The following is a 72,089-nucleotide window of genomic DNA, read 5'->3' as shown; positions in this document are numbered from 1 at the left end:
CATTCTGGTATGCAGTTTGTAGAGCAGTCCAAATCTCTCTTGACGACTTCAGACTGTAGTAAAAATCATAGAGTCGATTTGTCAAAGTATTCAGAATATGGCCGCGACACAACAGTTCATCATGTTCTCGTTTCTTCCTTTCTTCCTTGACTACGTCAGAATCTTTTGTTGTGGGCTCAGGCATCGGAGGCAAGGCTGAATCAAGAACATAGTAGATATTGAGAGCGGACAACAAGAATATCATATTGTCTCTCCAACGGGTAAAGTTCGTTCCATCAAAGCGATCAAGTTTGATGAACTCTTTCGGATTCTCAACAACAGACATCAATTTCTCCATAGCAGAATAACTCTTTAAGATTGTTAGAAAATAATAAACAAAATTGGCTTTGAGGCGTGAAAATCGACTGTCCTTAAAGAGTTATCGCATGTATACTAATTTAGGGAAAATACAAAACGATTCTCTTCATGATACAACAAAGCCTGCAATAACACTTGTGATTTTCTATATCCACTTCATTGGAATTCTTGTGTATTTATAGGAAACCAACAGACCCTTTCAGAAAAGATGTCTTGTTTCACAAACAGACACGACTATTTATTCGAATTTTGAATTTAAAATTCAAATAAATTTGATTTTTCTGTTAAAAATAATTAACTCTAGGATCTCGTGCCTGTTGAGTCAATCTCGTGTCTGTTGAGTCAGTCTCGTGCCTGTTGAGTCAGTCTCGTGCCTGTTGAGTCAATCTCGTGCCTGTTATGTGCTATTTCATAATGATCAGTTCCGAGGCTAACATGCACGGTACGAGTAAGGTCGGTCCCGAGGTTGTTTCACATGACAGGCACGGAATTTCTTTTTTCCGATGTGGGAAGAATCCCACTTCCAACTTGCAAATAACAAACTATCTTACAATTTCCAGATAAATTTTATTTTCGTTTTTCCTCCACATGGAAGAGTTAGATTCTTTTGCAGAAAGAAAGGTATAAAAAAATCTTGCTCTGGCTCCATTTTATTTTGGACAATGTTATATGGAAAAGAGGAGGTGTGCTAATATGTAGAAGGATACTAAGTATTTATGGTTACAATCCTTATAATTTGATACTTTTAAACTTTTTGAAAATATCGCATAACAAGAGAGAAAAATGTTGATAATGATTTTGAATTTGGACACGATTAGCGTTATCAGTGGGGAAACTAAGATTTTTCACTAAGAGAATTTTAAAAAAAGATACACGAAGAAGTGTATATACATATAAAAAAATATTATCTATCTATACAGTATAATTTTTCGGTGTTCTTGGACAAGATTACATGAAATTGTAGAAGTTAATAGTATGCTTGATAAACTTTATACTGGTTCATATTGAGTATTTAGTTAAGTTAGAAATAGAAAATTATATATAAACTGAAAATCCCTCATCTAAATATCAATTTCTTAGACCACATAGTTTGTCCAAACACACTACACAATGTACAATATATAAACTGCTAGTATAATATTTCTTATATAGTTTGAGACAAAGTATGTAGTGAAATTGTACAATCTTGTATTCTTATCATAACCATTCATAAGATAAGAAACAACTACTTTTTTTGCTATTACCTTCCTGTTTGATTCACAATTTGAGAAAAGACATCATCTGTGTTATTATCATCAGTATCACTTTCAAGGCTCAAAGTATTTCTATGCATAGCTATCAAACTGTGTTGATCTACAACTTGAGCCTTTTCTTGATCCACATTTTTAGTTGCATCACAATTTGATGCAACCCCATCTGGATTTTCCTCTAACTGAAGTGCATATTCAAGATTCCAAAGCACGTCGCCCATAGACGGACGATCAATACCATTATCAGCTAAGCATTTCTCTGCTGTTTGAGCAAATTTTTTCAAGCATTCTGGATTTATCTTCCCTTTTAATTGTGGATCAATAATATCTTCTAAATTCCCTTTTCTTTGACAAGCTAATGCCCAATCTGCAAGACTAACTTGTTCTTTCGAAAGGTTCGGATTTAGTGCTGGCCTTGCACATAATACTTCAAACAAGACAACACCAAATGAGTAAACATCTGATTTTTCAGTCAGCTGTTGTCTTCTAAAATATTCAGGATCCAAATAACCAAAGCTACCTTTTACAACTGTTGTAACATGTCCTTGGTTCATATTTGGACCTGTTTTCGAAAGTCCAAAATCCGAAACCTTAGCAACCCATTTATCATTTAATAAAATGTTAGTACTTTTCACATCTCTATGTATAATAGTGTATTTAGCTCCAGTGTGAAGGTAATGAAGTCCTCTAGCTGCTCCAATACAGATTTCCAACCTTTGTTTCCAAGATAGTATAGTTTTATTACCTTTATAAAGATGTTCCCTTAGTGTTCCGTGTGCCATGTGATCATAAACAAGGACCATTTCATTATTCTCTTCACAGAATCCGATCAATGACACTAAATGTCGATGCCTTAGCTTTGACAGCATCTCGATTTCAGTCTGGAATTCGTTCACCCCTTGTTGTGAAGACGGATTTGATCTTTTGATTGCAACTTTCGTGTCACCATCGATAACTCCTTTATACACCTTACCAAATCCACCAACACCAATAACATAAGATTCGTCGAAATTCTTAGTAGCCTGTTTGATCTCAGCTAATGAAAAATATCGACAATTAGAAGCAGCATCTGATGATATCGTCGTGCTACCACAACTTCTTCCTGACGCTGATTTGCTACTGGAAGAATGAGAGTTACCATAAATCGGTAGCCAACTCATTGTACCTTCAGCTCCCTGGGCTGCTCTCTTTTTCCTCTTATAAGCAACAATAAGTAAAACAGCAGCTACACCAAATGCAGCAACTCCACCAGCAGCACCGGTTATTATAGCAGAAGTACTATGTGATTTCTCCTCATCAGCAAATGGCCGCGGAGCTTCTTTTTTACTTTGTTCTACTTCTTGTTGCTTCTTCATTAAGTCTGAAATTGCAGGATTCCGACCTGCTAAGCTCGTATTTCCAGCGTTCATTTTAAAGATCTCGATCCCATTTACAAGAGCATTAGCAAATTCAGTTCCAGTACCAGATGGATGTACTGCAATCCAAAGTTTATCCTTCCCTGATTTATCATCAATAATATGAGTCACATAATCTTTTTCTAATGGAATTGCTTTTTTTCCATTTTTGAATGCAATTAAATCCATATCGCGTTCTGCAATTTGTCCATTGATATATACATTAAAGACCAAGGAATTGACCCTCGTGGCATCAATAGTGAAATCACACCAGTGAAATCTCACGAGATATGAAAACCCTGGATCAACATTGAAAACCCAAGTAAGGTTATATTGTAAGTTGAGATTCGAATCATAACCCATTGCTCTACAACTCTCGTACACAGCAAGTGGTGCAATGTACGTTGGCAAGTCATCGTAACGAATTGTCATGTTGCTGCTCATAGTAACGCCTAATGCAGCGCCATCTACGTAAGGAGTATCTTCGTACCAACTTCTCATTAACCCGCCTGAATCATTTTTCGGAGGAATATATTGTCCACCAACATTGACCCTATACAACAACTCCATAATATTATCCTTTACAGATATAGTTTGCTGAGCAGTAGCAAATTCAACGTCGAACCCAACCAACGTAGGATCAGGGCCGAAAAACAAATCAGGCGACGTGATCATTTCAATTCCATTAATAAATGCAAATGGTGAATTACCAAAAGGCTTAATTTTGATTTCCAGGGTTGGAGAATTGACAGGAGTTAAAATGTATTCTTTAATAATGTAACTTTGTGAAAAGGCTTGAGCTGTTATAAAGGCACTGAAATTGCTTAACAATGTAAATTTACCAGCTGAAACTGTGATATATGAATTGGAAATATTGAAATTAGGATAAGGGGATGGATTGAAATGAAGCCTGAGTAAAATATAAGTTGTTTGGTTTTTAACAGGAAGGTTATATGAAGATTCAGATTGAAAAATTCTTGCATTTATATATGGTACAACAGATGGAGAAGAAGGGCCTTGAGATTCAGGTCGTGAAATGATTGATTTATCACCTGAAATTAGATATTTCGCGTCGGGTTCCCATTTTCTCTCATCTTCATCTGTTCCACCATTTTCCGAACCACATGCTAAGAACAATGTATTTTGATCATCACCTTTTGCAGCATGTAGCGAGCGAGAAATAGAAGAAATACATACGAATAGTAGCAAAATGCGGACGATCTTTGTTAACATGATGTTAACAAACGAAAGAAAAGGGCGTACAGGAAAACAGGCGATCCTGTACGCCTAGTCAATGCAAAATGAAGCTTTTTTTTAAAGGAGGGGTTGTTTGTTTTTGATAAAGGCAAAAACCAGGTCATTTCTTCGCATCCATGAAAAGGTGTTAGCTAAAATTTCAACTACAGGATGCTGGGAAATAGACCAACAATGAAAAAAAGTTGAAATATTGTCAATTTCTTTCCAACTTTTTCTTTTTGTTTGCCTTTTTTGACATCATTAAAACACACACCAATCACTACTTAAAAATGGACGTTATGAATTAATGGATAGGAGTGAAAAATTGTAATGCAAACCTAAATTAATAAATTTTCTTCCTAAGCTAATGAGAACCTCAAGAGGAAATATTGGCCTAGAGTACTATTCGCACAACAATTTAGGAAATAGTACAAATTGTTATAAATATATTATATTATGGATGTTCATTTAGTACTCCGTTATAAATAATCTTCCTGAAGAAACTTATCCATATGGGACTCCACCGTAAATATGTTTATCTATTTAGTACTCTATTGGAAATAAGCTTCCTGAAGAAGCTTATCACTTCGGTACCCGGTTATGGATAAACATTACCCAGGTAGAAGATTATCCATACCGGGTATAATAAGCTTATTCATTCAGTATTCCGTTATGGATAAACATTGCTCTCAGTAGAAGATTATCCATATCTGGTACAGTAGCAGCTTACACATCAGCTTGCGTAGCAGCTTACACAGCAGCTTGCGTAGCAGCTTACACAGCAGCTTGTAGTAGCAGCTTACACAGCAGCTTGAGTAGCAGCTTATACAACAGCTTCCTTTCTTCTATAAATAGAAGAGATTTCAATTCATTATGTACATCAGTTTGAATTCGAATAATATATCAGTTTCTCTCTATACTTGTCTTTACTTTACAGTCTTTATTTTATAACACGTTATCAGCACGAGACTCTGCCATCTTGAGCAAATATTTTGAAAGTATCTGAGGTAAGAATTTTCTTTTCTTAAATAATGTCAAATCTTTCTAAACTTGAATTTGTAGCCCTGGATATATCGGGCAAAAGCTACATGTCTTGGGTGCTTGATGCTGAAATTCATCTTGATGCGATGGGTCTGGCAGACACCATCAAAGACAAAAATCAGGCATCAAACCAAGACCGTGCCAAAGCAATGATATTCCTACGCCATCACCTTGATGAGGGCCTGAAAATGGAATATCTTACTGTTAAAGATCCAGTCATACTGTGGAATAATTTGAAAGATAGATATGACCACCTGAAGATGGTCGTTCTTCCACAGGCACGATATGATTGGACTCATCTAAGGCTACAAGATTTTAAATCTATCAGTGAGTATAATTCTGCTATGTTCAGAATTATTTCCCAATTGAAGTTATGTGGTGATAATATTACTGATCATGATATGTTGGAGAAAACTTTCACCACTTTTCATGCCTCGAATATGCTCCTGCAGCAGCAATATCGAGAGATGGGATTTAAAAAGTATTCTGAACTTATCTCACATCTTCTTATAGCAGAGCAACATAATGGGCTATTAATGAAAAATCATGAAAGCCGACCTATTGGTTCTTGTCCATTCCCTGAAGTGAATGAGACGAACTTCCACCAAGCTAAACGTGGAAGAGGTCGTGGCCCCAGTCGTGGTCATGGTCGTGGTCGGGAAAGAAACCCTAATCATGGTAGTAATAATGCACCAATGAACACTCCTCACCACCAGCAGTGGAAAAGGAAGGAACAAAAGCATGAAGCAGTGCAAGCACCAAATGCAGAAAATGCATGCTATAGATGTGGAGAAAAAGGGCATTGGTCACGTACCTGTCGTACGCCAAAGCACCTGGTTGAGTTTTATCAAGCCTCCCTAAAGAAGACAGAGAAAAATGCTGAAGCAAATTTTATTTCTGAAGATAATTTAGACTTCATGCATTTGGATGTAACTGATTACCTTGCACTCCCAGAAGGAGAAACAAGTCATGTAATCGGTGGTGAATCTGTAGAAATGTAAATATTTTAATTTTTGTTATTTGTAATAGATAGTATGGTTATGTAATTGTTGTACATAAAGAAAAATTATGATTTGATAATGATGTTTACTATAATATATCTTGTTTATGTCATTTTGAAGAATATGGATAACATTATTAGATCAACTTAAACTCTAGCAGAGTTTGCAAGAAATATACAACCACAAGAAGTGGTTATATTTCGTATATCTCATTGTAATTATATTTTGTTAACTACCAGAAGTGGTATATGCCTATGATCACCAGAAGTGATAATTTAGGCTTTCTATGGTTACAATTGAAGATAAGCTACATAAATATTCTCTATATTAAATGCACGCCTCGATTTGCTCCTGAAGTAGTAAATATTTTAAAAGAAGTTGAGGCATCACAATTTGATGTGATTAATGCGCATTCAGATAATTATGTTCGATTTCCTGAAGGATGAGAACTTTTGATAATATTAATCCATTCCCTGAAGTGAATGTGACAATATTAATAATCGGGTAAATATGAACACGCTCTTGATGTGAATATATCACAATTCACCTTCAGAAAAGGTAATATAATTAAGAGAATATATACTCAATATTTCGTATTTTAAATTTGCTCCTGAAGAAGTAACACAATTGAAATTGCCTCATGAAGTAGGAAAATATTATGAAGAAGAGTTTTCTTGTGCTTAAACAATTGTTTTACATTGTTTATTTGATTGTGATTTTCTCTCATGATACCAGAAGTGTATGAGAAATATTTGATAGTACAAAATGTATCAACAACTCCTGAAGAGCTAACTGTTTGCCTAAAGGATACATGACACCAGTAGTGCCAGATAAATATTAGATTGTGGATAATAAATGAAGGCTCTCGAAGAGCTTATATACAAATATGTCATTCATATTATATGATTATGGTCAAAACATATGTTGTAGTAAACCTGAAGTTTACTAATACAAATGGCTATCATATTGAGACTACAAATGATTGGAAGATTGATAATCTTCATGTTTCCACAATCATAGGGGGTAAAATAATATGTATGTGAGAAGTTACCCGTCTTATTCTTTAATTTGTACTATATCATGTATCACAGTAAACCAGAAGTTTACTAAAGCAAAAGTTTATGCCATAGTAAACCAGAAGTTTACTAAGAGATAACACATGACATGATAAACTTGAAGTTTTCATTTGCCATTTTTAAATGAGCTATTTGAGAATTCAGATAAGCATATACTAAAGAACTAGAAGATTCTTCAGGAATTCTCATGTGTTGCTTGTTCTCATAATGAATTGATTATACCAGCTAAAGTTGGGACTAAGACCCCTGATTCTGAAATATATAAAAGGTGAATATGGGCCCGTTCACCTATCATGTGAACCACTTATAGGTGCATATATGAGATGGTTACATGTGTAATTATTGTCAACCTGCAGTTTGGCATTTGGAATTGCTTTTCTCGATTAAGAGCATAATTTTCAGATTATGAAATCAAGACAGTTCATCTTGATAATGCTGGTTTATATCCAAGCTGGTTTAGCATTGAATACCTCCTATTAATGGCTAAACCATTGCTTATGAGAACAAAGCTTCATGTGTTGGTCTAAGATTTTCTAAATTGCATATAGCAGCACTTGTATGCATCAGATCAACAATATATGATAAGTCCTCCCTTCACAATTGGTTTAGGATCAGAAACCAAATATTTTTACTATCTTTTGTTGCGTGGTATATGATTAATTTCTCTACCATAATACACAAAGATATGTTTCCCAAAGATGATTGGGGATATATGTTAGTTTTTCTAACATTTGGGGGATAGAATAAACAGTTGAAAAATATGCTATATGAATCGAATTATCATGATACTCACTCAGAAGATAATTCAAGTCGAATGCCAGAAGCATTTGCTGATCCAAAATTAAATATCATATTTCAGCTGCAAATGCTCCTATTAAAATTAAAGTCCTTGAAGGATAGAGTTTACTGTACGCATGAAGCGTAGTAGACCAATCGATTCCAAAGGTAAAAATCCTTGAAAAATAGTAGGAGCTAATGATCAAAATGAGGAGGAAATAAGCTCTAGAAGAGCCCACAACATAACATTTCATGAAACTCCCAAAAAAGTTCAGGTACCTGAAAATAAAGAAAGTGGTGAGATCTCCACAAGTTATGTCGCTTCGGAACTGACACAAAATGATCGTCGATGATATATTTAATACAATATAGTGCACAATATTGTAAACGATTGTGAGGATCGGACTAGCAGTCCAGACACTTGAAGATGTCATACCATTTAGATACAAGTCTTAACCTATATGACTTATTTGGCTAAATCTATATGAAGATCCTTGAAGGATTGAAAATGCATGAAGCATATAATTCAAAGTCTTGAGAAATGTACTCGATCAAATTATAAAGATCTTTGTACGGTTTAAAGCAATCTGTGCGTGTGTGGTATAACCGCCTCAGTAAATATTTGCTGAAAGAAAGTTACATAAATTATGTTATTTGTCCATATATTTTTAAAAAGAAAATGTCATTAGAATTTGTTACACTTGCTGTTTATGTTGGTGACATAAATTGGAACTCCAGAAGAGCTCCAAGAGGGTCTTAAAAATGCTTTTACATGGACAAAGTGTACCCATTAAGTACACCAATGGATATTCAATCACTTGAAGTGAATAAGGATCCGTTCCAACTTCTAGAAGAGGATGAGGAGCTCCTTGGTCCTGAAATACTCTATCTCGGTGTAGATGGTGCACTTATTTATCTTGCTAATGCTAACAAAAGTGGTGCATATCGTATTGGTAATGCAGATGCAGGTTATTTATCCGATACCCATAAAACTCGATCTCAAACCGGCAAACAGGGAGTGAATATGATTGAGATCAGTGATTCATTCGAGAAACATGTGGGTTGGAATGTGATAAAAGACCCACAATATTATACGAAGACAATGTTTCATGCATAGCACTATTAAAGGGAGGATTTATAAAAGGAGATAGAACGAAAAACATTTCACCAGAATTATTCTACATACATGATCTTCAGGAAAATTGTGACATTGATCTGCATCAAATTAGTTCAAGTGACAATCCAGCAGATTGTCTTTACCAACATCAATTTTTGAGACTATGGTATACAAGATTGGAATGCGCAGACTCAAATATTTGAAATAAGGTTTTCTTCAGGGGGAGTAAAATGTGCGTTGTACTCTTTTTCCCTTACTAAGGTTTTTCCCATAGGGTTTTCCTTATAAGGGTTTTAATGAGGCAACTAGCAATACGTATTACTAAATATGTGTACTCTTTTTCCTTCACTAGGATTTTTTCCCACGTGATTTTTTCTAGTAAGGTTTTAATGAGGCACATTATCTTTTAATGAACATCCAAAGGGGAGTGTTATAAATATATTATATTATGGATGTTCATTTAGTACTCCGTTGTAAATAATCTTCCTGAAGAAGCTTATCCATATGGGACTCCACCGTAAATATGTTTATCTATTTAGTACTCTATTGGAAATAAGCTTCCTGAAGAAGCTTATCACTTCGGTACCCGGTTATGGATAAACATTACCCTAGGTAGAAGATTACCCATACCGGGTATAATAAGCTTATCCATTCAGTACTCCGTTATGGATAAACATTGTTCTCAGTAGAAGATTATCCATATCTGGTACAGTAGCAGCTTACACAGCAGCTTGCGTAACAGCTTACACAGCAGCTTGTAATAGCATCTTACACAGCAGCTTGTAGTAGCAACTTACACAACAGCTTGAGTAGCAGCTTACACAACAGCTTCCTTTCTTCTATAAATAGAAGAGATTTCAATTCATTATGTACATCAGTTTGAATTCGAATAATATATCAGTTTCTCTCTATACTTGTATTTACTTTACAGTCTTTATTTTATAACACAAATGAGATTATGAGTATATAAATATTGCATTCATCATCTAAATATAAAATAGGTATTGCAAATATTAATATAAACAAATGAGAGATAATAAATTATAATAGTAGACAGTTAATTGTTTTCAACACAATCATTTACATCGCTCTAATATTCAAACATGATTAGAATGTGATTATGTGAGCATCTCGATGAGTTAAAAAAGGAGAATAGATAACAACAATAATTACAACGTCTCAATCCTAAATATGAAAAGAAAAAGAGAAAATAAGCAACATAGGATAGGAAAGACACATAAAAGAAGTTTAGTCAAATATAGGCATAACCACGCGAAATGAAGATGGAGATAGGTCTAATCACAGGGCTAGAGTTCGAGCTCTGGACATAGATTTGCTTTTATTAGAGAGTGCTTTATTGTTTATTTCTCATTGTGAAACTTTCTGGTGCGAAGCTCCAATATTAAGTACCATGCATCAAGTGGGTATTATAGTAGACAACAAATTTTACTAACAATTAACACTAAGATGTAGAGGAAACATCAAAATAAAAGATGAATTATTTTTTAAGATGCACCGAGTGGAAAACTTAAAAAAGCACAATATTATAATAGAATAATAAAAATGTACTAGCATTTAACAATAAGAAAGAGAGAAACCATCAAAATAAAAGATGAATTATTTCTCAAGAACCATGTCACATTGTATAAGATGTTCTAATAAATATATTTGAGGTGAATCTTTTCGACGAGCCAAAAAATTATTTCTATGAGAACATAAAAAAGTTTGAATATTTCAATAAAAAAAAAAGTTATTTCTATGAGAAAATAAAAAAGTTGAATATTTCAATATATTCCCTAGTTGCAACTAAACATACTTTGCAAAAAACCTCATTTTTGACTCAATCATCTTTGAATACAAGTCAATCGTCCCAAGGCTAGGAGACGTGGTGGTGAAGCACAACTACACGGAGACGAACATAGTAGCTGATTTACTAGCCAAGGAAGGAGCCAAGAAGAATTTTTTTAAAAATATTTTTGCAACAACAGTTCATCCGGTGTTTGCCGCACATGTTTTTTGGACAGACATCACAGGAATTGTTTCATCAAAACAAATTTTAAATTGTAATGTTGATAACTTTAGTCCAATAAGGGTGAATTGATATACCCCTTCGAAACAATGCTACTGTCAATTGGCACCCTAATGGGTAGTTTATAATAAAATACAGCTTTTTAACCCAAAAAAAAATGTGTCAACTCCTTTCATCCTCTCGAATAAATCAAAATATCCTTCGCCCTTTAGAAAAGATCTTCGGGATTAATTATTTTATTAATTACTATGATCTTTGCTTACAACATCTCTACAATTCGGTTCACATGTTTTACAAAGTATTACTAGTCTTAAGTGCATGCTCGATAATTCACGCCACGTCGAACAAACAAGATACGCGATATCTTAAACTTGTACCGAATTTTAAAGCCGATATACAAACTTACATTATTCCCATTTGAACACTCAAACTTGACGGAATGAGTACAAATAAATACATCCAGTAGTGCGTGTATATCAATTGCGCTGACATGTACAACACGTCATATACTAGACTATTTATTACTTGACATGTATTATTTGTGGGTCCTATTCTTAAATACTAAATAAGCAAAAAAGAAGTCACAAATTAAAAAAAAAAAAGGAAAGAGAGAAAAAGACCTGACACTTCCCTCCGTTCACCCACATCTCCCTTCTTCTCCGTTCACTCACCTTCATTCCTTTCCTTAAATTTTTTTTCTTTTTTTTTTCCTTTTCTTCAGTCTTCTTTCTCTCTCTTATTTCTAAATCAAATTTCGTTTGTCTGCCAAGGATACAAGTAATTTCTTTTTCCTTCTTTTTTTGGTGGTCAACTAAAAGACATATCTATTTTGAAAATTTTTCTATATATGTAGAAGACTAATTAATGGCCTCATTTAGATTACTTAGATTAGGATTTTGAATACACCTAAATCCCAAAATTGACAGAAAACAATCACTACGAGTAATTTTATACTATGGACAACGTTGAAATTTTTATACGCAAATGGTGAAATCAAAGAATTCTTTGATTTTATCCCCAAAACTTTTGATGTGCATCTGGTAGGAAATCCCCCCAAGACAAGAGGAGGAAGGGGGTAGATTAGAGGGGGAGAAAGAAAAGAAGGGGGAGGTGGGGGAGGACGACAATGGGGGAAAAGAACATAGGGGGTGAAGGGAATTTTGCCGGAGATGGGGAAGTGGGCCTGATTTATTTTCTTTCTTTTTAATTTATACTTTTTTTGGTTCTAGATTTTTTTTTAATCAAAATTATTGTAGTCGCGCGTGTAATTTTCGTGACTTGCACACACTTTATCCACATCATCTTTGTCACTGCCACATATGCATGATCAACGGTCAAATAGGTTTATTAGTTATCGAATATGTGAGTTTGAGTGTTCAAATGAGAATAATGTAAATTTGTATATCAACTTTAAAATCCGGTACAAGTTTAAGTGGCCAAGAAGCCATTACGCCTAAAAATTTCTTTCATTTATGAAAGATTATTAATTATTTAACTTATATATAAAGCATCAACATTAGGATGCCTTAACTTATTAATTACACAGTGTTCAATAATAATCCTATGTTTAACAGCTTGTTTGGATGGTTGTTACCCACTGTATTGTATCGTATTGTTATTTTAAGGGGTTGTTTGGTACGAGGTATAAGGAGGTATATGAGTGGTATAAAAATTTAATACCACCTTAATACTCTGTTTGGTTAGCAAACCAGGTATAAGTTATCCCGGTGTTAATTTTAACACAGGGATAACTTATACCTTATAGAAGACGGGGTAATTAGCACCGATATAACTTATACATTTTTCTTAGAAATTATGCAATTGTCATTCTTAATACAACATAACAAATAATGAATAAACAACAATCCCAACATAACTAATCCCAACATAACTTATCCCAATATAACTTATACCAGTATAATTCGTAGGGGTGTCCTTAAAAACTCGAAAACCCGAACCAAACCGACCAAAAAACCGATACTTCTTGGTTTGGTTTTGGTTTTGAATTTTAAAAACCGATCAAATTTGGTTTAGTTTTGGTTTTAATAAAAAAAACCCAAACTAAACCGACTATAGGAGTAGCTATTTTAAATTTACTATTAAACCTATATATATATATATGTATATTTTTATACAAAGTTTCAAAATTTTATGGTGAATGTTAATCGTTTGCACTTTTAGTACATATTCTTACCTTTACATTCTAGTTTGATAGGTAATTTTCTTTTGTTAAGTGTAAGAATCCATTTCATGTTAAAAATATATTTTTAATTGAGTCTTTAAATTATTCATCACTATTTGATTCAACTATCATCAATATATCTTAGTAAATAATAGATTTCTCAAAGGGCAATTGATTTGATAGTATTACTTTGAAAATGTGGTCGTCGAAATATGTGTTTGATAATGTATATCTTGTATTTAAGAAAAAACCGACAAATAACCGAAAAAACCGACATAAATCGAATCAAGAAAAAACCGACTTAATTGGTTTGGTTTGGTTCTATATGTGAAAAATCGACTTACTTGGTTTGGTTTCTTTTTAGGAAAAATCGATCCAAACCGAACCATGAACACAAATTCCTATTCCAACCAAACGACCCCTAAGTGAAAGGGCAATAACACAATGTGTTCAATAATAATCCCATGTTTAAGGAACAACCTTTTTGTTCGAATAACGTTGTTGTGTGTTTGCAGCAAAACACTGCGTAGAAGACGAGGGAAACAAAAGAAGCAAAGAAAGAGAGGAGAAAGAGGAAAGTAGCGAGTCGATCCAACTCAGACTCAGTGTGTGTGTCTAAGCCAAAACAAAAAGGCAATACAAGAAAACAAAATCACAAGAGGAAAAGAAAAAAATGGACGAGATTACGAGTATCTGCATTGCCATTACTACTAAACTCGCTATATCAACAATTCCCATTAGTCCTCATCTCTACCCTAACCATACTACACACAAAAAAAACCATCTTTTTTCTCATTCTTCTCCTTTTCATCTCTCCACCGACTCATCAGCGAGGTACGTTTTTATTGCTATTTATCTTGTGGCCGAATGTTTAGTCATATGTTTTCTGTTAAATTAAACGTTTTTGGCATGTGGGTATAATGTTGATTGATGTGCTTCATCGGCAAGGTAAGTTCTTTTGGTTATTTATGTTGTGTCCCAAGTGTTTAGTTTTATGTTTATGTTAAATTAAGCTTTTTTTGGCATGTGGGTGTGTGTTGATTAACGTTCTTGTATTCTGGGTTGTGATAAATCTTTTTGGGTGTTTCTTTATTGGGTATTTCTGTGTGTTTATTTGATGTTTTGAGTATTCTGTTGGTAGAATTTAGTATCTTTTTATTTGCTGAACTTGATTTTTCATTGGCTCATGTGTAAGTTTTTTTTATATGTTTATAATGTTTTGAGTAAAGGGTTTTGTGTTCAATTTGTTTTGTCTAAAATTTCTATGCCATTTTGGTGATAACTGCTATTTATTGATGATATACATTTACTTACATCTTGGACTATCCAAATGAAAAATATAGTTGTGGCCGAGCTACGATTTTCATTAAGGGAATTCAAAATATAAAGAAGTAAACACACGAAAAACCAAGGGGATTCAACATATAGCATATATACTTAATTTTTTTTGACCTATAGTGTAATTTTCCGAGCACTCCTTGGACAAAGGTGGCTCCGCCATTGCATATGAGGTGCAATATCTTTTTTAAAGAAGTGGTAAATCTGGATCTTCAATTATTTTCAGTAGCTTATCCTTCAAAAGTTTTGTTGAAGATTAGCTTTATCTTCATGTTTCTCTTTTATAAATGGTTTACCACAAGGGCTTTATAAAAGCTTTGTCTTTGCATGCTTGCAGTTTCCAGTTGGTGCAGCTATTTCCAGGTTCATCTTGCTGTATCTTTGTGTCGTGGACTTTAAGTCCGTGATCTAATTGGTACACATTTGCTGGTGGTGGTCAGATTCTTTTTGTGCATCATGAGTGAGTGTGGTGGTACTCGATATGAAGGGCTCGCCTCTATTGTTAGAAAGAAAAGAAGCCAGGTGCTGCGTCGACCTAGAACAGAGAGTCTGACGTTTCCTGAACGCCGTGATCAGTCACCTCTTACACCAGCTTCAGATAGTGTTGGTAGGGTCTCTAGCGGTGAGAATACTGACGATGCTAATGTTGGAGGGAGAATCTACAAGTTTAATCACTGTGTATCTAGAGATTCTTCTGCTAACAGATTCAAAGGTGATTATGCTTCTAAGAAGAACAAGGAGGATGCAGGATCTAGTGTGATATATAATAATGCACGTAAGGGAGATGATACAGATCTCGGGAATGGTGCATCTCTTAGGCAGGTAGGGAACACTGAGAACAATGGAGCTAACGATAGCAAGCTGAAAAAGGTAAAGCTGAAAGTTGGTGGCGTGACACGCACTATTCAAACCAAAAACAATTCTTATGGAGCATCTGGCAGTTTATCGTCTACTAAAAGTGCACGACCTTCTGATGCCCTTCGGCCGCGACAGAATCTCACTCAGGTTTTTCGCGCGCTCAGATTGTTAATTATTTGGATTCTCTAAATCCACTTGAATCTTTAATAATGTTGTCAGATTTAATATGGTAGAAAATTATGGTTGGTTTGGATAGGAGGCCACTTAAGAATTTGCACTTACTAGATTCCGTCTAGTATCCAAATTTTGTGGAAAAGAGAACACATTAAGCAACATCTGAACTTGGTTATTTAGTTTCTCAGGGAATGAATAAAGAATGTGCCCGAGAAACGTTCTTTTTGGTTGCTGATTTAGAAATTCACTAATTTCCATTCCAAATAGTAAGCAAGAAAATTTAGTCATTGCAATTTATTAAAAGATGCTAATTGTGATTATTCTTTTGTCCATTTTCTTATGTGTATGGCTAGTAAATCTTTGGCATTTATGTAGCGATAGATTATCGTTTAATGATCCTAGTAATGCTGATCTTTCAATTGAACCATTCTCTCTGGATTTCAGGACAATTCAAGTGAAGACGGTCCTTCGGCAGATAAGAACAGTGTGTCGAAAGGAATTTCGTGGAACGATTTCTCAGGAGGCGCGTTTGGTACTAGCAAGAGCGATATGGGAAGGAATGCGTTAGAAAAACAAGGAGACAAGCCTCATCAAAATCGCAAGACCAAGAAGACGCCAAAGAGGCTTGTTTTGGATGGCCTTGATGATGATGAGGATGACGAGATTCGTTATTTGGAGAAGCTTAAAACCTCAAAGGTTGCAGGATATAAGGATTTGGGGGAAGAATCAACTAAGACAAGAAGTCTTTCCCGCGTTTTGAAGGTCGATAAGTACGAAATGTCAGACGATGTTGGAAGGTCAGGCAAAGAAGTTAAGAGAATATCAGATCGAAGTTCTGAGTACACTGATTATGAGGAGGAGTCCCCTGAGACACCGGCTGAAACAAAAAGGGAAGTAAGTCTCACAACACGGCAACGAGCTCTTCTATCAAGCAGGGATACCTCTGCCACTTCTGCTAATCAGATTGAGTTTCCTAACGGCTTACCTCCACCGCCACCTCGAAGTGAGAAAATTTTGTATTTACTCATATCTTGTGATGTTATCTTTTTCCTCATCACTTTTTCTGATTCACAAAATTTGTATTGCCATCTCTGCTTTTTCAACAGAACAAAAGGAGAAGCTAACAGCAGTTGAGCAGCAACTGAAGAAAGCAGAGGCTGCTGAGAGACGTCGAATGCAAAACGAGAAGGCAGCTAGGGAATTAGAGGTTTGCCCTTGTTCTTTTTCTTTGCTTATGATGTGTTACATTTTTTGAGATTTTACGATGCTGAAATGAGCATAAATTTTTCAATTTTGCAGGCTGAGGCAATTAGAAAAATACTAGGTCAAGATTCCAACAAAAAGAAGCGAGAAGAGAAAATAAAGAAGCAGCAAGAAGAGTTGGCACAGGTATCCCATGTATTGCTAGGTTGCCAGTTTGTTATCGGTTATGAAGCTGACAATCAATTAAACATTGTATGTGGCACAGGAGAAGGCTGCTAAAGAGAAGATGCTTGCATCGAGCACTATCAGAACGGTTATGGGCCCCACTGGTACTGTCGTGACATTTCCTCAGGATATGGGTTTGCCAAGTATTTTTGACTCTAAGCCTTGCAGGTAAGGATTGTCACCCTTTCCCTTTCCCTTTCGTCCTCATTTTCCACACTATGCGCTTTGTTGCATCTGGAATCTGAATATTATTGATCCTTACTTTTTGTTATTAAGATTCATTTAAGTTACTTACAGCTTATGCTTTGTGGTTTTGTTGCTATACTCCAGTTATCCTCCCCCTCGCGGGAAATGTGCTGGTCCTTCCTGTGAGAACCCATACAAATACCGCGATTCGAAGTCAAACCTTCCTCTTTGCAGTCTTAAGTGCTACAAAGCAATTCATGAAAAGATGGAGGACGGAAAAGACTGTTAAAATTATTGTGACATATGCAGGTATTCCTGCTTATTTATGTTTAACTTTGTAAGGATAATGTAGATACTCTTTTCTCTCTCAATCATATTATAGAAAATTATACAGTAATTTGAACTACCCCAGTGATTTAAAACATAGCTCCAAACAAATTTTTTAAAAGTTTTTGTCAGTGTGAATTTATAATGGGCATGCCCGAACCTCTTAATACATTTGCTGTTCTATTTTTATTCATTTTCCCCTATTTTAAGTTCTTCCGGTTTTGGTTAACCACTTGGCTGTTCAGTTAAGCATTTTTTTTTTTGGTGATGACTATCCTTTCTTACGTTATTCTGGTCGATTTTAGCCTTTCTATTTAGACGTTTCTTGACCACTTCATATCCTGGCTGCTATGGTAAGTCTTATCCAGTTCAATTGATTTATTGACTCCGTCTAGTTTTTAGGATACTTTTGATGCATTTTGAAAATGCTGCACCATCCAATTGGTAAACTCATATACATGGGTTGAACTCCTGGTAATGCCCATACTTACAATCACTTGGATTTGGAGTTTAACTATCATGTCAAGTGAAACTGAGATCAAAGCTTGAATCTACATTTGGAAGTGGATCATGTAGTAATTGCTATGTCAATCAACAATCACAGTGGTTTTACATGAGCTTGATAGTTCTGAATATACAACTAAAGCAGCTAGCAACACTGGAACCATTAAGTGGTAGCAACACTATGCCTTCTGTTTTAATGGTATGATGCACAAAAAAGACTTCCCTTGATCGTTGCTATTGATAATAGTTGAGGATGGTATTGTGGCCAATGTTGCTCACGTATTGATTTGCTCGTCAAACTCTCAATCTGCACTCGTGCTTTGCTTATGTCTGAAGCTTTAGTTTCATTATCGGTCAGAGCTAGGAGCTCTTCTGATCCTGTTTTATCTCAATCAAACTCTGCAAGTACTCTTTTCTGCCAATTAGAAATTCTCATCGAGATTACTAATGCAAAAAAACACTTATCTTTTTCCTTGGTCTTTAGTGCCGCCAATTAGGTGGGGACATGATTCGAACCTGCAATCTTCAGGTCATGAGCCTGCCCAGAACTATGATCTATTTTTAGATTAGAAATTCTGTAATTTATGTGAAGTGTGTTTATGCACTTGTCAGTCTGTAATAAATGATCAAGTGCTGAGGCATGCTGTTGGAAGTTTGACCTCAAAGAACCCCTAAATCTTTTTGGAGGAAAAGACCAGTTGAATCATCACATTTGCCTTCATTTTTACTGTGATCACAACCTGCAAGAAGACGTTGAGAAGTGAGGAAAAATCCACCTTCTCAAACATTTTCTTGGCTAAATTTTACAAAATTGAGAATCAACAATCTTGAAATGTTTTTTTCCACCTGGTGTCGGGTACACACATTAGATTTCGATTAGGGAAGTGCACGGATAGCCATTGTTTGGGCTGCTATGTAAGTGTCAACCAGGGTTTGTAAATTACTTAGAACTTAGCCCGTCACATAGAAAAGGGCAGCTCGCTTCTCTTCTTTTCTTTTGCGCTTCTTCTATTGCTTCTCTTTTTCTATGTCTTCTTCTTCTTCAACAACCCTTAATTCTTTTCCCACTATATAAAAAACTTACTACCAAAGAAGTTATTCCCTATCACTAGTAATTCAAATATTGACAACTCTATCCATATACACCTTCAACACTGAAAGTTCTTGCTATCTCTCTCATCGCAAAGACCCGAAACTCATTCGGACTCCTCTTCCAATCACAACGAATGGTTGGTGTTATTTGTGGCTTGAATTATTTCCTTGTATTTTTAGGAAACCCATAGTCCCTATAGGTTTAGGAAAACTCATTGTCCTAATAGATTTGGGAAAGGAAAACCTATATTCCTTGTCAAATTGGGAAACCTTTCTCATATATGTTTGAGACATTTTGGGATTTATATATAGGGGTTGTAGTTGGGGATTCTAGAGATTGTATTGTGCTTTTCTTCTCATTCATAGAGGAAAACTCTCTCTGCTTTTGCCCCGAGGATTAGGCTTAACCAAACCTCGTTAAATCCTTGTGTTGATTTTTCTTTTCTATTTGCTTTATGTGTGATTGTGTGCTAGTTAACCCACGATATTCCGCAACAATTGGTATCAGAGCAAGGTTCGTGTTTCTACATATAATCTAAGGTTAAGATGCCTTTATCATCTTCAACAAAGTATGAAGTAGAGAAATTTGACGGAGGTTCTAGTTTCAGTCTATGGAAGATTAGGATGAAATCATCCCTGGTGTTATAAGGATTATGGAAAGCAATTGATGAGGATTTTCCTGAAGATATGAAAGAGACAAAGAAGGAAGACCTGGAGGAGAGGGCATTGAGTGCGATCTTTATGAGCGTTACAAATAGCGTTCTTCGGGAAATTGCTGAAGAAACTTCTGCAGCAACGACATGGAAGAAGCTGGAAGATCTGTATTCTAAGAAATCGCTGACAAACCGCCTCTACCTGAAAAAGAGGTTAGACAATCTTCGTGTGAACGAAGGTACACCTGTTAAAACTCACCTTGATGAGTTTAATTCAATTATAATGGACCTGAAGAATGTGGATATCAAAATTGAGAGTGAGGATCAGGCCTTGATTGTGTTATGCTCTTTACCACAGTCTTATGATACTTTTGCCGATACACTACTATATGGGAAAGACATCATTTCACTAGAAGATGTTAGTAATGCACTAAAATCTAAAGAGTTGAAAAAGAGTTTTCCAGATAGCAGAATTGAGAGCGAGGGTCCTGTGATTAGATGAACAACACAACAAAAGGACTTTAACAAGAAAAAGTCAACCGCGAGATCAAAGTTTAGATCAAAGAAGCAACACTGTTATGAGTGCAGGGAGCAAGGTCACTACAAGAGAGATTGTCCTAAGCTGAAGGAGAAAAGAGAGAAGCAGAAAATAGATAGTTCGGCAAATATTGTTGTCGCTGGCAATAATTCTAATGATAGTGACTATGTAGGGGAAGTTTGTGCGGTGAGTTCTAGTCATGGGCAAAATTTTTGGGTTCTTGATTCTGGTGCTACTTTCCACATGTGTCCACACAAGAATTGGTTTGCAAGTTACAAACAAATGAGTGCGACTGTCTATATGAGAGATGATAATCCATTACCAGTAGAGGAGGTTGGTAACATCAAATTGAGAATGTTCGACGGAATTATCAGAAACATTGAGTGTTGGCATGTTCCTCGGATAAAGAGAAATTTGATTTCTCTTTCGACTTTGAATGATCAAGGGTATAAATTTCACTCCGAGAATGGAATACTTAAAGTGTGTAAAGGCTCCATGGTACTCATGAAGGGTAAACTACATTCTAAATTATATCATCTTCAGGCCAGTGTAGTTGAAGGGGAAGCTGCTATAGCTTCTGGGAAAAGTGATCTGAACCAGTCTCAGTTGTGGCACTTACGACTTGGCCATATGAGTGATAATGGATTGTCTTTGTTGAGTAAGCAGAATTTGCTGAATGGGTACAAAAATCAAGTTTTGAATTTTTGTGAGCATTGTGTGTTTGGTAAACAAACAAGGGTAAAGTTCATCAAGAAAGCCGAGCACAAGACCAGAGACAAGTTAGATTATATACACTCTGACTTGTGGGGTCCAAACAAAGTTCCCTCCAAGAGTGGTGCCAGATATTTTATGACTTTGATTGAGGATTACTCAAGGATGGTGTAGGTGTATTTTCTGAAAACAAAAGATGAGGCATTTTCGACATTTGTTAAATGGAAGACGATTGTTGAGAGGCAGACGGAAAGAAAAGTTAAGCGTCTTCGAACTGACAATGGGTTGGAATTTTGCAATTCTGAGTTCGATAATTTCTGCAGCAGGGAGGGCATAGTGAGACACCACACTTGTGTCGGAACACCACAACAAAATGGTGTTGCAGAACGTATGAATAGAATGCTTTGTGATAGGGCACGAAGCATGCTTTCACACTCATGTGTTAGCAAAGATTTTTGGGCTGAAGCAATCAATACAACTTATTATTTGGTCAATAGATTTCTATCCACAACTATTGAGTTCAAAGCTCCTTTTGAGGTATGGTCCGGTTCGCCTGCTGATTATTCAAATTTAAGAATATTTGGTTGTCCTGCTTATGCTCATGTGAGGGATGGAAAACTTGAGCTGAGGGCAAATAAGTGCATATTTCTAGGGTATGCAACTGGAGTGAAAAGTTATAGGTTGTGGTGCACAGATCAAAAGACTCCATGACTAATTATCAGTAGGGATGTAACATTCAATGAATCTGCCTCACTGAATAGTCAAAGGGAGAAGGCAATAGCAGAAACAGATCGTGGTGTTAGTGACCGCATAGAGCTAGAAATTGAATCTCCACTAGCTCAGCCCAGTAGTTCTACAGTAGAGAAAGTGGAGGAGGTGCAAAATATTGATCCAGACGATAATGTTGATGCACCTGCGCAACAACAACCACACAGCATTGCGACATGTAGAGAGAAGAGAGTGATCAACTGACCGCAAAGGTTTGCAAACGTAGTTGATGAAAATCTTCTTGGATATACGAATCCTATGGGATTTGCTTTGGTAGTTGCAGAGACCACTGATGTGTTTGAGTGTTATAGCTATCCAAAAGCTATTTCGGGTACAGAACCAAATCGACGGATTAGTGCTATAGCTGAAGAGATTAAGTCTCTTAACAAGTTTAGGCGTTGCCTAGACTTGGTTGATGCGTGCGGCAATCAATAGAGCCCTTGCGAGGGCTGAGGGCAAGGTAGAGAGGCGTTGTTCCTGTTGATGAAAAGAATTCAAGCCAAGGGGAAGATTTGCTATTTGTGGCTTGAATTATTTCCTTGTATTTTTAGGAAACCCATAGTCACTATAGGTTTAGGAAAACCCATTGTCCTAATAGATTTGGGAAAGGAAAACCTATAGTCCTTGTCAAATTGGGAAACCTTTCTCATATATGTTTGAGACCTTTTGGGATCTATATATAGGTGTTGTAGTTGGAGATTCTAGAGATTGTATTGTGCTTTTCTTCTCATTCATAGTGGAAAACTCTCTCTGCTTTTGCCTCGAGGATCAGGCTTAGCCGAACCTCGTCAAATCCTTGTATTGATTTTTCTTCTTTATTTGCTTTGTGTGTGATTGTGTGCTAGTTAACCCACGATATTCCGTTACAGTTGGAAATGTTTGCTTTAATTATTCGGTTGAATAAACATATATAAGTTTAGAATTTGAACTACACGGTTCGAACTTCGAACTTCTTTTAAGTTGTGGCTAAACAATAAATAATTTACAGATAAAACTTAACAACAGTCCAACACATGGCTATTTGGTGACACTTCTACGTTCGCATCGCATAAGGCCATTAAAGGCGGAAATGCTTCTTACAAAAATATATTCATCCTTAGAGCTCGAACCTGAAACCTCTTAAGGATTAAATCTTGAAATGTTTGAGTACTCATATTTCAGTGACTAACTCATAAATCTTGTGTGTTTTATTTTTTTCTTTCTCTAGGGGTTTAAAAGCTTCGTTGTAGAAACTAATGTACACGTAGAGCTAAATAAGCTAATAGAGAAAAACATAGAAAGGAAGCAGAAGATGAGCAAAATCAATGACAAACCCACGTATCACACAATGTCTTTTTTTTTTTTAGTTTCACATTCGGTATCCTCTACTCGCATTGGGGTCCGACTAATTTCGGATTTATATCAAAAAAAATTATATTGAGACGTTCCCTAACAAAGGCGACTTCATATTCGGATCACACAATTGTTTTCACCATCTAATCTGGCACAAAAAATATAAACTAAACGAAACTAGAGTCATACATGTTTTGACCATCCCCCTATCCTCATAAGTAAGCGTAAGTGTAACAACAACAACAACAACGACTCAGTATAAATCTTACAAGTGGGGTCTGGGGAGAATAATATGTACGCAGACCTTACCCCTACCCCGAAGGGTAGAGAGGCTATTTCCAGGAGACCCTCGGCTCAAGTGTAAGTAGGGCACTATTTATAAAAGAAACTATTCGCTGATTCTACGGGCGACCTACAGTAAAAAAATAAATAATTTCCGCATTCTTTTATTGAAAAAAATAGCATAAAAGAAAATAACATGGTTCCTACTTTTAACTACAGATATAAGAAGCAAACTATGAGAACGAAAGGACACACTATTATGAATCTCATCGAGTTATGAGAAATGGCACTTCAGCTGAATTACCAAATAAAAAAAAATTGTCCTTTGTTGAAGGCGTATTGGGTAAAATCGGTTCATATTAAATACTCGTATAATAAAACGACACGTGAACCAGAAATAGACGGAAAGCGAGACACGTGAAAAGTGAAAACCAAGACCGGGGGCAGCAGCTTCGGTTAGCATAGAAGAGAACCTGAAAGGAATATTGCTAATGAAGACAAACGATTGTCTGCCACCCGGTAGCATTCAATGAAGAATATTCTGTAATATTAAATACACAATCCGTTATAGAGAATTATGCCATTCATAGCCTGCCGTTACACATTCTTCAATGGCCCCCGTAATTGTCATTTAAGAGGGGCTTGATAGTTGATCCTAATACCTTGTTCTTTAGATGCAACTATAAATAGCGATTTCAACAACCATTTTAAGGACCCGAATTTTCTAACAAACTTATACTACATATTATTTTAAGCTCAATAACACTTTATTTCTTATCTATCAGTATTATTATTGCCTAAGAAATGTCTATTCTCGGAACCAAGCTATCTGCTGTCTTATTTCATTTTAACGCTAAGTCTTTTATTTTTATTTAATTTATTTATCATTTTGGGATCAAATCGATTCGCTTGTCTATAAATCACGTACAAATTCAATTGTATCATTTTACGGTAAACAGAAAAAATCTTGGAGTAACATTAAACTTGCGTATATGTGTAATATATTGGTCATCAGTTCAAGCAGAGGCGGATCCGGATTCGCAATTCTACCACATCTCATCTAAATTAGTAGATTCAAAAATTTATTAATTGTATATATTTAATGATTTTTTGGATAAAAACATAGGGAATGAGCGAAAGTTCTGGGTTCAGTTCAACCCATAATTTCTACACTAAATACGCCTCTAAGTTCAAGCCTTGAAATTAGCACTAATTCTTTACATGAACAAACGATATATATAACTTAAATTCATAGAAAGATTTCCTCTCTTACCCAGAATTCGAATGCTTAGCTAAGACTGAATTTTTCACCTTCTCGTTCATTACATTAGGTTAGGAGATCTAACCAAGCACGCGAAATGCGACATTGACTCAAGAAAGTCAATAAAAGAAAAAGCCAAATCTTTCACACTCGGCTAGAGAAGAAATTAGAAAAAACGATAAACCCGATGGGTTGACGCCACAAATTCCACCCCCAAAAGTTGGGGTGCAAATGCAATCTTTGGTAGAGTTTCCATCTGTGTGGAGCCTTTTTGCATGTTTTCATCATGTTGTGAATGTGAAGTCCTTTAAAATGGTTGTTCTTTTATAAAATTCTAGCTAGCTTCTATTTTAAGGCCAAATTGAAAAATTTGAATTAAATCCCACATATAATGCCATCACGTTGGATTTGGTGGGATTTGTCGTTGTCACGATCACTTCTAATTATAAAAATTTCACTTCAAAAAAGGAATAATTGAAGTCCAATTAATTATCCAACAACAAAGCGACCTTTTATAGCACGTAGTTCTAGTTACATCCACTTAGACATAAAAAAAATTAGAATATTAAGTAGTTAGAATTTATGTTTGTGTAATTGTGTTTGATTGGATTTCTAGTTTCTAGATATTGGTTAATGCAACTAAAATACGCATAATGGTTAAATTATTGCAAGGATGATATAATTCATATTATCTTTTTTTGTTTCCTATCCGGTGTCCGATATCTGTATTGAAATCCGATTAATCTGGATTTACACCGGGAAGTTCCATAACAGAGGCGACTCCGTACACATGGCTCGAACTCAAGATCTCTGATTAAGGATGAAGGATACTTACCATTCTACCAAAACTTTTGTTAGTATATTAATTCATATTAGATAACAGTCAAATTTTCCTGAATATTTGGCACTTGCTGATGCTTCCTTTCACTATGTATATATATATTTGCATCAATATTCTATATGTAAAGAGGTGTTGAGTACGTATTATACTTTGAATGAAAATAGAAAAAGTTCTTTCTCTTGGGCATAAAAACCTACAATATTGCATAAGTTGAATTTGGTTAACTCACACACAATTAGTATATTTTAGAGATATTTACATAAATAGCCAGTCATATTTATAGTTTATTTTTTCTAGCCATGTATGTGATTATACATTAATTATACTCAATTATACATATATAATACATAAAATATGCATATATTATACATCCACCGGCTATTTTTAGTTTATATAAGTGGTTGAATGGGTGGTTATTTGGGTTAATTCTTCTATATTATTTTAACCTGCGGTGTAGTAGGTAACCGTCTTATTTTCTAGGTTACTAATTCCAGTTCTATGGGCGATTACCTGTCTTTTAGGTGAACTAATAGTGTAAATTCTTAAATTTAAATCGAAAAGAAAAAGAAAAAGAAAAAGAAAAAAAATTAGTATAAATTAAAATAGCTTTCGTGTTATGGCGGCCACCAATTGATGGAAATATGTATGAATAAATTAAAGTAAATTATTGGATATAAGTCCATAAAAAGATATATACACCAAACTCGTTAGAGAAGAAAACGTAGAGAAGATAGTCGTGGCAACCACTTTATAGTCTTTTTACTAATTCAAATTTTTGATCACTTATATACTCCTCATCCCTTTATGTATTTCTCAAAGAGAAACCAGTTTTTTGCTTGTTAATTAAAGTCAAATGGGTTCAAGTTCACAAATATGCCACCAAGAAGAGAAGAAAACCATTTCATTCTTTGACTATGTTGCCAATATGTTAAAAGAATCATTTCAATGCCTTACCATTATTCTTCTCAGCCTTCTCCTCCCTCTTTCCTTTATCGTCCTCGCCAGGCTCTCAGTCGCTCGCTATCTTATTACCACCTCAGCTGAGTACTACACGCTGCCTGATTCTCTTCTCATCAATATCTTTCTCTACGTGAATCCCAATATTTTGCACGTACTAGTTCCACTTGTCGCCATTTCAGCTCTCATCCACGGGTTAACAGGTCGAACCATATTATTCATTAAACAATCCGCGGATCACATGACTTATTCTAAACCTTGTCTGTATACCGCGTGGTTCTTTCTTTTCATGCTTCAAATATGTGTGTGCATAGGCGTAGAAGGTAGCATAGCTATTGGAATAGGTGGTAGTTCAAGTTTTAGTCATCACGAAGGATTATGTTTATTGAGTAGAGTTATATTCTTTTTCGGGTTGCATGAAACGACGTCGTTTTGGTCCAAGAAAGTGGTGAAGCCGGTAGTGGACGACACCGTTTTCGGGGTCGAAACGGCGGATGATAGGGTGGTTGAGAAGGTGGCAATGGCAATGAGTTTTGGTGTGTTGTGGTGGTGCAAATTGAGGGATGAAGTTGAGTCATTAGTTGTTGTGGCTGAGGTGAAAAGGGAGTTGATAGGTAGTGTTGATTTGGTTGATTTTGTTGGTTGGTGGTTGTATTATATGACTGTGGCAATTGGTATGGTTAAGATTGTGAAGGGTCTAATTTGGGTTTGTTTTGTTTTGTTTTGTGGGAATGTGGTTGATTTGGAAAATGCCGACTATTCTACAAGAAATGATGAAAAGGTCTGAGAGTTGATGTGATCTTTTCTTTTAAATTTTTTTTGTCTCTATACAGTTGTAATCTTGATTGTTAAAGAGGGAGTAGATTATTGTTTTTGTTTGGTCATTGAGGGGGACATGTATGTATTATTTTAGTAAAGCAAATGCAAATACAAGAATTTCTTATTGAAGCCATAGTTTTTTGGTTTTCCATCCGGTGTCCGGTACCCGTATTGGAGCCCGACTATATTCGGATTCGCGCCGCGTAGGGCACCATTTAGGGGGAAGCGCTCCCTACTAAGGATTTTTTCATATCCAGGACTCGAACCCGATACCTCTGGTTAAAAGAGGAGCAGTCTCATTCACTGCACCATATTATTTGGTGGTTTATTGAAGCCATAGTTGAGGATGGTGTAACGCCGTCTGACTAGTTGGGAAGGAGAAAGATAATTTTAATCTTTTGTTTCAGATTGAAATAAGTGGCTCACAAGAAAATTTGATAAAAATAATATAAAGGAAAACAATACAAGAATTAAATATGTACTAGAGAAATAAATGGCTCGCAAGAAAATTTGATTAAAATAATAGAAAGGAAAACAATAAAAGAATTAAATATGTGTACTTTCTTTCTCAATCTAGTTCAAGAAAGGGTGCTTGATTGATTGATTCTACATTTCCATATAACTCATTCAATTTAATTATAGTTTTTCAAGCCCTTCTAATTTGATGGAACCTAAGTGATATGAAAGGGTGAAAGGGAACAAATCTCTGCTCCTAAACTTTAAAGTCATTAAAGAACGACAGTTATACACAAAAGCCATTAATTAAGCTTTCAAAAAAAGCAGCCCGGTGCACGGAGCATGTGTAGGGGTCCCGAAAAGAGCCGCACCCTAAGGGGTGTGATGTAAACAACCTAATCTGATGCAAGTATCAATAGCTGATTCCACGGCTTGAGCTCGTGAGCTATAGGTTCCAGGGAGACAACTTTACCATGACTCCATCATTAATTAAACTTTCAGTAATGTTAAATCTAAAGAAGGGCTATTACATTAAGACATAAAAATTGGATGATGGAAAGTTACTCTTCTTTTCAAAATTATTTAGTTGCAATCAAAATAGTACTCAAATATTATAATCCAAGAGTGAATTATCAAAAGAAACCATGATTAGTTTAAATGCAGAAAACTTAAAAGACTACTGACCTCTTCAATTTTTCAGGATGCCCAACAAATCAGAAATGTTTTTGCTGTTGTATGTTTCTTTGCTATTTCCTTAAGACAAGTAAGCCAGACAAAGTCATATGATTATCAGGTTTTTGTCCTGTGCCCTGGCATAACTAAAATGACATAATAACGTACCTCTTTTTTTCCCATTACTTTGACCAAAAAGACATCAATTCCGAAGCTCAATTGCTCTACACACTGTATCACTTCTGTTCCTTACTGAGACAGACATTTGGCCTGCAGACTTTCCTTTTTGTTTCTCTTATGCCATTTCCTTCTAACCATGGCATTATGCCTTCAACAATATCTCATTGTCTCAATCGTCTTCTCCAAATGCATAAAATTCCTTAATCAATCAAACTCGTTAAGGCTTATGATGAGCTACCTCAGTCAAGGTTGCTTTTAGAGATACAAACAATACGAGAGACTATCTTTCATCTGGACTCTCTGCTTGTCCCGGGCATGAAAACATCATCCTGGCATTGGTCTTCTAAACTTTCGCCATGAACAAGTTATTTTTATTTCCGAGGACAAAAACTTCACTTTCAAACCCGAGTAAATTCCTTTCTATATCTTCCAGCAGTAAAATACAGGTTGCTATAAGCCTAACATCACCAAGACTATAAATCTGATCTAGACTACTTCTTCAGATTACAAGTTAGCGATACAATAGGGAAAAGATCGTACAGTTCTAGGCATGGACCAAGTGTCGATCCCCGCCATTGATTTCAGTGTTCTCCAGGGTGGTCACAATCATCTTCAACAGTGTGGAAGAAATGAATTGGTCGACAATGGCGTAGTAGATCCTTGGTTTGGATTGGATAGTGAGGATCTTGATTCTCTTTACTCTGTGCTTGACCTGAAATATCAAGAGAATACATCAGACAAACATGTTCAACTATCAGAAGATCAGCAACAGAACATCTCAGATTATTGCACTCAAAGTGATGACTCTTCTTCCAACATGGACTTTCCCCTGCAACCTGTCCAAATTCAGTCCACCTTTGAAGCATCTAATAGGATTCAGCCTCAAGTGCCAAGGCTTGGCAATTTCCATGGAGAGAAAACAAATCCTATTTCTTCAGCATCGTTGGAGCTGTTGAACAATTGTGGGAGACTGTTCAAGAAATCAAGCGAGGAAAATTTGAGCAATGTACACATCAACGAGGCTCATGTAGGTAACATCTCTAAGTTGTCAACAGAAGAAATCTTGCGAGTTGCTGGAGAAAGATATATCCAGTACTCCACCCAAAGAGTAGATGGTCTTTCTATGTTTATACATCCTTATGCTTCAGCACTTTCGGGCCTTTCCATGGAGCAAACAAGGGACATGGAACTTGTTCACCTCCTTCTAGCTGCTGCAGAAGAAGTGGATCAACAGCAATTTCAGCTGGCTAGCCAATCCGTTGCACGTTGCCTGTGGAAGGCATCTGCTACAGGTAATGTTGAACTTTGTGATCACTTCTATTAGAAAGTATACACTTTTATTTACATAGTTATATCTCCAACACGCTCCCGCACTTGCGGGTCTAATTCTTTCATCGGCAAGCACGTGGGAATTCGTTTTTTATAGTGGGTGGTGGTGAGACTTGAACCCAAGACCTGATCTTATACCATGTTGAATTGTGTGACTATCGAGAGAATACACATGTATTTACTTGATTATATCTTCAACAGGTAATCCAATCCAGAGACTTTGTTTCTATTTTGGTGAAGCTTTACAAGAAAGGATTGATCGAGAAACAGGAAGGTCCCCAAGTTTTGAAAGAAAATTAAGGTACTTAAGCACTCTGGCATTAGGTACCACACCTGAAGCCTTAACCTGCCACACAGAAATTCCATTCAGCCAAGTAATGCAGTTCGCAGGAGTTCAAGCAATAATTGAAAATGTTAAAGGTGCAACCAAGATCCATTTGGTTGATTTTAATATCAGAACTGGAATTCAGTGTACAGGCTTGATGCAAGCTCTTGCAGAACAACGTGACCATCCAATTGAGCTTCTGAAGATAACTGCCATTGGACACCAAGAAAAAGAGAAAATCGAAGAAACAGGCAAGAGATTACAAAGTTTTGCCAATTCCTTGAATCTGCCCTTTTCATTTAATATAGTCTTTATGTCTGACATGAAAGATCTCAGGGTAGAATCAGTCAATGTTAAGGCAGATGAAACTGTGGCTGTCTATTGTAACATTGTACTAAGGACAATGATCTGCAGGCCAGAGTATATGGATAACACGATGCGAGTAATCAGAGGACTCAGACCATCTGTAGTTGTTGTCTGTGAGGTGGAAGCAAACCATAACTCACCTTCATTTTTGAACCGTTTTGTGGAGGCACTTTTCTTTTATAGTGTGCTTTTTGATTGCTTTGAGGACTGCATGGATAGAGACAATTTGGTTAGAAAGAGGATTGAGGTATTTCATATTGGTGAAGGTATCCGGAATATGGTTGCAGCTGAGGGTGCAGAAAGGTTCACACGGAATATGAAGCTTGATGTATGGAGAGCATACTTTGCAAGGTTTGGAATGGTTGAAATGGAGCTCAGTGAGTCATCTTGGTATCAAGCAAATCTGATTCTCAAGCAATTTTCCCAAGGCAGTTCCTGCAATGTTCAAAATGATGGAAAGGCCCTCCTTGTAGGATGGAAAGGAACACCCATTGAATCTGTTTCTATTTGGAAGTTCTTGTAAAGACCGCTAAAAAGGGTAGCTTAGAGTCATTGTAGCTACGCAGAAAATGCAAGTAGCACATATCGAGAATAAAATGAGAGAAAACCGTTTGAGATGGTTACGTTATATCCTGTGTCGACCTCGTGCATTAATCAGTAGGTGTTCAATAGTGGCGAGTAAAAGTGATAAAACAGGACGAGGTAGACCTAAAATCACATGGAAGAAAATTGTCCCTAAAGACCTATAATCTCTTGGAATCCATGAAGACTAGCGAAAAATAGGCACAATGGAAGAAAAAAATCAAAATACATGACACCAATTAATTGGGAATATGTTTTGATCAATTAGTATGTTTTGTTTAGGTCTTATGTTTTCAAAATTCTTTTAGTCCTGCTGAAGATTTATATGAGAAAAAAATAGAGAACTTTTTTATTTTTTGTTTATTTCGTATAATATTGATATGATATGAGCTTAAATGGAGTGACATGGTCAGTGATAATTTGCATAGCCGACCCCAACTTGCTTGCGATTGAGATGTTGTTGTTGTTGTGTTACTTTAGCTGGCATCATCTTGGGAATCTCCATGACTCTTCAAACAGCTATCGATTTGCCACGCAACCCAAATATACCATGGGCAGAATGCTTATTTTCTTTCTCAACTTCATTTTAATAAAAATGAAAGAATCACTGAGCAAATATCATAACCGTCACAAGATAACAAAGAGTCCAAGATAGATGCCATTCAGCCTTGCAATATTTTGTTTACAGACAGTTTCTAGGGCGCCTTCTTAATTTCATGAGCAGGTTCTTGTCTACATTTACTATAAAATGCTGGTATTCTGATAATTCCTTCATGTTCTCTAACAGTAATTTGAGAAACCCCTCAAGTATACTCCGTAATAACATACTCATTTCTTGCTTAACTAATGACTACCTGACAAAAATAAAGCACATCCACTAGTAAGTGATGAATTTCTTATTCTCGAATGGCGTTTCTTATAGACATCCATTGTCCTGCCAGTCCTTTCAACAAAATCCAGCTATATTTCATCACCTCATTAACAGAGGTTAACATCCAACAGTGATCACTTCAGTAGATCATATTATATTTGGTAGTTTGTGCATAGATTGCCAAATTATTGATCTGTTTATGTTGCTAACAAGCATCGAAGCTGTAAGCTCAATGCTTAAAGTTTTGTACTCAAATTTTAACGTTCAACAGCTAGCCCATGCAGACTTTCTAATTATAAAAGATTGGACTGCATTCAGGCCTGAGCCTTATAGTAAATAGGACAAGCATTAATTAGATTAGGAGGCAAGTTACGATTAGCTGAAGTTCTGAGATCAGTTTAAGCAATGGGCAAAAGGAGGCCACGAAATAAATGAGAATAAACAAAGAAATGCATAAAAGTACCAATTTGGTGCTGCTCCTACTTCCAGTGAAAGAAGAAACTTATCAAGTAAAACGTGACTTATGAACAATATATCGATCAGTTTACAATCTTGAATTAAGTAAAACTAAGGCCGGGAGCTTTGGGTGCATTTTGCTCATCCATCACTCGCCTCACAGCCTCAGAATCAACATACCTGCCCATACCTGCAAGGATATTCGAAAGAAGCACATAATCACCACCATATTTGTTTTCCATCTCCATGATCTTCTGCATAACTCTTTCTCCCATATCTGCATTATCATGAAAACTACAAGCTCCCAATAGTGTTCTCCAAATCACAACATTAGACATAGCATTAGGTATCTCCAAAGCTATTTCTTCTGCTTCTACTAACCTACCTTCTCTGCCTAACATGTCTATCAAGCTGCCATAATGCTTAATGTCTGGTTGAATCCCAAACTCATCAACCATCTTCCTGAAAAACTCGAGCCCCTCATCCACTAAACCTCCATGACTGCAAGCATTGAGCATGCTCAAAAACGTTATGCGATTCGGTTCAACACCTGCATCCACCATCATCTGATAACTATCCGAAGCTTCTTTTGCCATCCCATGCATTGCATATCCTGATATTATTGATGTCCATGACACCAAATTCCTTCGTTCATTTAATATATCCTCAAAAACTCTCACAGCATCATCTATGCTTCCACATTTAGCATAAGCATCTACAAGCGAATTCATAACACGGATATCAAAAGCATTAATACCACTTTTCTCCCCGTAAGCATGAACCATTTGGCAACACTCTAAACACCGAACATTCCAAATAGCCGGGAAAATAGCCAAAAGACTCACTTCACTCGGTTTTATCTCCTCGATCACAGCCATTTCGCGGAACAATGACAATGCCTCATCAAACCGACCCATCCTCGTATACCCATCAATAAGCCCCGTCCAAGAAATGACATTCTTCTCCGGCATTGCATCGAACATCGCCCGAGCAACCTTAACATCACCCCATTTAATAGAACCACTGATCAAAGCATTCCAAGTGACAGAATTTCTAACAGGCATTTCATCGAACACCTTCTTCGCTTCCCCAACAAACCCACATTCACCATACATGTTAACCAGAGCAGTTTGCACATAAACATGGGACTCAAATCCATCCTTCAAGCTCAAACAATGAAGCTGTTTCCCAGTACCCCGTTGTGCTAAATTGGCCGATGCTTTGATCAAGAAAGAATATGTAAAGCTATCAAAATATATAACTTTTTGATACTGGAATCGGAGTTTCTGGAAAAGAAAAAAGGCTTCTTGTGGGAAAATACCAAGAGAGTAATGGCGAATTACAGAGTTCCAGAGAGTTAATATGATGGGTATTGAACTTGTGTTGAAGGTATTTTCAGCAGTGGTGAATATTAACTGAGTATGAATCTGTTGAATTGCTCTGCGGTAGTTTTGGTGTCTTTTAACGAGGTTAAGAAGATGATTAACATCTCTGCCCATTAATAGCAGCAAGTTTGCATTTTTAACTATGAGAAAGCTTCTTCTTTGAGCCTTAACGGACTAAATTACCTAGTTAAATAATAACAAAAAGCTTTATAAACATTTGTAAGTCACATTAGCGAATATTTGCTGAATGAGATTTGTTAGTCTGATTTGTATGAAATTTTGAATTAGCATTTGTTAGGATCGGCAACCGGGGTAATGGAGAATTTAGCCAAATAATGTTATAATGACAATAACAAAGATAATGCAAGTTGATAATAACGACAGTTAAAGCATATAAAGAAGACACCAATTTAACGCGCTTCGATTAGTGTGACCTACATCCACAAACGGAAAGGAGCAAATTCACTATAGCAAGAAGAGTACAAAAGAGCGTACAAAATTAGAGTAAATACTCTTATTAATCTCAAATACCTCGAGAGAATAATCTCACAAGATCACTCCAAAGAAAGGGGATCATGTAAGTGTTTCCCAACATTCAACTCTCTTACAAAATACTCTCAATTACTGAAGGAGGAGAAGAAACAAGAAATAAAGAAGTCTTGTTGGTGTGTCTAAAATGAACTAATGGCATTAACTTGTGCAAATAATATTCACCACATAATGCAATATTTTGGGTCCCAAAGAATATTGCCAACAAGGTCTACTTTGCAAATATGCTTATCTATATAATTCCCTCAATCTCATCAATTGTTACACTAGCTTCAGCGGTGTCAGTATTTTTGTGCTCATTTTTCTTTTTCTTATGTTTTTTTTTAAAGATTTTTTGGTTTATAGCATTTAGAGATAATGTGACCTTTCTTATGACAATAGCAACACTTTAAATTATTGTATTTAGATATTGAGTCGGATTTGCCCCTAACAAACAAGCAAACTTCCGCTTGAGTTCCACTAGCTTCCGCGGTAATATCACTATTTATCTGTTCTTTTGATTTTAAGATAAGAGATATCATCCGTTGCATAAAGCATAGTTTCTCTTATATGCTTAAAATATAGGGGGTAGAGAACAAAGCAGTAACACAGCTTGATCCTCATATTTAATTTCGGCATCTATATTACTTAAATCCATAAGAATGGAATTAAATGTGTCAAGATGAGAGAGAATAGAGGTACCTTCACCCATACGAATTGTATAAAGCTTCTGCTTCAGGTAAAGTCTATTTTCCATTGTCCTCTTCATATATAAGGTTTTCAATTTTTCCCATATGTCTTTGACAGTGGTTTCTACAGAAACTTCATGTAAAACCTCATTTAAGAGGTTTAAGATGATACCTGATTTTGGCTTTTTATCTATGACGGCAACTCCTCGTCCGTTATTTTATCCGGCTTCTTCTCATTTCTTTGCAATACCAAGTCTAAGCCATCCTGAATTAGGATAGCTTCCATCTTTAATTGCCACATTCCGAAGTTTGTACTTCGTTCAAATTTCTCAATATAGGTCTTTGTTAGAGTCATTTTGGCTATTGAAACTAACTCGGTTAGATGTGGCTCTGATACCACTATAGTGAGTTAATGACATTTCCTTTTATAGGCCAAAAAGCCTTGGGCTCCAAATGTAAAAGAAAAAATACAACTTGTGCAAATGATATCCACCACACAATGCAATATTTTTGGGTCCAAAGAATATTGCCAACAAGGTCTACTTTGCAAATATGCTTATGTTTATGTGAGATGGACTCCACTAGCCAAAATATTGGCCATATTACAACATTTGTTAAATAAGATTATAAGTCAATTTTTTGAATGCGATTTAATGACTTATACTCGTATTCTGCGCTTGCAATTGATAAGTTTCATTTAGAGGAGCTGCATTCTTGATTCGATTATAAGTTGTTTATTGATTGTTATTTATAAGTTGCACTTATAGATTCCGAATTATAAGTCGTTTATTGATTGCAATTATAAATCATTAAATAAAATGACAATAATTGATTGCGATTTATAGGTCGTGTTTACTTATTGCGATTATAAATCACATTTACTGATTGGGATTATAAGTTATAACTACGATTTACAAGCACTTAATAATTTCGATGTTTAAGTTGGCTTATTGATTGCATTGTATAGTGATTGTGATTTATAAGTCGCATTTAGTAATTACAATAGATTTATAAGTTGCATTTAGTGATGGATGATTGATGATTCTTACCCCTTTGACCATATAATTTGGTTAAATTTTTTGAAATTTTGTGGTGCTTTAGTTGATGGCTAAGAGAATACTAAGACTTTTCCGTTATTTTGATATCTCGGTCGGCTAACTCTTCTTTTTCCGTGTGGGAGCGAAGGCATAGCCATATGACATCACGCCCTCAAAGCCTTGCAGTTCTGTTAGGTACAAGGGAGGACCCAGTTATATTGAGGAAGTGCAACGGGGAAGAAGGGTTGACAATGAAAATTATTTTTTACCCAGTTAGGTAAATTAACAAACGGAAGGACCGTTAGTTCTCGGATGTGTTTGTTTACTTCTGTTAGGTACATGGGCGGACCCACATGTATCAAAGAGGGTTCATATAACTCGCTCCGTCGAAAAATATACTGTCTGTACACATAATTATCATCTAAACCAGAAATAAAACGGTCAATAAAATAATATATATTGAATCCGCTTGACACATCATGCTTTCGAATCTCCAATGCGACACTCACTCTTTAGTTTTTGACAATTATTGTTACGTTTATATGGCTGCACTACTCTTGTTAAGTTCATTATAGAACCATAACACTTAGCTTTAGCCAATTAGCAAGTTTTTTAAATCTACTATCACGTTTGACTGAAAAATTATAGAAGAGAAAGAATCCAACCTAAAAATAATGGACAAAATTTGACTAAAAACTCCATTATTTAATACCACAAATCAAATAATAAATTAGTTATATGGCAATTATTTTTTTTCTTCTGCGATCACCAAAACAATAATGTGTTGGGGATTTATGTTGAGATAAATAGTTTTTATATGCAAACCAAACGACTTCTAAAAATACGTTTAAAATCTTATTCAATCAAATACTGTATTACATAAATTAGTTCGGAGGGAATAGACAACAACAACAACAATAACAACAACAATAAACCTAATATAATTCTACAAGTGAAGTCTAGGGAGGATAATGCGTACGCTGATCTAACTCATACATTGAATGTAGAAAGGCTATTTACAGTAAACCCTCGGCACAAAGAAAGATGAAAATAGAACAGAGCAACAAGCAGTAATTAACAAGAGGCAATATATAGTGATAGAATATATAATATTAGACTACAAGACTGCCACTAATAATACTGGTTACAACAGTTATACGTAATTGATGATATTTTTCATAGGGCCAATATAAAGATATTTCTAAATACAATATCTCTGCCTGTCATTCTCATGACATGGATGCATCCCATTGGTCAATAAATGATAAGAAACGTGTGCTCATTAATCCATTACTCATCTATCCTCCCCTAATATATTGTTACATCTCATCTCATAGCCTAAAAAGATCATAATTTCCCAACACACCAAAAAACCAAAAAAATCTTTTGCAACAATGGCCTCAATAGCTGGTGTTAGTATCACAACCCCAAGAATTTTATCCAAAACATCTGATTCCCCAAAGGTTCAAACCTTGAAATTTCAATCCCTAAACAAACCATGGAAAAACTCATCATTAGTCCAATTTGGACATGGAAAATTGTACCTCAAGGCTATAAGTGCAACACCAGATAATAAGCTATCTGATTTAGTGGCAGAGAGTGTTAAAGAAGCAGAAGAAGCTTGTGCTGAGAACCCGGTTAGCGGAGAATGCGCGGCGGCGTGGGATGTGGTTGAAGAGGCGAGTGCAGCAGCGAGCCATGCTAGGGACAAGAAGAAAGAGTCATCTGACCCTTTGGAGAATTACTGCAAGGATAATCCTGAGACTGATGAGTGCCGTACTTATGACAATTGATTGAAATTACTACTAATTAAGTCATGTTATATTTGTTGTTATTCTCAAACATAATACCTATATGGTAATTTGATACTCTTGTTTTAAACTGTGTTATCCTGATGAATATTCTTGAATGTTAAAGTTTCCTGTTTAATTAGCTCATACTACACTTTTCTTGGATTTGTTGTCATTAAGGATGTGATATATCACGTGGGAGCATATAATATACTGCAAAAAAGTACTAGAATTAGCTTCAAACTTTGTCGTTAATATGTCGCTAAATAGTTCATAGCTAAATAGGATTAGTACAGATTTTTCTGTTTAGCTATAGAATTTAATTTGTCCGTCGCTAATTCCCGCTTCTTTAGTAGTAGTAAATAGTCTCCGATACATTTTCATGATTGTCCTCTTCTTGCAATGAGTTAACTATTCCACCTCTCATACTAAAGGCTTAGATTGTGTGGACACGTGAAGAAGAGACACACTGACGCCCGTGAGGAGGTGTGAGAGGTTAATCGTAGTGGGTTCGAGGAGAGGTAGAGGTAGAGGTAGGCCAAAGAAGTATTGAGGACAGGTGATTAGATAGGACATGACGTTGTTTCAGCTTAATATGACCCTCGATAGGAATGTGTGAAGGTTAGTAGATAATCGTGTGTTTTCCTTGTCCCAACCAGTAGTATTAAGGTTAGTCTTGTATTTTCTTATTTTTCATGAGTTTCTATTACTGCATGTTGTTTTTTTCGCTTTGGTTTGTCTTGTTAGTTTGATGATGTTATGGTATGTTGCTACTGCTTCTTTTTGCATCTTTCTTTGTGTCGAGAGTTCTATCGGAAACAACCTCTCTATCTTCTCAAAGTAGAGGTAAGATCTGCGAACATACTACCCCACAGACCTCACTCGTAAGAGTATACTGGGTTTTTTTATTGTTGCTGTCGTAGACTAAATATCCCATAAATTGAATTTGTTGTAAAATTTACACCTCGTTAGTTTGATTCAAGTAACCTAGTATAACTCTCCTGTCCAAAAAGGTCGTTCACAAGTTAATCAAAATTTGCAGGCCTAGTACACTGAGACAAACAAATACAATATCTACAGTTACAAGATTGAAGTAAAAGTTGCATAAAAGTTGTCGAAAGCCAGTTATGCAATTGTCTGTTGGGTTTTTAAGCTGGTTAGAGCTTAAAAGTAGAATGAATGAGAAATAAAGGAAAAATTGAAAATTTTGAATTTCCCTTTTTGACAAGTCATTGTGACGGTAATTTTACCTAAAAGATTGGAGGTCCCAAGATCTAGGTTCAAGGAGATCAAGCAAAGTCATTAATGACGGTTTAATATTGTCAAATAAAAATTTTGGTTCATTCTTGTGATAAGACAATGTTCAGTACTAAAGATAAAGTATTAAGATTTTTTAATGGTTTCTAAATTTGATATGGGGTATATCAAAGAGTGTATCTACGTGATGACACATTTAGAAATCACCTATGTAAGTGTGAAATATTAGTCGCTTCAAAGAGAATTTTGCAAGGCTAGTTCTCTACGCACTTATGAAACCATGCGGTGTTCATGGCTAAAACGAACACAACAATGAAAAACAAAGACGGTTAAAGGCTGATTGTGTGACTCATGGTTGTCTAGATATACACCAAAGTTCGATTGTTCAAAGATATCACTCTACCGATTGGTCTAGTATATCCTACATAAGTTCATTATGAAAAGTCCAAAGCGAAACCTACTTATCCAGATGCGATTAATTTTTGCTTGTAAATCACACAGTTTTACATGCATATTTCTGTGATATAGTCATTCCCCATTCATGTGAGGGGTTGTTGGGCTTTTAAGCTTGTTAGAGCTTAAAAATAGAGTGAATGGGAAATGGACGAGGGAAAAAAATTTAAATTTCCCTCTTTGATAAAGGGACATTGTCCCCTTTTGGAGGAGGAAAAGAGTTTTGATGGGTATATATACAATTCCACTTCTTCTAGCTATTAAAGAATTGAGAAGAAGGCAAGTCGCGCGCCGTTGTCGTCACTCGGCTCGGATTCGACTTCAGCTTCGAATTTGGTCAAATGATTTGATTGATTAATTTTTTGGACCAAAATTAGACCGTTTCTGTAATGGTAATTCAATTTTCCCATTATAATTTGAATTTTGCGGTTTGCATAAATGGTCGTTTTATAAAACAACCATTTTGAGTTGCAGTATGAAGAGTTGCAACTCCTCGGTATTACCTAACATTTTGGATATAAATACATGAACTCTCCCTCAGATTTTTCTGACGAAAATTCTGATTCTCCTTCTTCATTCGGCATTATTTTAAACATGAAGAAAGTAGTAAGTGTGATTTGCTACTAATCTTTGAGTTCGTTGGTCACTGGGGTTTGAAGTACCGCTACTGAGAGAAAATAATCTTAAACCTCAGGTACTAGGAGGGAATTAAGTTCCTTAAAAAAATACTGTGAATTCAATGGGCTCGAATTAATTCTGTTTTTCCACATTTGGTTTTACATTGTTTCTATTTTGAGTATATTTTCGAATACAGAATACTAACATTGTATTGGTTCCTTTTGCTAGAATTGTGGAAAAACTGGAAAAACTATTTCCCCATATATAGTATTGTAATAGTTCATTTTCAAGTGAAGAAAAAGATTACTTCTAACGAATTTAAAATTTTATTTTTTAAGCATAAAAGTGTGGAGCAATAGACCTTCGGAGGCAGGAAACGTGAGTACGATGGAAAGAAAAGAGTAACCCTTTTTTTCTCTTTTTGAATGGGGAAAAGGGAAAAGAGAAAATGATTTGTGTTTGGTCGTCAATATAATTTTAGATTATTTTTGAATTTTTATGAACGATTTGAGTGAAAATTTTGAAAATTAGTTTTTTAAAATTTTTAATTTTTTTGAAAAACTTCAAAATTTATCTTCAAAAGATATTTGAATTATGGCCAAACACTAATTTAAAAAAAAATTCGAAAAAAAAGTAAAAATATTCTTATATCCAAAAGAACTCAAAGAATAATGAACTCCTGTCCATAATGAATCAGGCTCCTATAAACTGATCGATGAATTACTTTAGATTAAAGTAACAACTTGTGCCTTGTAAAGTTTTTTCTTTTTATAAAGAAGAACCACTTATGATTAATGTTATTATATTGGTCACATCAAATCTAAATTTATGGCTAATCTTGAGGAGTTATTTGGCCACATTCAATAGAATGATTTTACAAAATATCAAAGATTCAGTGATTGATTGTGGCCAAAATTTCATACTACAGTACCTATGAAATAGTACATCAAATTTCCTGAAAATCAAAGAAATTCCATGACCACCTGAAAATCATCTCTTGTGATTGAAGAGAAATATACCTTTTTTGCCGCTCCCATTAATAATAACCGACAAAATATATATTTTTCGTGTATGTATATATATATTATACACTTTTTGGCTAGTAAAGATCACGATGCACTAAGCTCCCGCCATGCGCGAGAGGTAGGGCCGAACCACAAGTATCTATTGTACGTAGCCTTACCCTGCATTTCTGCAAGAGGATATTTTCACAGCTCGAACCTGTGACCTCTTGGTCACATGGCAACAACTTTACAAGTTACGCCAAGGCTCCCTTCCATCGGGGAGTGAATGCAATTAATTCTGGCCAGCCGACCAATTTTGTACTTTCCCAACAAGGGACTCTTTGCATTAAAGCATTGACATCCCAAAGATCAACACATCAAACACATGAAACAAGCAACACTTAGGACAAACAGATCCTACAATATCACAAAATAACAAAGAATTCCATAGTAACAAAACCATAAACTTAATAGTTAATATCAATAATAACCTAAGGCGACCGGACTAGTAAGAAACAAACGCTACACTATTGATAAGCAAAAGAAAATACCAGGGACATTTAATATGAATTTCTCTATTTCATACTCAAATCTTCATACCAGAATCTCAAAACAGCAACATATCAGAAGAAGCGTCGATAGGTTGAATAGGGCAAGGCAGCTGCCATGGCTCAAGCAAAGCATCGGGAATTTCAGAGAGTTCCACAGGAAATCCATTAGCATCAGCCCAAAATTGTGTGAGCGAGTTCAATGAATTCAAACGTTCAGTCAATTCAGCAATCTGAGCCCTCAGTACATTGTTCTCTGCATCCATGGCACGATAATTTCTCTCAACAGAATCAATCCTCTCGCGGCAGATACTGTTCTGTTTATGTAGCTGTGTTGTTTCACCCATCAACTCCCCCAGTCGCTGTTGCTTCCTCATCCGTGACCTACGAGCAGACTCACGATTGGATTCCATTCTCTTCCTTTTCCTTTCGTCAAACTTTGCATACTGCTGGTCTGCATCAGAAGCAGAACTCACCGCTTGCTGAGTGGAAGCCATGTCGATTTGATAGACAATCAATATGTGAAACAACGGGAAACTTTGTGTACTCTCTTTTTGTTAGATCAGAAAAAAATGGTAGTGTAGCTAAGAAAATCCTAAAATTAAATTGGACAGGGACAATGATGACGATGGCTAATTCATGAAATTACGTAGAACCAATAAAGAAAGACTACTGAGAAAGAGTGCAGAATACGAATACGACGCATCTGGATAGCGTATGTCATGAATAATTTTGAAACTAAGAATCAAACATGGAAATTCTTTAAGAAACCCCAATCAATCTTCCAGAATCAGTCAAGGCTCGATTAGATCCAAATCACAAGAGCGGGTGAAGGTATTAACAAAAAAGATCTGCAATCATACACAATAAACAATATCATTAAAACTACCAAAAAATAGATCAAAGGGCAAACCAAAGTCAATCATAACAAGAACCCAAATCAATAAACTAAGTTTCACACGAATTAATTGAGGTCGGCTTTATGAATCATCAGCTCTATTAAACTATCTTAGACTATCTTTACGTTGATGAACAACAACAACAAACCCAATATAATCCCACAAGTGGGGTCCGGGAAGGGTTTTGAGTACGCAGACCTTACCCCTACAATGAATGTAGAGAGGTTGTTTCCCGTAAACCCTCGGCACGAGATTGTCTTTATGTTGATGATTGACCTAAAAAATTACTTTGGATATAAGACATTCCTATACAAAGGAAAGGTAAAAGTACTAAAGCTCACATCTTTTCTTAATTATTGTTTAAAAATTTCTAATCTTTCAATCCTAACAAGAACCCAAATCAATAAACTAATTCTCACCCAAATTAATTGAGCTTCATCCTTATATTTATCAGCTCTATAAAACTATTTTAGACACCTTTATGTTTGATGACTAAAGTTCAAATCTTTTCTAATTTTAGGTTAAAAAGTTTAGATCTTTCAATCAATATATATAATAATAAGTATTCATTATTGGGTTCGAGATAAAATCCATCTGCTTTTTTGTCTCTAATTTTTTTAGATTAATTATCCATCTTCTCTTTATCAAGAATTATAAGGATAGAAAAAGAAACTGAAATCAAAGAACGACCCAGATATACAAAAAGGGATGCAGAGTTAATCTTAACAGAAATCGGAATTAAAACAAACAAATAGAAGAACTAAAAGCCGACAATAAAAATAATAAAACAACAAAAAAACAAAAAACAAAAATACAGAAATTAAAGAAACCAAAAAGGAAAAAAAAGAAGGTAAAGGAGAATGAGACATACCTTAGCAAAGGAGAAGAAGAAAAGGGTCGAAAGAATGTTATGAAGGGTGAGAAGAGGGGTTTATATAGGGGAAGTAGAAGAATTTTTTGAGAAAATTAAGGAAATTTTTTATTATTTTAAGGAAAGTTTTGTCATAGGTGTAATTTGGTTGGCTGTAGTGTGATGACAGCTAAACTGAGTTTAAAGTCTGAGGTAAGTTTCCTCTGTCTTTCCTTATTTGCTGCTAAATTCAAAATATTTCCAAATCTTTTAGTACCTAATCCACGTTTTTATTGTGCATGTAATAATCTTTTTTTTTTCTTTTTTTTACCATTTTCATGTGTTTGAGCTAATCTATCAAATTTAAGATTTATAATTAAAGATAAAAGGATCATATTTATTCCCTCGCAATCCTTGGTGGTGCTTGTAATATCTTCTTTATTTAAGTCTTGAAGATCTTATCCAATATTATTATAGAAAATAAATAATCAGATTTCTTTGTTAATCTTTGGCAAAATACCTTAAATCATCCCTAAATTTGGCTCAGATTATTAGTATCCTTCCTGAACTATGCCCGATCTTAATTACCCCCCTCAACTTGGTCGTTGAGGGTCATTACCCTCCTAAACGCTGATATGGCAAAAAGTGTGGGTGCACTCGCCTGCCACGTGGATTTTTCTGTCTATGTGACATTTTTTGAAAAATAATTTTTTTTACCCTTTTAAGAATATTACTTTTTTAGATAATTTTTTTTGAATAAAATTTATTATTTTTGGCCAAATAAAAATATTTAGCCTAAATAATGTAATTATATCCAAGTTTTATTTTAAATTGTATTAGAAAAAAATTTATCTAAAAAGTAATATTCTTAAAAAGGTAAAAAAATATTTTATTTTTCAAAAAAATATCACATAAACAGAAAAATCCACGTGGCAGGTGATTGCACCCACACTTTTTGTCACATCAACGTCTAGGGGGGGTAATGGCTCTCAAAAGGCCAAGTTGATGGAGTAATTAAGACTGGGCATAGTTCGGGAAGTATGCTAATAATCTGAGCCAAATTTAGAGGTGGTTCAAGGTATTTTGCCTTAATTTTTTGAAGATATGGTTTTTTAATAAGAAAAAGTTTCAAATACCTTCTTTTTGAATTTTGATTTGTAACAATAACTTGTCTTGTGATTTGCAATATTATAGTTTTTCCTTATTTTTATATTTTTGTAATAATTATTTTTTCTTATTTATCGATTATCACTAGTGTAAACAATTGCAGTCTGTCTAATTTGTCCATCATTATCCCCTTGTAATCAAAGTTTTTTTTTTTTTTTTTTGTAAGCAATGAATAATAACTGATTAACCTATGTAATTTATTGTCTTTTTCATGTCTTGTTTAGTAATAAAAATTTAAAATAAGACTTTTTGTGATTGACCTTTTGGTTAAACAAAATATTTCATAAATTGAGTGGTTCGATAAATTTGGGGGCCTAAAGCGCAAACTCTTATGAGGCCTTGTTGGAAGCTAATTTTTTACTAGCTTTTTGAGATGTGAAGTTATTCAAAAATATTATAATTATTTTTTTCTAATAAAAATATAGCTAAACCATATAATCAATCTTGAGACATGTTGATCTTATGTAATATTTTAATTTTAAAATAAATCTTACTGCTGAAACAACTGTTAGATGAACCGTTAACATTATTCCATGAAAAATCTACATGGTCATTTGGAAATGTAACATAATTGTTTGCAAAGATGACATGTACACCTACTAACTGGAAATTTGGGTCCCCAACAATTATGGGACTAAAACACCTACTTTAGCTACTTTGCCATAAACATGTAGTTTTTCATGATACTTACATAAAATTGAGTAAATTCTTTTAATAAAAAATAGTTTAATAATTTAAATGCAATAAAGTAAAAATTGAACAATAAGCTTTGAAATTAATTTATTCAGGACAAGGTGGGTGTGACTCCTATTAAGGACAAGATGTGAGAAGCGAAATTTAAATGATTAAGGAGGAGAAACATAGACACTCCGATAAGGATGTGTGAGAGGTTGACATTGGAGGGCTTAAGAAGAGGTAGAGGTAGGCCGAAGAAAAATTGGGGAGAGGTAATTAGGCAAGACATGGCGCAGCTACAACTGACTGAGGACATGACCCTTGATAACAAAGTGTCAAGGTCCAGAATTAGGGTACATAGTAGGTTAGATAGTCTAGATTGTTCATAGCGTAACGATATTATTAGTATGTACTCTTGCATTCTCTTGGTATTAAATTTTTATGACTACCTATCGTTGCTTGCATTTCTGTCATCTTACTATCTTGTGATATTTATGCTGCTTTTACATGGCTTCTCGGTGTTGTCCCTTCTTGTTTTTCTTTTCACTAATGTGGTATTTATGTTTTCCTAAGTCGAGGGTCTATTAGAAACAACTCTACATCTCCACAAGGTAAGGTAATGTTTGCGTACACACTATCCTCCCAGCCCCCAACATGTGTCATTATATTGGGTATGTTGTTGATGTTAATTCTATTACTATTTGCGATTTATAGATTGCAAATTGTGGGAAGGTTAAAGGACATCCAACGCAAAGCGGCCTTTGGTTCCCTTGTTTCATCGTGGCAAATCCCCCCTGTGAGCACGTGATTTTTGCCCTATATGAGAATCACTCCCAAAAACTCCAAAATAAAATAATTTTTCTTTGCGTGCGATTTTGAGAATTTTTGTGACATTTTTTGTATATTTATTTGTATTTTTGTCTGTGCATGTTTATTTGTTTAAATTGATAAAAATATAAAAAATATGTCGCATTTTCATTTAGTATTTATTTGAGTTTGTTTTACAAAATGAGAAAATCAAAAAAATAAAAAAAATAATAGCGTACATTGCATTTTTAGCATTTAACGTCTAAATTATGAGATTTTATCGTTAATTGCTATTTAAATGTGCGATATTAGTTATTTGGAATTAATTAGTATTTTTGATAAGTTAATTTAGTTTATAAGTTAATTTAGAATTTTTAGTTTTATTAATTAATAAGTGAAAGAAAAGAGAACAAAAATAGACGAAAATCGGATTGGGCCTCTTCTTCAATTTTGAACCACAGGCCCAAATATACCCAACCTTTCCCTACAACCCGGTCCATTTCAAACCGGATCGACCCAGTCCATAACCCAACACCCCTATTTCCCTATCTTTCAAAAAAACAAAACCCTAAAATTGTATTTTCTCTTTCACTGTTGAAAATACCATCTGCCACCTCCCCTTACCTTCACCTTCTTCTTCCCCCTCACGACCACACACACACACACAACCATGGCTTCTTCTTCTTCTTCGCATAGCTACACAGCCATGTCAAGCTCCACCATCATCTGACAACACTTCTTTTCGACCATGGTTGCCCAGTCGAGTTCGTCGTCGCCATTTTCTTCGAGCTCAAGCTCGAGCTTTAATGGCTGCTGCCTCTTCTTCTTTTTCATCGCACCCTCGAGCTCCATAGCCATCCCTGCTGCTTCATCACTGCATCGTCCCCAGTCCGCCATGGCTGCCTGAAACTTGCCGGAAAAATAAGCTCCAGCCCTCGTCTTCGTCCACAATGCCGCACTGCTGTTGCTGCTTCACCTTCTTCTTCTTCACTTCTTTTCCTTCACGCCCATTTCCATCTCCATCCACCAACAACCCAGCTCGAGCGTTCATGGCTGAACGTCCACCATGATAACCCAGCTGCCTCGACGACCTTCTGCTTCATCTTCTTCTTCGTCGTCTCCTTCAGTCGAACAACCCATCGTCAACACTACCCAGTCGACCCCCAGCTGCCTCGACGACCTTCTGCTTCACCCAGCTTTGACGGGCTGCCACTGCCTCGTTTTCAAACGATACCAAACGACCATCTTCTTTGATCGTCCGTTCGTGGTCGTCTTCGGTGTCGAGTTATTTTGGTGCGATAATTGTTTCTGGGCAGATTTGTTTTCGTTCAAGATCATCGTCGTTCCGATCCGGTTAGTTGGTTTAAGTTTCATTTCTGTCCGTAATTTGTTTGATATTTTTCGGATTTGAAATCAAATATGTTTGATATTAATTTCATGTTTATCGTTTTTTTATTTTTTAGTTTGTCTCATTTTTCTTGTTTTTTTTAGGAAGAATTGTTAGTTTAATTATAATGTTGTTAGATTTAAGTTGAAGTTCAATTAATTATTTCTTCAGTTTGTTTTTATTAATTTAAACGGATTTATTTTTAATATAGAGTGTTAATTAAATCGTTTGAATCCGTCATGTTTGTTGTTTAATATAGATTTAATTCGCATTCAAAATAATTTGTTTCGAATAAGTGTTTTAATCCAGTAATTTAATGAGAGTGTATGTTTTGGTTTTTAATTTTTTTGATTTAGTTTGAATCATACATCTTTGTTGTAATATTGTTGGATTTAATTTGAAGATCAATTGATTATTTGAGTTTAGTGATTTGAATCTGTTCATTTATTTTGTTTAAGTTTAATTTAAATTTGGGCTCAATAATTTGAATATACTTGTTTGTTATTGTTGTTGAATCTGAAAGTAGATTTGTTGTTTAAAGATTGTTCAATCAAAATAATTCCAGTTGTTTCTTTGTTGTTCATCATATAGTTTGAGTTTGTTCATAAAATCTGATTAGGAATTGGTTATAGCTGCTATATTTTGGTTAGAATTGATTAGTTGAACTTGTTATAGCTGACGGGGTAGATTGGTAAATTACAGTGTTTTCAGGGTCAAAATGGTAATTTCAGTAAGGTCAGAGGGGTATTTTTTGGAACTAAAATTCTGAACAATTATTTATTTTGAGTGCTCTGTCCATTAAGATTAAAATAATCAATAATGGGGGAACAAGATATAATGGGGAGGATAATGTACTTGTTTAATAAAAAGTGGGAAACAAGACATAGTGGGTTTGCGGGGCTCAAGAAAAGTTGTTTAAATAAATAATAATTGTATTTTTTATGTAGTAGTGGGTTTGGTAAGAGAAAGTGGTTGTTTTTATTATTTGATTAATTGATTAAAAGGTTTGGGTATGGGAGATAAATAAGATAGACTTGATCAGATTTTAGGAGGACAGAAAGAAAGAAGGAGAAGGAGAAGAAAGGGGGAGGAACTGGATATTGAAGAGAGAGAAAAATTCCGGAAATATCAAGACTTCCAAAAAATAAAATAAAATATTCTGGAAATTTAAAGAGAGAGTAGTATACACTTGATATACAATCTAAATATTCTGATATACGGATTCAGAAATTAAGGGTTAAACATTAACTAGTCTTTCAAATCTGAAAAGATTCCCTTTGCTTCTGTCCGTTGATTGTTGTTGGTGTTTCTGGATTTTTATCTTGATTTTAAAATCTGTCACTGGTTTCTCGTTGCTGGTTGTTACTGGTTGCTGGGTGTTGCTGTTGTTATATGCTACTGCATTTCTGCGGATCTTCCTTTTCTTCTGCTTCCAATATCAGGTACACAACTGACACGCTGGTTAATGTAAGCTAAAATGTGAAGCATGAATATGAAATGAAGAGTTGAAGTTCTGAAATTATCTTAATTATATTCTGAATTTTATTTGCATATATACATTATTTAGCTTACTCTAATTAGAATCATGTAGTTGTTTAATATATATAATGGAACATCTGACGGTAGCTTAGCGGACGACTGTCTATGTATTGCCCTAAAATAAATAAATGGTGTAGTAACTCTGTCTAGTTAATTCGTTATTGTTGGATGATTATCATGTCTCAAAAAGCATGTTAGCTGATTTAGACTATTCTTAAACATTCAACAGTTAGTTCATTAAACGAATAAATCATCTCGGAACTTGTAAGAATATTGTTTAGCTAAATACTATTGGTTAATTTCAGCATGTAAATGGTTTAGGATTAAAATTAGATTGGCAAGTTTTTTTTTTTTTTTTTAATTTGACAAACTGTGAGCATGCCTAGTATAATGTAACTAGGTAGTATCATGTGAATGAGATGGCCCGGGCCCAGTTCGTACCATACACATTGGGTCTGGGCCCGCATTGGCAACGGACTGCCCTGCTTGCATCATTTTCAGATTTTATGAATCATATTCGAAACCCAACTATAACAACTCAAGCATGTAAATAAATTAAGACCTTTTCTCTTTCATTTTGTAGAGACAAATTTAATAGAAAAAAATGTAGCCACTTTAGGATTGTCCTTTTAAAATAAATGAGATGAGCCTCGCCCAATAAAACACACAAATTGTGGGGCCCTCGATAAATGTTTAATTGAATACTTAGACATCAGGATGGACTGTTTAGTGAATTTTACTGCCTTCCCCAAAGATAATAACGCGTTAGACTCTTTAGGCACGATTTAATTAAATCACATTCTTAAATTCGGGTGCGCATCTATGTGACCCAAATCCAAATCTCAACGGAGTCGGAATGTATTAACAACCACGGGCGCATTGATTGTGACGTGGTTCGAAATGCATTTTCACGATGTTGCAATTCCATAAAATAAATAATAATAAAAGCGGTTTACACCTAATAAAAGCACACAAGTTATAACATGTATTAAAATCAGATATTTAGCCATTATAACAATTTAAGCGACCGTGCTAGAACCACGGGATTCGGGGGTGCCTAACACCTTCCCTCGGGTCAACAGAATTCCTTACTTAGAATTTCTGGTTCGCAGACTTCATTTGGAAAGTCGAATATTTTCCTCGAATTGGGATTCAAGATAAACCGGTGACTTGGGACACCAAAAGCCAAACCTTTCCCAAGTGGCGACTCTGAATTAAATAAATAATCCCATTTCGAATATTGTCACTTAAATTGGAAAAACTCCCTCACGCATTTATCCTTCGAGGTAGGTGCGCAAAAAGGAGGTGTGACAGCTCTGGCGACTCCGCTGGGGATAGAACCCAGAATCTCTGGTTCAGGGTTCAAGAATTCGAGCGTAGAATAATTGTTATATTTGGCTTTATTATTCTATCTTTATTACATGTTTGGACATAACGTGCTAAATGTTTCTTTTACCGCTTTGATATTATCTGAACTGTATGTAAACTGTGCCGAAACCCTTCTCTTCTTACCTCCGGGGAGGAGCTTGCTGGTCAAGACTCCCTATTCTGTTAGTGTCAATACCTTGAAATAAGAAAGAGGCCGGACAAGTTACAAAGCCGAACGATCTCGCAGGTCCCCGGTACGTAGCCCCCTCCTCGACTCGAGTTGTCCGCTCGGGTACACAGTCTAGAACAAGTACCCAGGTTATGAACCTAGAATAACTTGACTTCATGCCGGATCCCTAGTAGGAACGTTTATTTGCATCATGTTGCATATGACTTAGGGGACTCAACACAAGGATTGGGTCCGTCTAGGACAAGCAACCTGAAATGAAAAGACTATCCTACTGCATCCTATTTGTTTTGCGCATTTATTTGTTTCAGATCTGCATGCTGACCGGTTTTTGAAATCAAGAATTTTTTGAAAAAAATTGTGAAAAAGAGGAAAAGAAAAATAGTAGTGTAGGGAGATAACTATTTATTTTTAGAAAAATAAAACCAATGTCCAAGTAGTGTCAAAATCCTGCCGAAATTGAAAACAATGTCTTTTTAGTTTGATTTATTTGAAAAAAAAAACAAATATATATAATACAAAAATATTTCCTTTTAATCGCTCTCAAAATCAAAAAAAAAATAGTTGTTTAAAAAAAAATTTAAAAAAAAGAAATTCAAAATTCAAAAATATTTTTTTTTTCTTTTTTTTTCTTTTTAGTATCTCTTTCATAAATTTAGACTAATAGTCCAAAATATTTCCTTAGAAGATTTTTCGAAATTTCAAAAAAAAGAGGGGAAAAAGAAGTTAAAATTCAAAAAAAAAAATATTTATATATTTCTTTAGTCGTCGTTTCTTTTCAAAAATAATTAAAAAAAACAATAAAAAAAAACAAATCGAAATCAAAAAAATATTTCCTTTTTTTTCTTTGTAGGTATTTTATTCAAGAAAAAAGAGTTAGTTTATTTCCTTTATTCCTGATTCCCGAACTACGCCGGTTTGATTCTCACAGGGTGTGAGATACGTAGGCAACCCTCATTGGGTCCAACCTCCCCTTTTTCAGAAATAGCCCAAAATGTCAGAATTTTAATAAATGAGTCGGGTGATGTCGTTTTTGTCAAGAATAGCCGAATGTTCCCGAAAGGGACACCGGAAGGCTGACTTTTCATAAACAACCATTTTGGTCATTTTGAATTTTGACCAAATTGCCCAATAGCCTTAAGATCCTCGTCCACGAGGCTCTGTGAGGCCGTGTTCCCAATGGCGGGCCACTATTATGAAAAAAAGAGAGTCATAAATAAATCAAGTGATGCTGTTTTTGTCAAAAATAGCCAAATGTTTCCAAAAGGGACGGCGAAAGGCTGACTTGGCATAAACAGCCGCTTTCGATTATTCTTTAGAATTTGGATCGATTGACCCTCACAGCCTTAAAATCTTCATCTCCGAAGTGCTGAAAGGCCGTGTTCGAAAATCGAATCTCTCTTTTCTAAAATAGTCAAATCATTTTCGAGTCAAATCATTTTTGCTTAAATCACCTTAATAAATGTGCAGGATGAGCACAACGCAAAATGAACACTTTTCGATAATGACTAAAATCCCTGTCAAGTTGCGGCTATGGTGGGATGATCTACGTGGTGAAGGGAAAGATGAGGTCAAGAAATATCTGAAAGGTCTCACAGGTTTATTGGAAATCCAGCCTCGGGGAGATATCATAAGAGCTTTGGTCACCTACTGGGACCCAACACACAATGTCTTCCACTTCTCCGATTTTGAACTCACCCCGACTCTGGAGGAAATAGCCGGGTACATCGGAAATGCTGAAGTTCCATTAAGGCAAAAATACCTGGTTGCCCCGAGAGCTGTCACTGTGCATCGTTTTCTAGATTCATTAAAGATACCCAGGACGGTCTATAACCCAGATTTGGCCGCAGGTTTCTGTAATCCACGCTTCATATACGACAAATATGGTCATGTAGGAGGATTCAACGACCCGGGTAACAAGTTATGCAGCAAAGGCAACCGTCAGAAGTAGGATGAGCATAGACGTGTGGCTTTCATGATAACATTTTTGGGCCTTTTGGTGTTTCCGAGGAAAGACGGAAATATTGATCTGAAAATATCCGGGGTCATCAGTACCTTGCTCACTCAAAAGAAAATCATTCTCGCGCCTATGGTAGTATCTGATATCTTTCGAGCTCTCACGGCCTGCAAAGCCAGGGGGAATTTCTTCGAGGGGTGTAATTTACTGCTACAAATATGGATGACTGAACATCTCTGCCATCGTTCCGAGCTTTTGAGTCATGGTTCCTCAAAGAAAACTTGCATAGAAGAGTTTTACATAAGAACCAAGGAGGTCAGTCTACCCGATGGAGTTACGGCATAGACGTCATTCTTTCAGACTCTTACTACCAGCCAAATACAGTGGACACTGGGATGGTTGCCTGTTGATGAGGTCATGTATATGCCGGCGGCTAGAACAGACTTTCTATTGATGGGACTTAAGAGCATTCAGCCTTATGCGCCCTATCAAGTTTTGAGACAACTCGGGAGATGCCAGATAGTGCCACATCAGGAAGATCTTAGTGCTCAAGCAATTGAGATTAGCCCTGACGGACAATTTCCTGAAAGAAAAGTCCGCCAAATCTGGAATGAATGCCAATGTTTGAAAGCAGATACTTGTGTGCACGATCGGGCCAAAAAAGAAGTAGCACCAGGGTACTTTGCGTGGTACAAAAGAGAATTTTAACACGAAAGGCTGGCTAAAAGACCCCATATCCTGAATTTTGCCGAGTCATCACAAAAGCAATGGGATTGGTTAGCAAAAGAAAAAGGCTATCGTGCTGAAACCAACAAATTGAAACGACAAATTGAAGGTCTAAAATATGAGCACAACATGCAAGTTGCTACTGATCTGGGAGAAAAGAACAGGTTGACCCAGGAAAACGAGACTCTCAGGGCCCAAATCCAGCAGATAAGGATAGCTGTTGTTAACCAACAAAGGAGCCGGTCGGATGAGCGACTGATAAAAGGTTTAAAAATGGAAATTGGTGAGTGCCGAAGTGAGTCGGAAAATCTTGAGAATACCATAGCAGGACTCGAGGCACACTGGGCAAAAGGAACAGAAGAGCGTAACCGGTACCTGCAGTAGTTGAAAAGGGATCACAAACAAACCATTGCCAATTTGAAGAGAAAGGTGGTCACTCTTGAGGACAGAGCAGCTGAGCAGGCCCGAACCTTTGAAGCTGAAAATAGACGTTGCTACGATTTACTGGCCCAGATGGAAGTAGAAATTCAGAAGTGGCAAAATCAACATCTCCAGGATTCTCGGGTTATGAAGGCCCGTAATGATTAAATAAAGAGCATACTCATAGAAAAGAGGCAAACCAGGGATAAGATTAAGACCATTGCCCATACCATCATTAGGAGGTGTCTACGATGCGAAGATATGACCCGCATTACCTTTTTCTCGGCAGTGTTGATTTATGTCAAGCAGACCATGTATGAGCTGGAACAACTTGAAAGGGACCTCACACCTAAGCCCGCGGCGAGGCCGAACGATGCCCCACGGGCGCCAATTCTTAAAACTTTAATGTATTTATAGGCCGAGTCTGTATTTCCCGTCTTGGCGTCTTTTGTTTGTCTTCTCGCATCGGGATGTATCAGTAGTTGTTGAGTTTGTATTTATTTCAAGTGTATTATTCTCCTTTTTTCAAAAATGTTTAGTTTGTAATGGATTGTTTTGATAATAAAAAGTGTTTCTTTATTGTTTGTCTTGAACTACGCAAGATCTGATTCACGCGGCATCGTGATACGTAGGCAATCCTCATCGGATCCGGTCACGTTTTTAACTTCAAATAAAACAAATAAAAAAAAATAAGAAAATATAAATAAAAGGGAGCCAAAATGACGCATGCCATCAGTGCAAACATGTAGAAACTCACTTAACTGTATAGGTGCATCACACCCCAACGTGAGATTACCTGTCTATTATTTGTTTCAAACTAACCGTTTGCTTGCTGCTAAGTTCAGGTTTTTAGAAAGGTGGTTTGGTTTGGTGGAGGTCTGTCCTCACATTCGTACTTTACGAGGTCGAAAGGAAGTGTTCAGCTGCCCGTCACTAAGTCGAGAGGAAGTATTCACACTTACTTCACGAGATCAAAGGGAAGTGTAGAGATGTCTTCAGAAATTCCTTTGCCGACAATTCCTGTCTCCGAAGAGAGTTCAATCTCGGCCATCCCAACTTCCGAATCAACAATTGCTGAAGAAAACAGAATCTTGCGGCTTCGCATGTTGGAAATGTTGGATGACTGGAACAATGGAAAAGGGCCGCCGAGTGTAATCCCTGGATTCCCTGAGTTGTTCTCTAGGACAAGTGGGACTTCCAACGTCCCCATAAGTTATCCAACTACCCCATTCGGGTACCCTGCCATTTTAGCCCACTCTGCTGGATCACCCTCTGATTCGTATCCCCGGATGTCAACGACAGATGTGGCTACAAATATATTCACTGCACCGCCCTGTCCAATAGTGGCACAACCTGCTACACACAGGCCTAATTTTAACTCTTCCTCATTCACATTTCAAGCACCATCCTTCTCGCTGAAACCAACTCGGTTTACCACCAGCACTCACCCTCAGCAGTCTCAATATGAGCTTACGCCTGGGCAAGACCAAAATCCCAAAGCTCTTGAACAAGATGAAATGGCAAAAAGAATGAGAAGCCTCGAGCAGAGTTTAAAAAATATGCAAGGTTTAAGTGGGCAGAAGAGTGTTTCCTATACTGATCTATGCATGTTCCCTCACATGCACCTGCCCATAGGGTTCAAAACACCGAAGTTTGAGAAATATGATGGGCATGGCGATCCCATTGCTCACCTCAAAAAGTATTGTAACCAATTGCGTGGGGCTGGCGGCAAAGAAGAATTGTTGATGACATACTTCGGAGAAAGCTTGGTGGGCATAGCCTCAGAATGGTACATGGATCGGACATATCTTGATGGCACATTTGGGACGATCTGGCCAGAGATTTTGTAAGGCAGTTCCAGTATAATATTGACATCGCGCCAGACAGGAATTATTTGTCAAACTTGAAGAAGAAACCCTCAGAAAGCTTCAGAGAATACGTTATTAAATGGCGCGAGCAGGCATCAAGGGTAAAACCTCCCATGGATGAAATAGAAATGGTCACTACTTTCCTCCAAGATCAAGAATTAGATTACTTCCAAAACATGATGTCGGCCATGGGAAAACCTTTCGCAGAAGCGATTAAGATCGGGGAAATGGTAGAAAATGGGCTAAAAACAGGTCGAATTCTAAGCCAATCTACTATCAGAGCTACCTCCCAAGCCATTCAGGGTGGGTCTAGAGGAATAGCAAAAGGAAAGAAAAGGGAAGAAACATTCATGGCAGCGTCGGGTACAAGGAGAAACTATACTCCCAGATCCTTTTTCTCAGAGAGGACCCCGCAGCATTATTACCCTCACCAAAATTTGGCCTATACTCCTCAGCCATACTCAGTTATGAATACTCAGCCTTATGTCCGACCACAACAACAAGCCAACAAGAATCAAGCTCCACCTCCCAGAAATCAGCCTCCCTACCGACACCACTATAATCCACAACTACCCCAGAATAACTTCCGTCCTCAAGAACCACCCAGAAGACAAACTTTCACACCCATTGGTGAACCGTATTCTACCCTATTCCCAAAACTGGTCCAGATGGGTTTCCTGCAACCAGTCCCTCAGACAAGGCAAAATCCAACATCACCTGCTTACAGAGCCGGTGTCAGGTGTGCTTATTATTCGGGAGTAGAAGGGCATGATACCAACGATTGTTGGACTTTAAAAAGGGCGGTAGAGAACTTAATAGAACAGGGAAAGATAGTATTAAGGGATGAGGAGGTCCCAAATGTGACCAACAATCCGTTGCCCGCTCATAATAATAGGCCATTGATTGGGATGATCTGTGAGGACAAGGAGTTCGATGCTGCCTTGAAAGCTATAATCGCCATTGTCGATGCAGAGAGAATGCCTAAAGCAGCCCCGAAGCAAGGGAAAGGGAAAAAAAAAGACTAATGCTGTCAAGGATGAGCTCGAAAAGAAGGCTGAGACAAAGACGGAGACGATGTTGCCTTCGAAGAATGAAGTTCTCTACATTCCACGAGGTCAATCAGAGAAGCCACAAATTTTCGAAATAAAAAAGGGAATACCGATGTACGTGGCGAAAGGGGCCTATGTGGTTCGGGGGACGATTAAACCACCTCGGCTGAATGAGCCAGTGGTTATCGGACACGTGCCACAGAAGCCAATAACGGACCCGTCTACGGTACCGTGGAATGATCAATAAACATTAGTTACGTACAAAGGCAAAGAAATCACGGGGGAACTTCCAGAAAATACTTCTGCTGGAAGATATTGAGACATTCCAGAAGTGAACAATGCCACACGAAAGCGCTTCCCACCCAAGAATCCTGTAAGTGCTGAAGAAGCAAAGGCTTTCTTCCAGAAAATGAATATGCTTGACTATGAAGTGTTGGATCAGTTGCGCAAATACACTGAACAAGTGTCTATGCTATCTTTGCTAATGAGGTCCGCCGAGCATCAGAAGATCCTGCTCAAAACTTTGAATGAAGTGTATGTGCCGGTTGAGACTTCAGTTGAACAACTTGAACGAATGACGAAAAGGTTCTTTGCAGTTAATCAAGTTTCTTTTAGCAAGAACGATTTGTCTCCGGAGGGAGCAGCTCACAACAAGGCTTTACATCTGACAGTCAAGTGTGAAGACTACTACGTCACGCGAGTAATGTTGGATGGGGGTTCGGGTGTTGACATTTGTCCGCTTTCTACGCTGCAAAGAATGGAAATTGGGACCAGAAGGATTCGCCCCAATAATGTCTGTGTAAGAGCTTTTGATGGCATCAAGAGGGACACCCTCGTAGAAATAGACTTAATATTGACTATCGGGCCGGTGGAGTTCGAAGTAACTTTCCAGGTACTGGATATGGACACATCTTACAACTTTCTCCTCGGAAGGCCTTGGATTCATGCTGCATGGGGCTGTACCCTCCACTCTCCACCAAATGGTGAAGTTTGAATATGAAGATCGGGAAATTGTGGTCCACGGAGAAGACGAACAGTCTATTTATTGGGACCCATCCATCCCATATCTTGAAGCAAGAGAAGGGAGTGAGCACACAGTTTATCAGGCTTTTGAAGTTGTGCTGGCAGAGCAGTATGAAGAAGGGAGCCCTTGTCCCCAACCTTTCTTGTCCAATGCTTCGATCATGGTTGCTAAAGAAATGATCCGACAGGGATTCAAACCAGGAAAAGGGCTTGGAAGAACGCTGCAAGGAATAACTGAACCTATCACCTTGCCTTCCACTAAGAAACTCTTTGGGGTAGGCTTCCAACCGACTCCAAAAGATGAAGATTGGGCAAAGAATAGAAAAAATGAGGGGTGGAGTTTGCCTCGACCATTGCCACATTTGTACGAAACTTTTGTCAGACCAAAGTACATCGAACAAGAAGGTGACGAGGCCTTTACGACCGAAGAGATTGAAGAAATATGTGGGGCAATGAGAGAAATGCTTTATGAAACTCACATGGTTAAGCTGGGAGAAGGCACAAGCACCTGAGGTGCTATACATGGGGCCAAATGCTAAGCTTCAAAATTGGGAGGCTACACCGTTCCCAGTCAGGCAGGAGTCCGGGTAGACTTGTCCTGCCACCTTTCATGCATCACGAGTTATCCCAGGGTGTAACTCGGATGTTTTTCTTTAGTTTCCTATTTTAATTTCCTGAAATATAAACCCTGTTATCTTCCCAATTCCAAGGAATAAAATCAGTATTTCATCATTTTTCTTTATTTCTTTCTGATTTTTGCTATTTTTCTTTTATCTTTTCCTTTCAGTTATAATAATGCGGCTTTAAATAATATGACATGCTTGCGGACTTCACGCCCAAATCCAAACGAGCTGCTTAACTGTGAAATAATGAACCAAGAACCGGAATATGACGAAGAAGAGGCTTTTAGGGAAATAAATCGAGAATTGGAATACTTTGAGAATAAACCTAAGCCGAATTTGAATGACACCGAACCGGTTAATTTGGGAACTCTTGAAGAAATCCGAGAAACCAAAATAAGCATTCACACATATGGGACAACGCGAGATGCAATAATTCAACTCCTCTTTGAATTTAAAGATGTGTTTGCTTGGTCATACGATGACATTCCAGGATTAGGTGTTGATCTAGTGGTGCATAAATTGCCAATTTACCCTGATTGTCCTCCAGTTCAACAGAAGTAGAGGAAGTTCAAGACTGATATCAGCGATAAGATCAAAAAAGAAATCACAAAGCAGTTGAAAACAGGTGTTATTCGGGTAGTCCAATATACTAGGGGTGGGCATAAAATCCGAAAAACCGAATTCCGAACCGAACCAAATTAATTTGGTATTTCGGTTTCGGTTTTTTCGGTATTTCGGTCTAATTCGGTACTTGAATTTCGGTATTTCGGTTCGGTTTTCGATTTTATAATTGAATTATTTTGGTAAACCGAAATACCGAAATTTGGTAATATTAATACAGCCCAAAGCCCCAAAGCCCCAAACCCAATTACCTATTTTATTTGACTTTGGGCCACAACCCACACGCCCACACCCAGGCCCAGCTGCGCCCCAAACCCAATTCTACCTTAGACGATTAACCAACACTCAACAGTCCAACACTCAGAGTCTCAGACTCAATTAATACACTTGGGGTCTAGGGCTGGGAGTCGGAGATATCATCGAGAATTCGAGATCGAGATAGGGTATTAGGGTTTGCTTACTGCTTCAGCCTTCGGTGCTTAGGAGATATCATCGAGAACGAGAAGAAGAAGACGAGAATCGACTGCGACTCTAGGATATCAGTCTGCGAGTTGAGTTACGACCAGTCGACATTCGAGCTCGAGTCTCATCTCATCTTCACCGGTTAACTTCACTACTTTTGTAAGTTTTGTAAGTCTCATCTAATTTTCATGATCTCATCCCAGTACTCGACTACTCTGTGAGGTTTTTTTTGAGATTTAAATTCTGATTTTCTGCATCAAACTATTTTAGGGTTATAGGCGGTAATTTCCAGCTCGATTCGATTCCGGGCAAACGAAGTGTCGAAGACGCTGCTGTCCTGTTCCAGTCTTCCAAGCTCGATTCAATTTCAATTTCAAAGGTATGTTTCGCTTTCTTTTGGTTGTATTGCTGATTGAATGAACTGATGTTCCGAGCTTTTCCCTTTAGTAGGAAAATATCATCTGTATCACGTTCATACTCTTTCTTTTGGTTGTATTACCTTGTTTAGGTCTGATTTTTTGAACTTTACCATATCATATTCATATGAGCAACTAACAATAGCGGACTCCTCTCTTTGAAAATCATGAAATACAGTATCTTCTAGTATGTTGGCTTCTAGAATTTCAAGAAAAGATTTAGTCACTCTCTTATTCTTTAACCCAGGATCATTTGTTGATCAATAGAGTCATTGAAACCTTCAACTTTTTTTGACTTTTGGCTATGAACTACTTGAACTACTGGGAATTTATGTTTGTATTTGTTTAATTTTGTAAGGTAGCAAGGTACTTAATTTGTTGATTGTTATTGATAGCAATGTAGTTATTAGTTAATTTGTTGATTGTTAATTTATGTTTATATTTGTTTAATTTTGTATAGATGGAAGATACAAGTAAAGTAAGTGATGTTGGTTCTACTGAAAGTTTACCTATTACGGTAGATAGTAACACCAACACCATTGATACTCAAGATTCCAAGAAAAGGAAAGCAATGCAACCTAGGTCTGACGTTTGGAACCATTTTGATAAATTTGAGGTTAATGGGGTTGGGAAAGCACGGTGTCGATATTGTAAACAAGCTTATGCTGCTAATTCATCTAAGAATGGAACAACAGGATTGAAGAATCATTTGCTTAGATGCAAAGAATACCCACTTAAAATTGCAGAAGATAATAGTCAAACAAAGATAAATTTTCAATCTTGCCAAAATGATGAAGGATCAATTTGGAAATTTGATCAAAAAGTGGTTAGGAGGGCCTTAATTGAGATGATAGTTATTGATGAACTACCATTTAGCTTTGTAGAAAATGAAGGCTTTAAAAAGTTTATGAGAAAAACTCAACCACTATTTCGTATTCCTTCTCGTAGAACAATAACAAGGAACTGTTATGAAGTTTACGGTGAATTGAGGCAAAATCTAAAAAGTTCTTTTAGAGAAGCACAACCAAAAATTTGCCTAACAACAGACACTTGGACTTCATTACAAAGAATAAATTATATGTGTTTGACAGCCCACTTCATTGATAGGGATTAGAAGTTGCATAAAAGAATACTTAATTTTTGACCTATCACTAGTCATAAGGGTGAAGAGATGGTTAAAGCTATTAGGGATTGTTTGCTTGAATGGAAATTAGACAAGGTTTTCAATATTACTGTGGACAATGCTTCTTCAAATGATGTAACTGTCAAAGAATTGTCTAAACAGTTAGATATGTGGAAAACTAATATGATGAGTGGTAAACATCTTCATGTGAGATGCATGGCTCATATACTAAATCTAATTGTGCAAGATGGTTTGAAAGAACTTGATGCTTCTGTGACACGTGTTAGAAATATTGTGAGGTATGTGAGATCTTCGCCTGTAAGGACCTTAAAGTTTAAACAGTGTTATGCACATGTAAAGGTAAAATGTACCAAAACGTTGTGTTTGGATGTTCCTACCAGGTGGAATTCCACATATTTGATGTTAGATACAGCACAACAATTTGAAAAAGCCTTTAACAAGTTGCATCTTTTTGATGATGGATTTTCTGCATATCAATGTTCTCATCTTTGTGAAGATGGTGGTAATGCAGGTCCTCTTGAATCTGATGATTGGGTGAATGTGAGGAATGTGATAGAGTTTCTTGCAAGATTTCACGAGCTAACTAAAAAAGTTTCAGGTTCACGTTATGTCACTTGTAATTCTCATTTTGAGGATGTATCTGAACTTTATTGTCATTTGAAAATGTGTTTAGCTAGTGAGGATGGGCATTTGAGAAAAATGGCTGAGCAAATGCAAGAAAAGTTCAAGAAGTATTGGGGTGAGCCTGAAAAGATGAATAAAATGATTTTTATTGCTTCCGTCTTGGATCCACGTAACAAATTTGAATATGTTGAGGGAGCACTTGAAGAACTTTTTGGGGAGGAAAAAGGGAAGAAAATAAATGCTGAGGTGTATGCTTATATGAATTCTTTGTTTGGAGAGTATCTAAAAAAGTATTCAACCTAATCTTGTCCTCAGTCTCCATCTAGTTCTACTTCATCTAACAACACATCTAATACACCTAGTGGGAGTGTTATAAGTGCATCAAAAATTAGGACTAAGCTTAGCTTAAAGAAACAAAAGGAAGACAATGGAAGTGGGGGTGCTAAATCGGAGTTGGATAAATACATTAGTGAAGAACAAGAGCCTTTTAGTGAAGAATTTGATATCTTGAGTTGGTGGAAAACACATGCTCCTAGATTTCCTATTCTTTCGGAGTTGGCTCGTGATGTGTTGGCAATTCCAATTTCTAGTGTGGCGTCGGAATGCGCGTTTAGCACTGGTGGCCATATTCTTGATTCATTTAGGAGTTCATTGACTACTAAATGTGTGCAAGCTCTTATTTGTGTTCAAGATTGGATTAGAGAAGAGAAGAATCCTATTAGTGTTGAAGAAGGCTTGAAGTATCTTGAGGAACTCGAGCTTGGTAAGCTTTAATATTTTGTGTGTATTTTAATTCAAAATAATATATCATGCCTTTTCATTTGTATGACATATTTGGTCGTATTATCTTTAGATATGGAAAATAATGGAAGCACTACTAGCATTGTTTGATGTATAGTTGCAACTTGCATCTTGAGTGGTAAGTTTAATACTCTATTTGTTTGGTGATAATGATATACTTAATAGTTTGTAGTTTTGTTTTATTATCATCAAACTATAATATTCTAACATATGATTTATATTTTTTTTAGGTTCAAGTTCAAGTGCAATCATGCCCCGTGCTACTGCTCAACGCTCCGATATTTAGGAATACTTTGTGGTGAAAGAAGATAATGGAGAAGTTCGCAAGTTTGATTGCCAGATGTGGCGTGCAAGTTTGCATCTGCAGTTGCCAGATTGTGAAGTTGTTGTCTGCAGACTGCAGTTTGGACTGCAGTTTAGCATCTGCAGACTGCAGTTGTGCAAGTTAGCATCTGCAGTTTAACTGTTTAACAGTTTAAGTGTTCAGCTGTCATGTGTTTAAGTTTGGACTGTGTTTTTAACTTTTTATTGCACTGTGAGTGTTAAGTGTTAACTATTAAGTTGATTGCCAGATCTAGCGTGCAAGTTTGCATCTGCAGTTGCCAGATTGTGAAGTTGTTGTCTGCAGAATAATATGTTATTCTTGTTTCAGGCTTTCAGCCATGAGCCATGTGCAGTTGTGCACATTGTGCAGTTGTGCAAAGTGCAAACATTTTAGAATTTCGATTGTGCAAACACTGCATTTGTTGGACTGTATTTTTATTGCACTGGGTTAATGGGTTTAGCATCTGCAGACTGCAGTTGTGCAAGTTAGCATCTGTAGTTTAACTGTTTAACATTTTAAGTGTTCAGCTGCCATGTGTTTAAGTTTGGACTGTGTTTTTATTGCACTGTGAGTGTTAAGTGTTAACTATTAAGTTGATTGCCAGATCTGGCGTGCAAGTTTGCATCTGCAGTTGCCAGATTGTGAAGTTGTTGTCTGCAGAATAATATGTTATTCTTGTTTCAGGCTTTCAGCCATGAGCCATGTGCAGTTGTGCAGTTGTGCACATTGTGCAGTTGTGCAAAGTGCAAACACTTTAGAATTTCGATTGTGAAAACTGAAAACACTGCATTTGTGATTCCTCTTCCAATTGTGCATGACTGCATGTGCAGTTGTGCACTGTTAGGTTAGGCGTTAGCATTTAGCAATTTAGCATTGATTATTCATTGATTGTTAAACCGAAATCGTACGAACCAAAATAGTAAATACCGAACCGTACCGAAATATTTTGGTATGGTATTTGGTATACACAATTGATACACCGAATACCGAAATACCGAACCGAAATTCTTACATACCGAACCGAAATACCGAATGCCCACCCCTACAGTATACTATGTGGTTGGCTAATGTAGTTCCGGTACCGAAGAAAGATGGGAAAACTCGGGTGTGTGTGGATTATCGAGATTTGAATAGGGCAAGTCCCAAAGACAATTTCCTGTTGCCCAACATCCACATCCTTGTTGATAACTGTGCCAAACATGAGATACAGTCTTTCGTAGATTGTTACGCTGGATATCATCAGGTGTTGATGGATGAAGAATATGCCGAGAAAACTGCCTTCACTACACCTTGGGGTACTTACTATTATCGGGTTATGCCATTTGGTTTAAAGAATGCCGGGGCAACTTACATGAGAGCCATGACTGCCATTTTTCATTATATGATGCATCGAGAGATAGAGGTGTATGTAGACGACGTGATAGTCAAGTCCAGGACTCAGGACGATCATGTTCGAGACTTGAGGAAATTCTTTGAGAGGCTGAGAAAGTACGACCTGAAGCTGAATCCGGCTAAGTGCGCCTTCGGAGTCCCATCGGGCAAGCTTCTGTGTTTCATAGTAAGCAGGAGAGGTATCGAGTTAGATCCAACAAAGATAAAGTCTATCCGAGATCTGCCTCCTCCAAGAACGAAGAAAGACGTGATGAGTCTATTGGGCAGGTTAAACTAAATCAGTCGATTCATTGCCCAACTGACTAGCACGTGTGAGCCCATATTCAAGCTATTGAGGAAGGGTGCAGCAATCAAATGGACGGTTGAGTGTCAAGAGGCTTTTGACAAGATCAAAGCATATCTTTCAAATCCTCCAGTTTTGGTCCCGCCAAAGCCAGAGAGACCCCTGTTCTTGTATCTAACGGTCTTGGAAAATTCTTTCGGTTGTGTCCTCGGACAACATGACATAACTGGAAAGAAAGAGCAGGCGATCTATTATTTAAGCAAGAAGTTCACCAGCTATGAGGCAAAATACACTTTGTTGGAAAGAACGTGTTGTGCTTTGACGTGGGTCGCTCAAAAATTGAGACATTATCTCCAAGTTCATACTACTTACCTCATAACCAGGTTGGATCCTTTGAAGTACATATTCCAGAAACCAATGCCTACTGGGAGACTAGCAAAGTGGTAAATCTTGCTTACTGAATTCGACATAGTCTATGTCACTCGCACGGCAATGAAAGCCCAGGCGTTAGCGGATCATTTGACCGAGAACCCGATTGATGATGAGTACCAACCGTTGAGTACTTATTTTCCAGATGAAGAGATAAACACCATAGGAGTAGTCTCGGAAGACGCTCATGCTTGGAAGATGTTCTTTGATGGGGCTGTAAATGCCAAAGGTGTAGGAATTGGGGCAATCTTGATCTCACCCACTGGTCAACACTATCCGGCCACAGCTAAGCTTCGTTTCTTTTACACGAACAATACAGCTGAATATGAAGCCTGCATCATGGGCATGAATATGGCGATCGATCAAGATGTTGAAGATTTGTTGATTATGGGGGATTCTGATCTAATTATCCGACAAGCCCAGGGTGAATGGGAAACTCGAGATGTCAAGCTTATTCCTTACCGGCAGCACGTGGAGGATCTTAGCAAGCGATTCAAATCAATAGAGTTCAGGTATATCCCGTGGTGTCACAATGAACTAGCCGATGCACTTGCCACCTTAGCTTCAATGTTACCTTATCCAGGCAATGCCCACATCGATCCCTTGAAAATCCAAATCAGGGAAAGACACGATTACTATAATGTAATCGAGGCGGGACCAAGTACCCAACCATGGTACCATGATGTTAAGAGGTTCTTGAAAATACAAGAATACCCCGAACATGCTACTGGAGATCAAAAGAGAACTATTAGGCGGCATGCGAGTGGATTCTTTTTGAGCGACGAGGTATTGTATAAAAGAGCCCCGGATCTCCATTTGTTAAGATGTGTTGACGCAGAAGAGGCTGGAAGAATCATGCATGAGGTACACGTAGGAGTATGCGGGCCCCACATGAGTGGGTATGTTTTAGCAAAGAAAATCCTTCGAGCGGGTTATTACTGGATGACCATGGAAAAGGACTGTTTTAGTTTCGTTCGAAAGTGTCATCAGTGTCAGGTGCACGGTGATTTGATTCATGCACCTCCCACAGAACTGCATCCCATGTCTGCACCTTGGCCATTTGTTGCTTGGGGCATGGACGTCATTGGGCCAATTGAGCCAAAAGCCTCAAATGGACACAAATTCATATTGGTCGCTATTGATTACTTCACAAAATCGGTCACTAAGAAAGCTGTGGTGGATTTTGTACATTCAAATCTTATCTGTCGTTTCGGTATTCCTGCAACTATCATCACAGATAACGCGGCAAACCTGAATAGTCACTTGATGGAGGATGTATGCGAACAGTTCAAAATAATGCATAGGAACTCCACTCCTTATCGGCCCAAGGCCAATGGCGCTGTTGAAGCAGCAAACAAAAATATCAAGAAGATTTTGAGGAAGACAATCCAGAGTTCCAGACAATGGCATGAACAGTTACCTTTTGCTTTGCTGGGATATCGCACTACAGTACGCACATCAGTAGGGGCAACCCTATACTTGTTAGTTTATGGGATCGAGGCTGTGATACCGGCAGAGGTAGAAATTCCTTCGCTCCGAACCATTGTTGAAGCAGAGATTGAAGATAACGAATGGGTTAAGACTCAATTGGAGTAGTTGACTTTAATTGATGAAAAGCGAATGGTTGCGGTCTGTCACAGGCAGTAGTACCAACAAAGAATGGCCCGCGCTTACAACAAGAAGGTGCGACCCAGGAATTTTGAAGTAGGTCAACTAGTGTTGAGACGCATTCTTCCCCATTACCAAGAAGCGAAAGGAAAATTTGCTCCTAATTGGAAAGGTTTGTACATCATCAGGAAGATATTGCCAAGATGAGAGTTGTATCTGGGTGATATTGAAGGAAATGATCCTGAAACAGATGTGAACGCTGATGCAGTCAAAAGGTACTATGTTTGAGTTTACTTCGGTGACGTCTTGGCACATTTGAGATGATGAAGGCTTTTTATTCCCGCTACCAAAACACTATCAACTCTTTCTATAAAACCTTTGAGTCGGTTACATTTCTTTGGCTACCCTATTTGGAATCCAAAAAAAAAAATTGATTTGCCCGAACTACGTCTGACTTGATTCCGAAAGGATACGTAGGCAGCCTCTCTCTGGGGTTCAGTCACACCAAAATAAAAATCCAAATACCCTTAAAATGAAACCAGGGCAGATGTTATAATGAGCCCGCGGTAATCCCGTTTTGAATGGTTCCAAAGTTTGTGAGGCAAGAAAAGGTTACAACTACTTGGATCCGAGGCAAGAAAATGAGAGAAATAAAACGAGAGAGTCTTATTGGTGAAAACCAACACGGGCACCGTAAGGCAATGGCGAGCAGAGAAATCAAAAATGAGAGAGCTTGTTTAGTAAAAACTCGCAAAGAGTACTATCGGGCGATGGTGAGAAGAGAAATGAGAGAGGTCGACTAGCGAAAACCCGCAAAGGGCGCTGTCGGCCGAAAAGGTGATTTCACCACAGAAAGTTCTGGCAAGGTTCCCTGATTGGGAAACATAGATCCGTTTTTGATTCACGAGGAAATGCAAGTTCGTGAGGATCGGGCATCCAGTCCAAAAAGCATGTCATGTCAGTTTGAAGCCAGCATGCACCTCAGATAAGTCCTTCTTTTCCCCGAAAGGGACGCTTCTCTTTTAAATTCATTTCTTCGCTCTTTGTTTACCTTTCCTCGAATCCCTTTCGTTTTAACCCTAAATTCCAAAATATGTCGGAAAGAAAAGGTGGCAGGACCGATTTCATAGAGCTCCGTCTAGCAAGAAGTAAAGAAAATACCCAGCCTCATTGGTGCGTCAGTCCAATCCCGACTGATCATGATGTTGATTGCCTCCAAAATTAAAAAAAAAAAAATCCCCAATGACTCTGCCCCAGTAAAATCCCCAAACAGAATGAGATGGAAGAACCAAAGCCTTACACGGGCGAATCATCATGAAATTCTGAAATTCGAGTCTTATCAGTTTGAAAAGGGGTTGCCTTTGAAGCCAATCAATGGCGAAGTTTCTCAACAGAAATGTGGCCAGGACCAAGCAATTGGAATGATCAAGGCCACCGAACCAACCACCATTTTCAAACTGACAATTGTTCTTTGTTTGGAGAATTGAAACAGGTGCAATCCGAAGCAACCGTGCAAGAAGCAGGTGCAACCAAAAGGGAAAAGAAATGCACAAGTGCAAGAAACAGCTTTGCAGCAAGGAATCAACCCAAAAGGGAAGTCGCCTCCAAATTCTTTCCTGCATTTTACTGAAAAGAAATAATTAAAAAAAAAACAAAAAAAAACGAAAAAGAAATAAGAAGAAAATTCCAAAAAAGGTTAGTTTAGAATCCCCAGTATCAACCTATTTTTTGCCAACATTAGGGCTCCAATCCCTAAGTTGAGATTTTAGACATAAGGCCTCCATCCCCTAGTCGCCTTTTGCCAACGTTAGGGCTCCAATCCCTAAGTTGAGATTTTAGACATAGGGCCTCCATTCCCTAGTCATCTTTATTGCCAACATTAGGGCTCCAATCCCTGAGTTGAGATTTTTAGACATAGGGCCTCCATTCCCTAGTTGTCTTTATTGCCAACATTAGGGCTCCAATCCCTGAGTTGAGATTTATAGACATAGGGCCTCCATTCTCTAGTCGTCTTTTACCAACATTAGGGCTCCAATCTCTAAGTTGAGATTTTTAGACATAGGGCCTCCATTCCCTAGTCGCCTTTACCAATATTAGGGCTTCAATCCCTAAGTTGAGATTCTAGACATAGGGCCTCCATTCCATAGTCGCCTTTACCAATATTACGGCTCCAATCCCTAAGCTGAGATTCTAGGCATAGGGCCTCCATTCCCTAGTCGCCTTTACCAATATTAGGGCTCCAATCCCTAAGTTGAGATTTTAGACATAGGGCCTCCATTCCCCAGTCGCTTTTACCAATATTAGGGCTTCAATCCCTAAGTTGAGATCTTAGACATAGGGCCTCCATTCCCTAGTCGCTTTTACCAATATTAGGGCTCCAATCCCTAAGTTGAGATTTTAGACATAGGGCCTCTATTCCCTAGTCGCCTTTACCAATATTAGGGCTTCAATCCCTAAGTTGAGATTTTTAGACATAGGGCCTCCATTCCCTAGTCGCCTTTACTAATATTAGGGCTCCAATCCCTAAGTTGAGATTTAAACATAGGGCCTCCATTCCCTAGTCGTTTTTTGCCAAAATTAGGGCTCCAATCCCTGAGTTGAGATTTTAGACATAGGGTCTCCATTCCCTAGTCACCTTCGCCAACATTAGGGCTTCAATCCCTAAGTTGAGATTTTAGACATAGGGCCTCCATTCCCTAGTAGCCTTTACCAATATTAGGGCTTCAATCCCTAAGTTGAGATTTTTAGACATAGGGCCTCCATTCCCTAATCGCCTTTACTAATATTAGGGCTCCAATCCCTAAGTTGAGATTTAAACATAGGGCCTCCATTCCCTAGTCATTTTTTGCCAAAATTAGGGCTCCAATCCCTGAGTTGAGATTTTAGACATAGGGTCTCCATTCCCTAGTCACCTTCGCCAACATTAGGGCTTCAATCCCTAAGTTGAGATTTTAGACATAGGGCCTCCATTCCTTAGTCACCTTTGCCAACATTAGGGCTCCAATCCCTAAGTTGAGCATTTTCCTTTAGCCGACATTAGGGCTCCAATCCCTGAGTTGAGCGATTTTCCTTTTAGCCAACATTAGGACTCCAATCCCTGAGTTGAGCGATTTTCCTTTAGCCGACATTAGGGCCCCAATCCCTGAGTTGAGCAATTTTCCTTTAGCCGACATTAGGGCTCCAATCCCTGAGTTGAGTGATTTTCCTTTTAGCCGACATTAGGGCTCCAATCCCTGAGTTGAGCGATTTTCTTTTAGCCGACATAGGGCTCCAATCCCTGAGTTGAGCAATTTTCCTTTAGCCGACATTAGGGCTCCAATCCATGAGTTGAGCAATTTTCCTTTTAGCCGACATTAGGGCTGCAATCCCTGAGTTGAGCGATTTTCTTTTAGCCGACATTAGGGCTCCAATCCCTAAGTTGAGCAATTTTCCTTTAGCCGACATTAGGGCTCCAATCCCTGAGTTGAGCAATTTTCTTTTAGCCGACATTAGGGTTCCAATCCCTGGGTTGAGCAATTTTCTTTTAGCCGACATTAGGGCTCCAATCCCTGAGTTGAGCAATTTTCCTTTAGCCGACATTAGGTCTCCAATCCCTGAGTTGAGCAATTTTCCTTTAGCCAACATTAGGGCTCCAATCCCTGAGTTGAGCAATTTTTGTTTTAGGTGACATTAGGGCTCCAATCCCTGAGTTGAGTAATTTTTCTTTAGCCGACATTAGGGCTCCAATCCCTGAGTTGAGCAATTTTTCTTTAGCCGACATTAGGGCTCCAATCCCTGATTTGAGCAATTTTCTTTTAGCTGACATTAGGGCTCCAATACCTGAGTTGAGCAAGTTTCCTTTAGCCGACACTAGGGCTCCAATCCCTGAGTTGAGCAATTTTTCTTTTAGCCGACATTAGGGCTCCAATCCCTGAGTTGAGCGACTTTCTTTTAGCTGACATTAGGGCTCCAATCCCTGAGTTGAGCGATTTTTCCTTTAGCCGACATTAGGGCTCCAATCCTTGAGTTGAGCAATTTTTCCTTTTAACCGACATTAGGGTTCCAATCCTTGAGTTGAGCGTTTTGCCTTTTGCAAACATTAGGGCTCCAATCCCTGAGTTGCGCCTTTTAGACTTGAGGTTTCCAATCCCCTCATCAATTATGTAGATTGTTTATGGCAATTAACTCACGAAATTTTCCTAGCGAAACTGGGGCAGAAAAATTTCGTTCGTTTGTTTTGTTGTCTGAACAGGTCTGACCTCGAGGCACATGGATCGAGATGACCTACGGGTTGAGTTTCAATCCAGAATAAAGAAAGGAAGAAAAGAACAAAAAGAAGATGTTCCCAAATATTGGAGCAAACAAAGGGCGGATCGCTCAAAATCTGACTAAAGTCACGAGATCCACCAATCCCATTTTCACTCAATGCGGCAGAAATAAACCAACGCCTATAACTTGCGAGCATCAAGATTCGGATCGAAGTCTACAAACAGAATCAGCTAAGACTCAAGATCAAGTTGCAAAAGAATTATAGATAGGAATCTTGTAACTAGTAGTTGATAGGCATAGCGAGTTTAGTTTTAATTTTCCTTGGATGAAATAAGGAGGTCGGTAAATCAGTAGTAACAGCATGCAACAACAGTAACATCAACATTACAGTCCCATGGTAGTCCCAGCTACCAAAACTTCCCGAACTACACTGACCTGATTCCTGTTTAGCCCAGAATATGTAGGAAACCTCTGTAGCGAAGGTTCGGTCAAATCTTTCAAAAAATGCTTCACACGGAGTATTCCAACAGGAAAAAATCGCTCGTATCCGCTCACTTTATCTTTGCACGAGAACTCTTCATGTTTTCGGACAAAGAGGGGCAGCTGTGAGCACGTGATTTTTGCCCTATATGAGAATCACTCCCAAAAAATCCAAAATAAAATAATTTTTCTTTGCGTGCAATTTTGAAAATTTTTGTGACATTTTTTGTATATTTATTTGTATTTTTGTCTGTGCATGTTTATTTGTTTAAATTGATAAAAATATAAAAAAATATGTCGCATTTTCATTTAGTATTTATTTGAGTTTGTTTTACAAAATGAGAAAATCAAAAAAAAAATAGTGTACATTGCATTTTTAGCATTTAACGTCTAAATTGTGAGATTTTATCGTTAATTGCTATTTAAATGTGCGATATTAGTTATTTGGAATTAATTAGTATTTTTGATAAGTTAATTTAGTTTATAAGTTAATTTAGAATTTTTAGTTTTATTAATTAATAAGTGAAAGAAAAGAGAACAAAAAATAGACGAAAATCGGATTGGGCCTCTTCTTCAATTTTGAACCACATGCCCAAATATACCCAACCTTTCCCTACGACCCAGTCCATTTCAAAC

General features: G+C 37.0%; 5 protein-coding genes across 8 annotated transcripts; 2 read left to right on the top strand and 3 right to left on the bottom strand.

The window, feature by feature from the left end:
- Window positions 1-1,468: 1,468 nt before the first annotated feature.
- Window positions 1,469-4,525, bottom strand: LOC104234145 (receptor-like protein kinase ANXUR1). Its single transcript, XM_009787654.2, has one exon. The coding sequence runs from the start codon at window positions 4,232-4,234 to the stop codon at window positions 1,598-1,600; it is 2,637 nt and encodes an 878-aa protein (XP_009785956.1). The 5' UTR covers window positions 4,235-4,525; the 3' UTR covers window positions 1,469-1,597.
- A 9,435-nt stretch (window positions 4,526-13,960) lies between these two features.
- On the top strand, window positions 13,961-17,902 carry LOC104232859 (uncharacterized). Its single transcript, XM_009786138.2, has 7 exons — window positions 13,961-14,294; window positions 15,136-15,803; window positions 16,275-16,833; window positions 16,937-17,037; window positions 17,130-17,219; window positions 17,299-17,426; window positions 17,589-17,902. The coding sequence occupies exons 2-7, from the start codon at window positions 15,255-15,257 to the stop codon at window positions 17,731-17,733; spliced, it is 1,572 nt and encodes a 523-aa protein (XP_009784440.1). The 5' UTR covers window positions 13,961-14,294; window positions 15,136-15,254; the 3' UTR covers window positions 17,734-17,902.
- A 10,692-nt stretch (window positions 17,903-28,594) lies between these two features.
- On the bottom strand, window positions 28,595-34,457 carry LOC104232857 (pentatricopeptide repeat-containing protein At1g09220, mitochondrial). Of its 4 annotated transcripts, XR_011405610.1 has the most exons (3): window positions 32,957-34,457; window positions 28,826-29,549; window positions 28,595-28,738 (listed from the first exon to the last, which is right to left on the bottom strand). XR_011405610.1 is itself a non-coding variant. In XM_070168501.1 (2 exons), the coding sequence occupies exons 1-2, from the start codon at window positions 34,263-34,265 to the stop codon at window positions 29,419-29,421; spliced, it is 1,440 nt and encodes a 479-aa protein (XP_070024602.1). In that variant the 5' UTR covers window positions 34,266-34,457; the 3' UTR covers window positions 28,595-29,418. The 4 variants fall into 4 exon arrangements, 3 of the variants coding, with proteins under 3 accessions (XP_070024602.1, XP_009784438.1, XP_009784437.1); XM_070168501.1 differs by having other exon boundaries at window positions 28,595-29,549; XM_009786136.2 differs by lacking the exon at window positions 28,595-28,738 and having other exon boundaries at window positions 29,461-29,549; window positions 32,947-34,457.
- Window positions 34,458-37,737: 3,280 nt separating this feature from the next.
- LOC104232855 (calvin cycle protein CP12-1, chloroplastic-like) lies at window positions 37,738-38,342 on the top strand. The gene has a single exon (XM_009786132.2). The coding sequence runs from the start codon at window positions 37,800-37,802 to the stop codon at window positions 38,196-38,198; it is 399 nt and encodes a 132-aa protein (XP_009784434.1). The 5' UTR covers window positions 37,738-37,799; the 3' UTR covers window positions 38,199-38,342.
- A 3,586-nt stretch (window positions 38,343-41,928) lies between these two features.
- Window positions 41,929-43,976, bottom strand: LOC104232854 (bZIP transcription factor 53-like). Its single transcript, XM_009786131.2, has 2 exons — window positions 43,846-43,976; window positions 41,929-42,926 (listed from the first exon to the last, which is right to left on the bottom strand). Exon 2 carries the CDS (start codon window positions 42,570-42,572, stop codon window positions 42,135-42,137), a length of 438 nt encoding a protein of 145 aa, XP_009784433.1. The 5' UTR covers window positions 42,573-42,926; window positions 43,846-43,976; the 3' UTR covers window positions 41,929-42,134.
- Window positions 43,977-72,089: the final 28,113 nt, after the last annotated feature.

This window comes from Nicotiana sylvestris, chromosome 2 (genome assembly GCF_000393655.2).
Source record: "Nicotiana sylvestris chromosome 2, ASM39365v2, whole genome shotgun sequence".
Lineage (NCBI taxonomy): Eukaryota > Viridiplantae > Streptophyta > Magnoliopsida > Solanales > Solanaceae > Nicotiana > Nicotiana sylvestris.
Note: the sequence above shows the minus strand (reverse complement) of the source record. Positions and strands in the feature narration are given on the sequence as shown.

Coding starts and splice junctions, on each gene's coding strand:
- LOC104232855 (XM_009786132.2), top strand. CDS start 37,800: ATGGCCTCAATAGCTGGTGTTAGTATCACAACCCCAAGAATTTTATCC.
- LOC104232859 (XM_009786138.2), top strand. CDS start 15,255: ATGAGTGAGTGTGGTGGTACTCGATATGAAGGGCTCGCCTCTATTGTT. Junction 15,804..16,274: donor CGCGACAGAATCTCACTCAG/GTTTTTCGCGCG, acceptor TCTGGATTTCAG/GACAATTCAAGTGAAGACGG. Junction 16,834..16,936: donor ACCTCCACCGCCACCTCGAA/GTGAGAAAATTT, acceptor CTTTTTCAACAG/AACAAAAGGAGAAGCTAACA.
- LOC104232854 (XM_009786131.2), bottom strand. CDS start 42,572: ATGGCTTCCACTCAGCAAGCGGTGAGTTCTGCTTCTGATGCAGACCAG.
- LOC104234145 (XM_009787654.2), bottom strand. CDS start 4,234: ATGTTAACAAAGATCGTCCGCATTTTGCTACTATTCGTATGTATTTCT.
- LOC104232857 (XM_009786135.2), bottom strand. CDS start 34,265: ATGGGCAGAGATGTTAATCATCTTCTTAACCTCGTTAAAAGACACCAA. Junction 30,513..32,946: donor ATCCTTGCAGGTATGGGCAG/GTATGTTGATTC, acceptor TCTGTGTGGCAG/GTTAAGGCTTCAGGTGTGGT.